This window comes from Ranitomeya variabilis, chromosome 1, assembly GCF_051348905.1.
Source record: "Ranitomeya variabilis isolate aRanVar5 chromosome 1, aRanVar5.hap1, whole genome shotgun sequence".
Taxonomy (NCBI): domain Eukaryota; kingdom Metazoa; phylum Chordata; class Amphibia; order Anura; family Dendrobatidae; genus Ranitomeya; species Ranitomeya variabilis.
In genome coordinates, this window is record NC_135232.1 from 1,165,781,997 (window position 1) to 1,165,854,085 (window position 72,089).

At 50.6% G+C, this 72,089-nt stretch overlaps 1 protein-coding gene across 7 annotated transcripts; it reads right to left on the bottom strand.

Annotated features, from left to right (window-relative positions):
• Positions 1-5,832: 5,832 nt before the first annotated feature.
• On the bottom strand, positions 5,833-42,345 carry MOGS (mannosyl-oligosaccharide glucosidase). 7 transcript variants are annotated; one of them, XM_077280461.1, is made up of 5 exons: positions 42,207-42,345; positions 41,636-41,965; positions 36,327-36,544; positions 36,060-36,244; positions 5,833-7,762 (listed from the first exon to the last, which is right to left on the bottom strand). In XM_077280461.1, the coding sequence occupies exons 1-5, from the start codon at positions 42,298-42,300 to the stop codon at positions 6,028-6,030; spliced, it is 2,562 nt and encodes an 853-aa protein (XP_077136576.1). In that variant the 5' UTR covers positions 42,301-42,345; the 3' UTR covers positions 5,833-6,027. The 7 variants fall into 7 exon arrangements, with proteins under 7 accessions (XP_077136576.1, XP_077136578.1, XP_077136577.1 ...); XM_077280463.1 differs by lacking the exon at positions 42,207-42,345 and adding an exon at positions 42,042-42,190; XM_077280462.1 differs by lacking the exon at positions 42,207-42,345 and adding an exon at positions 42,037-42,189.
• Positions 42,346-72,089: the final 29,744 nt, after the last annotated feature.

Consider the following 72,089-nt stretch of genomic DNA (forward strand, 5'->3'; position numbering starts at 1 on the left):
CAATTCCCCTGGTTCGCCTTCTGACTCCACGTCAGAGGTTTGGGCAGGTCTAGGAGGTGGGTTTTCGGAGCTATGTAACCCATGCCGTTTCATTTGCTCCTTCACTGTGATTTTTACTTCATCCCTAACGATGGCTTTTATATTTTGGAGTAGTGATGAAGACTCCTCGGCCACAGTCTTTTGTATACATAAGCGACAGATCCGTTTGTCATACGTTTTAGGGAGAGCTTTATCACAGAGTGCGCAGACTTTGTTTTTCTGCTTGGCCGTAACTTTCCTCCCCTACACAATATAATACAGAGTTACTGTGTTACTGATATGTTATTTTCCTTACAAAGGCACTCACCCACCGAACCTTTTAGTACCACGAGGGTCTGTGGAACGTCCACTGGTACCGGCGATTCCGCAGTCGGGTCCGCCATGTTTGGAGAGGCTATTGGCACTGCTGCTCATGCCTTGCCTCTTAATATACTACACGGGAGGGAGCGGTGTGAGGGTCCCTGAACTTCCTCCCTCCCGGGAGTGTCAGCACACCGCTCTCCTCCCTCCCGGGAGTGTCAGCACACCGCTCTCCTCCCACCCGGGAGTGTCAGCACACCGCTCTCCTCCCTCCCGGGAGTGTCAGCACACCGCTCTCCTCCCTCCCGGGAGTGTCAGCACACCGCTCTCCTCGGCGTGTGACGCTACTTCCAGTGAACCCAGAAGTCCTCCCATTCACCCCGGCGCCAGCCTAGTGATGGGGCACGCCTCTGCCCCGGCCCAGCCAGGAGCTGACACCGGGGAGCCCCCAGCGGGAAGGACGCCAACAATGCAGCACCAGTGAGTAATGCGGCCGTACACGCCGCCAGCTGCTCCCGCCGGGGGCCTCGGTCTCTGGACCGGCACTCCTAGAGCGAGATCCCTCTGGGACGACGTCGCATGTTCCCCGCAGGAACAGGAAACCAAACTGAGGAGAGAGGCGCCGCCCCCATCTTTTATCTCCTATGCAGGTTTCCTGTTCCTGGGGGCTGGGACCATCTCTCGTTAGGTGCCGTCATAGGGAAGGGAAAATTACATTTAAAAGCTTCCCCAGACTGGTGTCCATAGATTGGGACCCGATCCTTTTCTCTGCCCTTATTCACACACTGAGGTCAACTCTGACACATGGTAAGGTGTTTAATATTAGACAGTGTAGGTTCTGTCCCGATCAGAGGCACCTTGACGACGGTGGGATGGCTTTTATGCTATTTTTGAACAAAAACAGTATTACCATGAACCCGGAGTTATTTAAATGCACTTTTTACTTATTTAGTTACAGCAGGGTTTTTGCTAATTTTGTTTCTTGTAGGTATTGTAAACTTTGTGTCTGTTGCATGTCCTGATGTTACAACATGCACAAAAAAACTCTGACCCTGACAGAAAGTGGGCAGATGTTCTGGGCACAGAGACTTCATCACTGGATCCAGCTGCTGCTCTGTCCTCCCCCCTCATAGTCATCTCTGCACTGTGTATACATGTATCAGGCTGGGCAGATGGTCCGAGCACAGAGACCCCGCCGGCCTCCTCACTGGAGCCTGCTGCTCCCCAATCCTCATCATCTCTACACTGTGTATACAGGTATCACATGCTCTGCTTACGATTCTAGGACAGAGACACCGCCGGCCTTATCCCTGAGTCCAGCTGCTCCTCTGTCCTCCCACTTCATACTCTTCTCTGCTGTGTATACAGGTATCCTACACTTGACTAACAGTCCAGGCACAGAGACCCCACCATCATAGTGGTCTCTGCACTGTGTATACAGGTATCCTACACTCGGCTGATGGTCCGCGCACAGAGACCCCGCCGGCCTCATCACTGGAGCCTGCTGCTCCTCCGTCCTCCCATCATAGTGGTCTCTGCACTGTGTATACAGATATCCTACACTCGACTGATGGTCTGAGCACAGAGACCCCACCGGCCTCATCACTGGAGCCTGCTGCTCCTCTGTCCTCCCATCATAGTGGTCTCTACACTGTGTATACAGGTATCCTACACTCGGCTGATGGTCTGAGCACAGAGACCCCACCGGCCTCATCACTGGAGCCTGCTGCTCCTCTGTCCTCCCATCATAGTGGTCTCTGCACTGTGTATACAGGTATCCTACACTCGACTGATGGTCTGAGCACAGAGACCCCGCCGGCCTCATCACTGGAGCCTGCTGCTCCTCTGTCCTCCCATCATAGTGGTCTCTGCACTGTGTATACAGGTATCCTACACTCAGCTGACTGCGTACAGAGACCCCGCCGGCCTCCCATCATAGTGGTCTCTGCACTGTGTATACAGGTATCCTACACTCGGCTGATGGTCCGCGCACAGAGACCCCGCCGGCCTCATCACTGGAGCCTGCTGCTCCTCTGTCCTCCCATCATAGTGGTCTCTGCACTGTGTATACAGGTATCCTACACTCAGCTGACTGCATACAGAGACCCCGCCGGCCTCCCATCATAGTGGTCTCTGCACTGTGTATACAGGTATCCTACACTCGGCTGATGGTCTGAGCACAGAGACCCCACCGGCCTCATCACTGGAGCCTGCTGCTCCTCCGTCCTCCCATCGTAGTGGTCTCTACACTGTGTATACAGGTATCCTACACTCAGCTGACTGTCCGCGTACAGAGACCCCACCGGCCTCATCACTGGGGCCTGCTGCTCCTCTGTCCTCCCATCATAGTGGTCTCTACACTGTGTATACAGGTATCCTACACTCGGCTGATGGTCCGCGCACAGAGACCCCACCGGCCTCATCACTGGAGCCTGCTGCTCCTCTGTCCTCCCATCATAGTGGTCTCTACACTGTGTATACAGGTATCCTACACTCGGCTGATGGTCCGCGCACAGAGACCCCACCGGCCTCATCACTGGAGCCTGCTGCTCCTCCGTCCTCCCATCATAGTGGTCTCTACACTGTGTATACAGGTATCCTACACTCGACTGATGGTCTGAGCACAGAGACCCCGCCGGCCTCATCACTGGAGCCTGCTGCTCCTCTGTCCTCCCATCATAGTGGTCTCTGCACTGTGTATACAGGTATCCTACACTCAGCTGACTGCGTACAGAGACCCCGCCGGCCTCCCATCATAGTGGTCTCTGCACTGTGTATACAGGTATCCTACACTCGGCTGATGGTCTGAGCACAGAGACCCCACCGGCCTCATCACTGGAGCCTGCTGCTCCTCCGTCCTCCCATCGTAGTGGTCTCTACACTGTGTATACAGGTATCACACACTCAGCTGATGGTCTGAGCACAGAGCACCCGCCGGCCTCATCACTGGAGCCTGCTGCTCCTCCATCCTCCCACTTCATAGTGGTCTCTGCATTGTGTATACAGATATCCTACACTCAGCTGATGGTCTGAGCACAGAGACCCCACCATCCTCATCACTGGAGCATGCTGCTCCTTCGTCCTCCCATCATAGTGGTCTCTGCGCTGTGTATACAGGTATCCTACACTCGGCTGATGGTCTGAGCACAGAGCACCCGCCGGCCTCATCACTGGAGCATGCTGCTCCTTCGTCCTCCCATCATAGTGGTCTCTGCACTGTGTATACAGGTATCCTACACTCAGCTGATGGTCTGAGCACAGAGACCCCACCGGCCTCATCACTGGAGCATGCTGCTCCTTCGTCCTCCCATCATAGTGGTCTCTGCACTGTGTATACAGATATCCTACACTCAGCTGATGGTCTGAGCACAGAGACCCCACCGGCCTCATCACTGGGGCCTGCTGCTCCTCCGTCCTCCCATCATAGTGGTCTCTGCACTGTGTATACAGATATCCTACACTCAGCTGATGGTCTGAGCACAGAGCACCCGCCGGCCTCATCACTGGAGCCTGCTGCTCCTCCATCCTCCCATCATAGTGGTCTCTGCACTGTGTATACAGGTATCCTACACTCGGCTGATGGTCCGCGCACAGAGACCCCACCGGCCTCATCACTGGAGCCTGCTGCTCCTCTGTCCTCCCATCATAGTGGTCTCTACACTGTGTATACAGGTATCACACTCAGCTGATGGTCCGCGCACAGAGACCCCGCCGATCTCATCACTGGAGCCTGCTGCTCCTCCGTCCTCCCATCATAGTGGTCTCTGCACTGTGTATACAGGTATCACACACTCGGCTGTCGGTCCGTGCACAGAGACCCCACCATCCTCATCACTGGGGCCTGCTGCTCCTCTGTCCTCCCATCATAGTGGTCTCTGCACTGTGTATACAGGTATCACACACTCGGCTGTCGGTCCGTGCACAGAGACCCCACCGGCCTCATCACTGGAGCCTGCTGCTATACAAGTATCCTACAATCGGCTGACAGTCCGCGCATGGAGACTTAACCATTGTAATGTATAAATCTCTAATCCACCAATGAGAAGAGCGCGTAGACCTGGAGCCTTCCTGCTTGTAGCCATACACCCTGATATGTCTTCCTATGCTATATCTAAGCTGACGTATCATACTCTACATTATAAATCAGGGGTGACCACATCAGTCCACAACGCCATCATTTAGAGACAGTCCCAGCTTTGTCCTGCCTTCACGGCTCTCATCTGAAAAGACACATGTAAAGCTCCAGTTTGTACCCAACATTCTGGTTCCAAGTCGCGCTTACGTTTAATTTTTCGCTCAGTGTCACCTCTCGCATGTGAAGCCTACAGCCTGCAGTGATCCTCAACCTACTGAACCGCCGCACAACCAGCTCTACCCTCTCCTATTGTATCCTCACCCATCCCCTGCAGACTGTGAACCCTCGCGGGCAGGGTCCTCTCTCCTCCTGTATCCTCACCCATCCCCTGCAGACTGTGAACCCTCGCGGGCAGGGTCCTCTCTCCTCCTGTATCCTCACCCATCCCCTGCAGACTGTGAACCCTCGCGGGCAGGGTCCTCTCTCCTATTGTATCCTCACCCATCCCCTGCAGACTGTGAGCCCTCGCGGGCAGGGTCCTCTCTCCTCCTGAATCCTCACCCATCCCTTGTAGATTGTGAGCCCTCGCGGGCAGGGTCCTCTCTCCTCCTGTATCCTCACCCATCCCCTGCAGACCGTGAGCCCTCGCAGGCAGGGTCCTCCCTCCTACTGTATCCTCACCCATCCCATGCAGACTGTGAGCCCTCGCGGGCAGGGTCCTCTCTCCTATTGTATCCTCACCCATCCCCTGCAGACTGTGAGCCCTCGCGGGCAGGGTCCTCTCTCCTCCTGAATCCTCACCCATCCCTTGTAGATTGTGAGCCCTCGCGGGCAGGGTCCTCTCTCCTCCTGTATCCTCACCCATCCCCTGCAGACCGTGAGCCCTTGCAGGCAGGGTCCTCCCTCCTACTGTATCCTCACCCATCCCCTGCAGACTGTGAGCCCTCGCGGGCAGGGTCCTCTCTCCTGTATCCTCACCCATCCCCTGCAGACCGTGAGCCCTCGCGGGCAGGGTCCTCCTCCTGTATCCTCACCAATCCCCTGCAGACTGTGAGCCCTCGCGGGCAGGGTCCTCTCTCCTATTGCATCCTCACTCATCCCCTGCAGACTGTGAGCCCTCGCGGGCAGGGTCCTCTCTCCTCCTGTATCCTCACCCATCCCCTGCAGACTGTGAGCCCTCGCGGGCAGGGTCCTCTCTCTCCTATTGTATCCTCACTCATCCCCTGCAGACTGTGAGCCCTCGCGGGCAGGGTCCTCCCTCCTCCTGTACCTGTGTGCCTTGTTTTTTTGCTCATGTTTAATGTATTTGTCTATATTTGCTCCGTATTCACATGTTAAGCGCCATGGAATAAATGGCACTATAAAAATGTATAATAATAATTAATTTCTTAGCAGGTGAATAAACAAGATACAACGGGGTGGATGGCAAAGGTCCAGTTAGGCTTTATTCCACCATGGAAGAGGGCTACCCCAGTGCCCACCCCCAGTAAGGCCTTGTGGAATAGCTGGATAACCACAGAATAGGACAGCTGCAGAGCATTACGGAGATGTAAGGAAACATGGCGGATATCTGCTATCCGGAAGGACCGGAGGCCTCACCCTGATGTATTGGGTCAGTATTCTTCCGCCATTACCAATACAACTAGAGAGCTCCAGCCCGTGAAGGGGTGACAGCCTTGGCCACGGCCGGTCTGGTCATTATACTGTTCCCATAAAAAGCCGCTTTCTTTGTATTGTCGGTATAGATTAGAGATGAGATTGATCCGGAGCTCTCGATACAAGCCCAGCGCCCGCTCCCGGTATGGGCCATCCATGTGACTGTACCTGTGCAGGGCGCTGACCACGAGGTAGTTAATATTAATCCATATAGGGCCCCTCCAGTATGGGGGGTCATGCTCAGTGTTACGCTGCATAAATAAAGGACTGCTTTTGGACAAGGATCGGATACCATACGGGGTCCACAACCTGTCGGCATCTCGCAGATGATCCAGGAGGCGGCCAAGCTTGGGGGAATCCGGAGATAAAATCTGCAGAATGAAGGGAAAGAGGGAGACATAGCCCAGGGCACCGACAAACTGCAATTTTGGGGATTTTCTTACTACTCTGATTAATCTTGGTGGTGGGACGCTACGAGGGTCTTGTCCGGGAACAGGTCTAGGTCGCTCCCATTCCAGGGCAACGTTCTGTGTGTGATTACCATAATCGGCATACGCCCCCAGTCTCTCAGACCAGTGCAGCTTGTCCAGTAAAGCATTGTCTGCAAGCGCCATGTGAGACTCCTCGTACCGCTGACCATCTTCTCCAAGTAGGCGACAAATGGTGGCCATGACTTCAGATGCCAGAGTCATCCAGCACCGCAGGTCCACATGGCGCTCATCATCTGATGGGTGTGATGAGCGAGGGTAGTCGTCCAAGCCGGATGTCAGCGTCTTTGGGTTCAGGAAGTGTAGGGTGTCCCTGTCCCGTCCGCGCCAACGATACGTATATGGGAGAGGGCCGCTTTGTGTGCTATTGAACCATTCGTACCAGGTCTGCAAGCGAGGAAGGGCCCTGCGAAGAAACTGCAGGCCTTCGGCAGACACCGACCCATCCGCCAGCAGCTGTCGCAGGGCCAGGAACAGAGTAGGAGGATTGGCATTCACGTCCCACTGAACTACAAACTCAGCAGGTACTTTACTGCGAGCCTCAGCTCCCAGTATCTGCTCCCGAGGGATCCAGCCATCTGCATTCATCAGGTCCAGCCAGTGTGCCAGCGATTGCCAGGCCAAGGTAGGGCTCCACCGAGCAATGAGCAGTAAATGGAAACCCTCGTCCCACAGGAAGCCTCGGGGAAAGAAGGAGCGGGACGGGACAGCGGTATAGAGAGGAGCCTGAGGGTAGGACACAGGTTCTGGATTGTACTGTGACTGCACCAGGGAGCTTCCATAGAAGTAGCCCATGCCCCCCAGCATGTTGGAAAGGGCAGCGTGAGCAAAGGACACCTGCTCCGGGATGAAGCCTTTCTCCTCTAGATGGAAGAGTTCCCGGAAGCGATCCTCCATACGCCTCTTGTGCATCTCCAGCTCCCTAGAGAAAGATGTGCCAGAAAGCAATCCTGGCCGCTGGGTGAAGCTGTCCGACTCGAACAGAATCTCCACCTGAGCGGGGAGATACAAGGTGACCTGGTGAATGATGATGTGGGAGTGGTCCGAGCCGGGCTGAGGTGGAGGATGATAGGTATCGAGGCCGAAGTAACGCTGCTTATTGCTGGGATCGGCAGCAGGGTGAGTAAAGCGATCCCTCATACTACTCCGCACAACGTCCGTGATGTGGTGGAGACCGGGGCAAACTGTCACCAGGTGGTTATAACTGTGAAGAAAGGAGAGTGGGTCATCCTGGGTAATACTGCACATATACATGACCATATAGAGGTGAGGACAGAGCAGGGTATCCCGGGGGTAATACTGCACATATACATGACCATATAGAGGTGAGGACAGAGCAGAGTATCCCGGGGGTAATACTGCACATATACATGACCATATAGAGGTGAGGACAGAGCAGGGTATCCAGGTGGTAATACTGCACATATACATGACCATATAGAGGTGAGGACAGAGCAGGGTATCCCGGGGGTAATACTACACATATACATGACCATATAGAGGTGAGGACAGAGCAGGGTATCCCGGGGGTAATACTGCACATATACATGACCATATAGAGGTGAGGACAGAGCAGAGTATCCCGGGGGTAATACTGCACATATACATGACCATATAGAGGTGAGGACAGAGCAGGGTATCCAGGTGGTAATACTGCACATATACATGACTATATAGAGGGGAGGACAGAGCAGGGTCATCCTGGGTAATACTGCACATATACATGACCATATAGAGGTGAGGACAGAGCAGGGTATCCAGGTGGTAATACTGCATATATACATGACCATATAGAGGTGAGGACAGAGCAGGGTCATCCTGGGTAATACTGCACATACACAAGACCATATAGAGGGGAGGACAGAGCAGGGTCATCCTGGGTAATACTGCACATATACATGACCATATAGAGGAGAGGACAGAGCAGGGTATCCCGGGGGTAATACTGCACATATACATGACCATATAGAGGTGAGGACAGAGCATGATCATCCTGGGTAATACTGCACATATACATGACCATATAGAGGTGAGGACAGAGCAGGGTATCCCGGGGGTAATACTGCACATATACATGACCATATAGAGGTGAGGACAGAGCAGGATATCCCGGGGGTAATACTGCACATATACATGACCATATAGAGGTGAGGACAGAGCAGGGTCATCCTGGGTAATACTGCACATATACATGACCATATAGAGGTGAGGACAGAGCAGAGTATCCCGGGGGTAATACTACACATATACATGACCATATAGATGTGAGGACAGAGCAGGGTATCCCGGGGGTAATACTACACATATACATGACCATATAGAGGGGAGGACAGAGCAGGGTCATCCTGGGTAATACTGCACATATACATGACCATATAGAGGAGAGGACAGAGCAGGATATCCCGGGGGTAATACTACACATATACATGACGATATAGAGGGGAGGACAGAGCAGGATATCCCGGGGGTAATACTGCACATATACATGACCATATAGAGGGGAGGACAAAGCAGGGTATCCCGGGGGTAATACTGCACATATACATGACCATATAGAGGAGAGGACAGAGCAGGATATCCCGGGGGTAATACTACACATATACATGACGATATAGAGGGGAGGACAAAGCAGGGTATCCCGGGGGTAATACTGCACATATACATGACCATATAGAGGAGAGGACAGAGCAGAGTATCCCGGGGTAATACTACACATATACATGACCATATAGAGGGGAGGACAGAGCAGGGTATCCCGGAGGTAATACTGCACATATACATGACCATATAGAGGTGAGGACAGAGCAGTGTATCCCGGCGGTAATACTGCACATATACATGACCATATAGAGGTGAGGACAGAGCAGGATATCCCGGCGGTAATACTGCACATATACATGACCATATAGAGGAGAGGACAGAGAAGGGTATCCCGGGGGTAATACTGCACATATACATGACCATATAGAGGTGAGGACAGAGCAGGGTATCCCGGAGGTAATACTGCACATATACATGACCATATAGAGGAGAGGACAGAGAAGGGTATCCCGGGGGTAATACTGCACATATACATGACCATATAGAGGGGAGGACAGAGCAGGGTATCCCGGAGGTAATACTGCACATATACATGACCATATAGAGGGGAGAACAAAGCAGGGTATCCCGGAGGTAATACTGCACATATACATGACCATATAGAGGAGAGGACAGAGAAGGGTATCCCGGGGGTAATACTGCACATATACATGACCATATAGAGGGGAGGACAGAGCAGGGTATCCCGGAGGTAATACTGCACATATACATGACCATATAGAGGGGAGGACAGAGCAGGATATCCCGGGGGTAATACTGCACATATACATGACCATATAGAGGTGAGGACAGAGCAGGGTATCCCGGGGGTAATCCTACACATATACATGACCATATAGAGGGGAGGACAGAGCATGGTCATCCTGGGAAATACTGCACATATACAAGACCATATAGAGGTGAGGACAGAGCAGGGTATCCCGGAGGTAATACTGCACATATACATGACCATATAGAGGGGAGAACAAAGCAGGGTATCCCGGAGGTAATACTGCACATATACATGACCATATAGAGGTGAGGACAGAGCAGTGTATCCCGGGGGTAATACTGCACATATACATGACCATATAGAGGTGAGGACAGAGCAGTGTATCCCGGGGGTAATACTGCACATATACATGACCATATAGAGGTGAGGACAGAGCAGGATATCCCGGAGGTAATACTGCACATATACATGACCATATAGAGGGGAGAACAAAGCAGGGTATCCCGGGGGTAATACTGCACATATACATGACCATATAGAGGTGAGGACAGAGCAGGATATCCCGGAGGTAATACTGCACATATACATGACCATATAGAGGGGAGAACAAAGCAGGGTATCCCGGAGGTAATACTGCACATATACATGACCATATAGAGGTGAGGACAGAGCAGGATATCCCGGAGGTAATACTGCACATATACATGACCATATAGAGGGGAGAACAAAGCAGGGTATCCCGGAGGTAATACTGCACATATACATGACCATATAGAGGGGAGGACAAAGCAGGGTATCCCGGAGGTAATACTGCACATATACATGACCATATAGAGGGGAGAACAAAGCAGGGTATCCCGGAGGTAATACTGCACATATACATGACCATATAGAGGGGAGAACAAAGCAGGGTATCCCGGGGGTAATACTACACATATACATGACCATATAGGAGGTGAGGACAGAGCAGGGTATCCCGGAGGTAATACTGCACATATACATGACCATATAGAGGTGAGGACAGAGCAGGATATCCCGGGGGTAATACTACACATATACATGACCATATAGAGGGGAGGACAGAGCAGGGTATCCCGGGGGTAATACTGTACATATACATGACCATATAGAGGGGAGGACAGAGCAGGATATCCCGGGGGTAATACGACACATATACATGACCATATAGAGGAGAGGACAGAGCAGGGTATCCCGGGGGTAATACTGCACATATACATGACCATATAGAGGGGAGGACAGAGCAGAGTACCCCGGGGGTAATTCTACACATATACATGACCATATAGATGTGAGGACAGAGCAGGGTATCCCGGGGGTAATACTGTACATATACATAACCATATAGAGGTGAGGACAGAGCAGAGTAGCCCGGGGGTAATACTACACATATACATGACCATATAGATGTGAGGACAGAGCAGGGTATCCCGGGGTTAATACTGCACATATACAAGACCATATAGAGGTGAGGACAGAGAAGGGTATCCCTGGGGTAATACTGCACATATACATGACCATATAGAGGAGAGGACAGAGCAGGGTATCCCGGGGGTAATACTACACATATACATGACCATATAGAGGTGAGGACAGAGCAGGGTATCCCGGGGGTAATACTGCACATATACATGACCATATAGAGGAGAGGACAGAGCAGAGTACCCCGGGGGTAATACTGCACATATACATGACCATATAGAGGTGAGGACAGAGCAGGGTATCCCGGGGGTAATACTGCACATATACAAGACCATATAGAGGAGAGGACAGAGCAGGGTATCCCGGGGGTAATACATCTATATGGTCATGTATATGTGTAGTATTACCCCCGGGGTACCCTGCTTTGTCCTCACATCTATATGGTCATGTATATGTGCAGTATTACCCCCGGGATACCCTGCTCTGTCCTCACATCTATATGGTCATGTATATGTGCAGTATTACCCCCGGGATACCCTGCTCTGTCCTCACATCTATATGGTCATGTATATGTGTAGTGAGGACAGAGCAGGGTATCCCGGGGGTAATACTGCACATATACATGACCATATAGATGTGAGGACAGAGCAGGGTATCCCGGGGGTAATACTGTACATATACATAACCATATAGAGGGGAGGACAAAGCAGGGTACCCCGGGGGTAATACTACACATATACATGACCATATAGATGTGAGGACAGAGCAGGGTATCCCGGGGGTAATACTGCACATATACAAGACCATATAGAGGTGAGGACAGAGAAGGGTATCCCTGGGGTAATACTGCACATATACATGACCATATAGAGGAGAGGACAGAGCAGGGTATCCCGGGGGTAATACTGCACATATACATGACCATATAGAGGAGAGGACAGAGCAGGGTATCCCGGGGGTAATACTGCACATATACATGACCATATAGAGGAGAGGACAGAGCAGGGTATCCCGGGGGTAATACTGCACATATACATGACCATATAGAGGTGAGGACAGAGCAGAGTACCCCGGGGGTAATACTACACATATACATGACCATATAGAGGAGAGGACAGAGCAGGGTATCCCGGGGGTAATACTGCACATATACATGACCATATAGATGTGAGGACAGAGCAGGGTATCCCGGGGGTAATACTGTACATATACATAACCATATAGAGGTGAGGACAGAGCAGAGTATCCCGGGGGTAATACTACACATATACATGACCATATAGAGGAGAGGACAGAGCAGGGTATCCCGCGGGTAATACTGCACATATACATGACCATATAGAGGTGAGGACAGAGCAGAGTACCCCGGGGGTAATACTACACATATACATGACCATATAGAGGAGAGGACAGAGCAGGGTATCCCGGGGGTAATACTGCACATATACATGACCATATAGAGGAGAGGACAGAGCAGAGTATCCCGGGGGTAATACTACACATATACATGACCATATAGATGTGAGGACAGAGCAGGGTATCCCGGGGTTAATACTGCACATATACAAGACCATATAGAGGTGAGGACAGAGAAGGGTATCCCTGGGGTAATACTGCACATATACATGACCATATAGAGGAGAGGACAGAGCAGGGTATCCCGGGGGTAATACTGCACATATACAAGACCATATAGAGGAGAGGACAGAGCAGGGTATCCCGGGGGTAATACTGCACATATACAAGACCATATAGAGGGGAGGACAGAGCAGGGTATCCCGGGTTAATACTGCACATATACAAGACCATATAGAGGTGAGGACGGAGCAGGGTATCCCGGGGTTAATACTGCACATATACATGACCATATAGAGGTGAGGACAGAGCAGGGTATCCCGGGGGTAATACTACGTATATACATGACCATATAGATGTGAGGACAGAGCAGGATATCCCGGGGGTAATACTACACATATACATGACCATATAGAGGAGAGGACAGAGCAGAGTATCCCGGGGGTAATACTACACATATACATGACCATATAGAGGAGAGGACAGAGCAGAGTATCCCGGGGGTAATACTGCACATATACATGACCATATAGAGGTGAGGACAGAGCAGGGTATCCCGGGGGTAATACTGCACATATACAAGACCATATAGGAGGTGAGGACAGAGAAGGGTATCCCGGAGGTAATACTGCACATATACATGACCATATAGAAGAGAGGACAGAGCAGGGTATCCCGGGGGTAATACTGCACATATACATGACCATATAGAGGTGAGGACAGAGCAGAGTATCCCGGGGGTAATACTGCACATATACATGACCATATAGAGGTGAGGACAGAGCAGGGTATCCCGGGGGTAATACTGCACATATACATGACCATATAGAGGTGAGGACAGAGCAGGGTATCCCGGGGGTAATACTGCACATATACACTCACTGGCCACTTTATTAGGTACACCATGCTAGTAACGGGTTGGACCCCTTTTGCCTTCAGAACTGCCTCAATTCTTCGTGGCATAGATTCAACAAGGTGCTGGAAGCATTCCTCAGAGATTTTGGTCCATATTGACATGATGGCATCACACAGTTGCCGCAGACTTGTCGGCTGCACATCCCAAAGATGCTCCATACAAGGCAGGATGGATCCATGCTTTCATGTTGTTTACGCCAAATTCTGACCCTACCATCCGAATGTCGCAGCAGAAATCGAGACTCATCAGACCAAGCAACGTTTTTCCAATCTTCTACTGTCCAATTTCGATGAGCTTGTACAAATTGTAGCCTCAGTTTCCTGTTCTTAGCTGAAAGGAGTGGTACCCGGTGTGGTCTTCTGCTGCTGTAGCCCATCTGCCTCAAAGTTCGACGCACTGTGCGTTCAGAGATGCTCTTAGGCCTACCTTGGTTGTAACGGGTGGCGATTTGAGTCACTGTTGCCTTTCTATCAGCTCGAACCAGTCTGCCCATTCTCCTCTGACCTCTGGCATCAACAAGGCATTTCCGCCCACAGAACTGCCGCTCACTGGATTTTTTTTCTTTTTCGGACCATTCTCTGTAAACCCTAGAGATGGTTGTGCGTGAAAATCCCAGTAGATCAGCAGTTTCTGAAATACTCAGACCAGCCCTTCTGGCACCAACAACCATGCCACGTTCAAAGGCGCTCAAATCACCTTTCTTCCCCATACTGATGCTCGGTTTGAACTGCAGGAGATTGTCTTGACCATGTCTACATGCCTAAATGCACTGAGTTGCCGCCATGTGATTGGCTGATTAGAAATTAAGTGTTAACAAGAAGTTGGACAGGTGTACCTAATAAAGTGGCCGGTGAGTGTACATGACCATATAGAGGTGAGGACAGAGCAGAAACTGGGGCTTTAGCCAAGGGGGAGGGGATTATTCACTGTCCATATATCAGACAATTTTACCTTAGCAACTTGTGGCCGCCGCTAAAAGCTGAAGATAAGGAGGAATTTCACCTTTCAGAGACAACGACCCTAAGGCTATGTGCATTTTTGCCGGGATTTTCCACTGTATAAACACTTACAAACAGCATCCCATTCATTTCTTATGCACTCCGCAATTGATGTGCCCATGCTGCGTTTTTTTCCACGGCAGAAACTAATGTTCATTATTCTTGCGTAATCACGGCAATTCCGCACCCATAACCAGGTATTAAAAACCTGCTTGTAAAACGCTGTAAAAACGCATCTAAATCATCACACGTTTTTCCTGCCAAGGGTATGGAGAACTGAAGAAGAAAATCCTGAAACATGAGCACATAGCCTTAGAGACGTCCACATCACCAAGGGAACAGCTGAACCTAGGCCTGAGCCAAGGGGAAATCTGTGGTGACCCGAAGAGGGCGCTGTACACAGGAGATGTCCCGCAATCTGTGGTGACCTGAAGAGGGCGCTGTACACAGGAGATGTCCCCGCAATCTGTGGTGACCTGAAGAGGGCGCTGTACACAGGAGATGCCCCGCAATCTGTGGTGACCTGAAGAGGGCGCTGTACACAGGAGATGTCCCGCAATCTGTGGTGACCTGAAGAGGGCGCTGTACACAGGAGATGTCCCCGCAATCTGTGGTGACCTGAAGAGGGCGCTGTACACAGGAGATGTCCCCACAATCTGTGGTGACCTGAAGAGGACGCTGTACACAGGAGATGTCCCACAATCTGTGGTGCCCTGAAGAGGACGCTGTACACAGGAGATGCCCCCGCAATCTGTGGTGACCTGAAGAGGACGCTGTACACAGGAGATGTCCCCGCAATCTGTGGTGACCTGAAGAGGGCGCTGTACACAGGAGATGTCCCCGCAATCTGTGGTGACCTGAAGAGGGCGCTGTACACAGGAGATGTCCCCGCAATCTGTGGTGACCTGAAGAGGGTGCTGTACACAGGAGATGTCCCCGCAATCTGTGGTGACCTGAAGAGGACGCTGTACACAGGAGATGCCCCCGCAATCTGTGGTGACCTGAAGAGGACGCTGTACACAGGAGATGTCCCCGCAATCTGTGGTGACCTGAAGAGGACGCTGTACACAGGAGATGTCCCCGCAATCTGTGGTGACCTGAGGAGGACGCTGTACACAGGAGATGCCCCCGCAATCTGTGGTGACCTGAGGAGGACGCTGTACACAGGAGATGCCCCCGCAATCTGTGGTGACCTGAAGAGGGCGCTGTACACAGGAGATGTCCCCGCAATCTGTGGTGACCTGAGGAGGACGCTGTACACAGGAGATGCCCCCGCAATCTGTGGTGACCTGAGGAGGACGCTGTACACAGGAGATGCCCCCGCAATCTGTGGTGACCTGAGGAGGACGCTGTACACAGGAGATGCCCCCGCAATCTGTGGTGACCTGAGGAGGATGCTGTACACAGGAGATGCCCCCGCAATCTGTGGTGACCTGAGGAGGACGCTGTACACAGGAGATGCCCCCGCAATCTGTGGTGACCTGAAGAGGGCGCTGTACACAGGAGATGTCCCCGCAATCTGTGGTGACCTGAAGAGGGCGCTGTACACAGGAGATGTCCCCGCAATCTGTGGTGACCTGAGGAGGGCGCTGTACACAGGAGATGTCCCCGCAATCTGTGGTGACCTGAAGAGGCCGCTGTACACAGGAGATGTCCCCGCAATCTGTGGTGACCTGAAGAGGGCGCTGTACACAGGAGATGTCCCCGCAATCTGTGGTGACCTGAAGAGGACGCTGTACACAGGAGATGTCCCCGCAATCTGTGGTGACCTGAAGAGGACGCTGTACACAGGAGATGCCCCCGCAATCTGTGGTGACCTGAAGAGGGCGCTGTACACAGGAGATGCCCCCGCAATCTGTGGTGCCTGAAGAGGGTGCTGTACACAGGAGATGTCCCCGCAATCTGTGGTGACCTGAAGAGGGCGCTGTACACAGGAGATGTCCCCGCAATCTGTGGTGACCTGAAGAGGACGCTGTACACAGGAGATGTCCCCGCAATCTGTGGTGACCTGAAGAGGACTCTGTACACAGGAGATGCCCCCGCAATCTGTGGTGACCTGAAGAGGGCGCTGTACACAGGAGATGTCCCGCAATCTGTGGTGACCTGAAGAGGGCGCTGTACAGAGATGTCCCCGCAATCTGTGGTGACCTGAAGAGGGCGCTGTACACAGGAGATGTCCCCGCAATCTGTGGTGACCTGAAGAGGACTCTGTACACAGGAGATGCCCCCGCAATCTATGGTGACCTGAAGAGGGCGCTGTACACAGGAGATGTCCCGCAATCTGTGGTGACCTGAAGAGGGCGCTGTACACAGGAGATGCCCCCGCAATCTGTGGTGACCTGAAGAGGGCGCTGTACACAGGAGATGTCCCCGCAATCTGTGGTGACCTGAAGAGGGCGCTGTACACAGGAGATGTCCCCGCAATCTGTGGTGACCTGAAGAGGGCGCTGTACACAGGAGATGTCCCGCAATCTGTGGTGACCTGAAGAGGGCGCTGTACACAGGAGATGTCCCCGCAATCTGTGGTGACCTGAAGAAGGCGCTGTACACAGGAGATGTCCCGCAATCTGTGGTGACCTGAAGAGGGCGCTGTACACAGGAGATGTCCCCGCAATCTGTGGTGACCTGAAGAGGGCGCTGTACACAGGAGATGTCCCCGCAATCTGTGGTGACCTGAAGAGGGTGCTGTACACAGGAGATGTCCCCGCAATCTGTGGTGCCTGAAGAGGACTCTGTACACAGGAGATGTCCCCGCAATCTGTGGTGACCTGAAGAGGACTCTGTACACAGGAGATGCCCCCGCAATCTGTGGTGACCTGAAGAGGGCGCTGTACACAGGAGATGTCCCCGCAATCTGTGGTGACCTGAAGAGGACGCTGTACACAGGAGATGTCCCGCAATCTGTGGTGTCCTGAAGAGGACGCTGTACACAGGAGATGCCCCCGCAATCTGTGGTGACCTGAAGAGGACGCTGTACACAGGAGATGCCCCCGCAATCTGTGGTGACCTGAAGAGGACGCTGTACACAGGAGATGTCCCCGCAATCTGTGGTGACCTGAAGAGGGCGCTGTACACAGGAGATGTCCCCGCAATCTGTGGTGACCTGAAGAGGGCGCTGTACACAGGAGATGTCCCGCAATCTGTGGTGACCTGAAGAGGGCGCTGTACACAGGAGATGTCCCCGCAATCTGTGGTGACCTGAAGAGGACGCTGTACACAGGAGATGCCCCCACAATCTGTGGTGCCTGAAGAGGACTCTGTACACAGGAGATGCCCCCGCAATCTGTGGTGACCTGAAGAGGACGCTGTACACAGGAGATGTCCCCGCAATCTGTGGTGACCTGAAGAGGACGCTGTACACAGGAGATGCCCCCGCAATCTGTGGTGACCTGAAGAGGGCGCTGTACACAGGAGATGTCCCCGCAATCTGTGGTGACCTGAAGAGGGCGCTGTACACAGGAGATGTCCCCGCAATCTGTGGTGACCTGAAGAGGGCGCTGTACACAGGAGATGCCCCCGCAATCTGTGGTGACCTGAAGAGGACGCTGTACACAGGAGATGTCCCCGCAATCTGTGGTGACCTGAAGAGGACGCTGTACACAGGAGATGTCCCTGTAATCTGTGGTGACCTGAAGAGGGCGCTGTACACAGGAGATGTCCCCGCAATCTGTGGTGACCTGAAGAGGACGCTGTACACAGGAGATGTCCCCGCAATCTGTGGTGACCTGAAGAGGGCACTGTACACAGGAGATGTCCCGCAATCTGTGGTGACCTGAAGAAGGCGCTGTACACAGGAGATGTCCCCGCTATCTGTGGTGACCTGAAGAGGGCGCTGTACACAGGAGATGCCCTGGCAATCTGTGGTGACCTGAAGAGGACGCTGTACACAGGAGATGCCCTGGCAATCTGTGGTGACCTGAAGAGGACGCTGTACACAGGAGATGTCCCCGCAATCTGTGGTGACCTGAAGAGGGCGCTGTACACAGGAGATGTCCCCGCAATCTGTGGTGACCTGAAGAGGACGCTGTACACAGGAGATGCCCCCGCAATCTGTGGTGATCTGAAGAGGGCGCTGTACACAGGAGATGTCCCCGCAATCTGTGGTGACTGTTGTGGATTCTGTTTGTGGGCTCCTTCTGGTGGTTACTGCTGGTACTGGGTGACTTTGGTGGGTTGCGGCCTTTGGTTTCCACCTGTCCATCAGAGGCTGGGTGTTTCCTATTTTACCTGGCCTTTCTGTCATTTCCCTTGCCGGCTATCAATGTGTTCAGATGTGCTCTGTTTGGTTCCTGCCTACCTGCTCCCAGATCTTTCAGGATAAGCTAAGTGCTGATTTTCAGTTGTTTGGTTTTTTGTCCAGCTTGCTTATTATGTCTCTATGCTAGCTGGTAGCTCTAGTGGACTGAGGTTCTCCCCATGTGCCATGAGTTGGCACATGGGTTCTTGTAATCTCAGGATGGTTTTTTGATTAGGGTTTTTTGCTGACCGCTCAGACCCCTTTTGTATCGTTCTGCTTTCTAGTTTACAGCGGGCCTCAATTTGCTAAACCTATATATATCATCTCTATGTGTGCCTTCCTCTCATTTCACCGTCAATACATGTGGGGGGCAACTATACCTTTTGGGGTTCATCCCTCTGGAGGCAAGTGAGGTCTTTATTTTCTCTGCAGTACTAGTTAGCTCTTAGGCTGGTGCGTGGCGTCTAGAACCAACGTAGGCACGCTCCCTGGCTATCTCTAGTTGCGTTTGTCAGGCGTAGGGCAGCGGTCAGCCCAGGTTCCATCACCCTAGAGCTCGTCCGTTATATATTTGTACCTTGCTTGTCCTGTGCTATCCCTAGCCATTGGGGATTCATGACAGTATAGCCGGCCCACAAAGTGTTAATTGTTTGGGCTGAAGTAGGAGAAAAAGAAGTGTTTAAGGGAAATTTTTTATTTTTTTTTCCCTTCAGAGTTTTGCTGCCTAGCCCTTAATTGCTGTCTAGCTGCTTCTTACCTCCTCTTAACCCTTGAATGGCTCTGACCTTAGCTGTTTAACATGGATGTCCAGAGTTTGGCTTCCAGCCTGAGTAATCTCGCGGCAAAAGTTCAAAACATACAGGATTTTGTTGTTCACACTCCCATGTCTGAACCTAGAATTCCTATTCCAGAGTTCTTCTCTGGAGATAGATCTACCTTCCTGAATTTCAGGAACAATTGTAAATTGTTTCTTTCTTTAAAATCTCGCTCCTCTGGAGACCCTGCTCAACAGGTCAGGATTGTAATATCTTTCCTGCGGGGCGACCCTCAGAATTGGGCATTTGCATTGGCACCAGGGGATCCTGCATTGCTCAGTGTGGATGCGTTTTTTCTGGCATTGGGATTGCTCTATGAGGAACCCAACCTGGAGATTCAGGCTGAAAAGGCTTTGTTAGCCCTCTCTCAGGGGCATGATGAAGCGGAAATATATTGTCAAAAATTTCGGAAATGGTCGGTGCTTACTCAGTGGAATGAGTGCGCCCTGGCTGCAAACTTCAGAAATGGTCTTTCTGAGGCCATTAAGGATATTATGGTGGGGTTCCCTACGCCTACAGGTCTGAATGAGTCTATGGCTATGGCCATTCAGATTGATCGGCGTTTACGGGAGCGCAAACCCGTGCACCAGTTGGCGGTGTCTTCTGAACAGGCACCTGAGACTATGCAATGTGATAGAATTCAGTCCAGAAGTGAACGGCAAAATTATAGGCGGAAAAATGGATTGTGTTTTTATTGTGGTGATTCAGGTCATGTTATATCAGCATGCTCTGAACGCACAAAAAAGCTTGATAAATCTTTTGCCATTGGTACTCTGCAGCCTAAGTTCATTTTGTCTGTGACTCTGATTTTTTCACTGTCTTCCATTTCCGTCGATGCCTATGTGGATTCAGGCTCTGCCCTGAGTCTTATGGATTGGTCATTTGCTAAACGCTGCGGTTTTAGTCTAGAGCCTCTGGAAGTTCCTATTCCTCTGAAGGGAATTGATTCTACACCATTGGCTATGAATAAACCGCAGTATTGGACACAAGTGACCATGCGCATGACTCCCGTTCATCAGGAGGTGATTCGCTTCCTTGTACTGTATAATTTACATGATGTACTAGTGCTGGGTCTGCCATGGTTACAAACTCATAATCCTGTCCTGGACTGGAAAACAATGTCTGTGTTAAGCTGGGGATGTCAGGGGGTTCATGATGATGCACCTCCAATTTCAATCGCTTCATCTACTCCTTCTGAGATCCCTGAGTTTTTGTCTGACTATAGGGATGTTTTTGAGGAGCCTAAGCTCAATTCGCTCCCTCCCCATAGAGAGTGTGACTGTGCTATAGAATTGATTCCTGGCAGTAAGTTCCCTAAGGGTCGTTTATTTAATCTGTCACTGCCAGAGCATACTGCTATGCGGAATTATATTAAGGAGTCCTTGGAAAAGGGACATATTCGTCCATCTTCGTCCCCTCTGGGAGCAGGTTTTTTTTTCGTGGCAAAAAAAAGATGGTTCCCTGAGGCCTTGTATAGATTATCGCCTTCTGAATAAGATTACAGTCAAATATCAGTATCCATTGCCATTATTGACTGATTTGTTTGCTCGCATTAAGGGGGCTAGGTGGTTCACTAAGATAGATCTTCGCGGTGCGTATAATCTGGTGCGGATAAAACAGGGTGATGAGTGGAAAACCGCATTTAATACGCCTGAGGGCCATTTTGAGTATTTGGTAATGCCTTTTGGACTCTCCAATGCTCCGTCAGTCTTTCAGTCCTTTATGCACAATATTTTCCGTGAATATCTGGATAAGTTTATGATTGTGTATTTGGATGATATTTTGGTGTTTTCTGATGACTGGGAGTCTCATGTTCTACAGGTCAGGAAGGTGTTTCAGGTTCTGCGGGCCAATTCTCTGTTTGTGAAGGGCTCAAAGTGTCTCTTCGGAGTCCAGCAGATTTCTTTTTTGGGGTACATTTTTTCTCCTTCTACTATTGAGATGGATCCCGTCAAGGTTCAGGCAATTTGTGACTGGACACAACCTACATTTGTTAAGAGCCTACAGAAGTTCTTGGGGTTTGCTAATTTTTCCAGTATTGTTAAACCTTTGACTGATTTGACTAAAAAGGGTGCTGATGTTGCTGATTGGTCTCCTGCGGCCGTGGGGGCCTTTCAGGAACTTAAGCGCCGGTTTTCTTCTGCTCCTGTGTTGTGTCAACCAGATGTTTCACTTCCTTTTCAGGTTGAGGTTGATGCTTCCGAGATTGGAGCGGGGGCGGTTTTGTCACAGAGAAGTTCTAATGGCTCGGTGATGAAGCCATGTGCATTCTTCTCTAGAAAATTCTCGCCCGCCGAGCGCAATTATGATGTGGGTAATCGGGAGCTTTTGGCCATGAAGTGGGCATTTGAGGAGTGGCGTCATTGGCTTGAGGGGGCTAAACATCGTGTGGTGGTCTTGACTGATCACAAGAATCTCATTTACCTTGAGTCTGCCAGGCGTTTGAATCCTAGACAGGCTCGTTGGTCGTTGTTTTTTTCTCGTTTCAATTTCGTGGTTTCATACCTGCCAGGTTCAAAGAATGTGAAGGCAGATGCTCTTTCCAGGAGTTTTGTGCCTGACTCTCCTGGAGACTCTGGGCCTACTGGTATCCTTAGGGATGGGGTAATATTGTCCGCCGTATCCCCAGACTTGCGACGTGCATTGCAGGAGTTTCAGGTGGATAAACCGGATCGTTGTCCACCAGAAAGACTGTTTGTTCCGGATGATTGGACCAGTAGAGTCATCTCCGAGGTCCATTCTTCTGTGTTGGCTGGTCATCCTGGAATATTTGGTACTAGAGACTTGGTGGCCAGGTCTTTTTGGTGGCCTTCCTTGTCTAGGGATGTGCGTACCTTTGTGCAGTCTTGTGAAGTATGTGCTCGAGCTAAGCCTTGCTGTTCTCGGGCCAGTGGGTTGTTGTTATCCTTGCCCATCCCGAAGAGGCCTTGGACGCACATTTCCATGGATTTTATTTCTGATCTCCCGGTTTCACAGAAAATGTCCGTTATCTGGGTTGTGTGTGACCGCTTTTCTAAGATGGTTCATTTGGTGCCCTTGCCTAAGTTGCCTTCCTCCTCTGAGTTGGTCCCTTTATTTTTTCAGAACGTGGATCGTTTGCATGGGATTCCGGAGAATATCGTTTCTGACAGGGGATCCCAGTTTGTGTCTAGATTTTGGCAGACGTTTTGTGCCAAGATGGGCATTGATTTGTCTTTCTCGTCTGCATTCCATCCTCAGACGAATGGCCAGACGGAGCGAACTAATCAGACCTTGGAAACTTATTTGAGGTGTTTTGTTTCTGCTGATCAAGATGACTGGGTTGCTTTTTTGCCACTGGCCGAATTTGCTCTTAATAATCGGGCTAGTTCTGCCACGTTGGTCTCTCCTTTTTTTTTGTAATTCGGGGTTTCATCCTCGTTTTTCCTCTGGTCAGGTGGAGTCTTCGGATTGTCCTGGAGTGGACGTGGTGGTGGACAGGCTACATCAGATTTGGAATCAGGTGGTGGACAATTTGAAGTTATCTCAGGAGAAGACTCAGCAGTTTGCTAATCGCCGTCGCCGCGTGGGTCCCCGACTTCTTGTTGGGGATTTGGTGTGGTTGTCTTCTCGTTTTGTCCCTATGAAGGTCTCTTCTCCTAAGTTCAAGCCTCGGTTTATCGGTCCTTATAGGATCTCGGAGATTCTTAACCCTGTATCTTTTCGTTTGGATCTCCCAGCATCGTTTGCTATTCATAATGTGTTCCATCGGTCGTTGTTGCGGAGGTATGAGGTGCCCGTTGTTCCTTCGGTTGAGCCTCCTGCTCCGGTGCTGGTGGAGGGAGAATTGGAGTATGTTGTTGAGAAGATCTTGGATTCTCGTGTTTCCAGACGCAAACTCCAGTATTTGGTTAAGTGGAAGGGTTACGGTCAGGAGGATAATTCCTGGGTGGTCGCCTCCGATGTTCATGCGACTGATTTGGTCCGCGCCTTCCATAGAGCTCACCCTGATCGCCCTGGGGGTTCTCGTGAGGGTTCGGTGACCCCTCCTCAAGGGGGGGGTACTGTTGTGGATTCTGTTTGTGGGCTCCCTCTGGTGGTTACTGCTGGTACTGGGTGACTTTGGTGGGTTGCGGCCTTTGGTTTCCACCTGTCCATCAGAGGCTGGGTGTTTCCTATTTTACCTGGCCTTTCTGTCATTCCCTTGCTGGCTATCAATGTATTCAGATGTGCTCTGTTTGGTTCCTGCCTACCTGCTCCCAGATCTTTCAGGATAAGCTAAGTGCTGATTTTCAGTTGTTTGGTTTTTTGTCCAGCTTGCTTATTATGTCTCTATGCTAGCTGGTAGCTCTAGTGGACTGAGGTTCTCCCCATGTGCCATGAGTTGGCACATGGGTTCTTGTAATCTCAGGATGTTTTTTTGATTAGGGTTTTTTGCTGACCGCTCAGACCCCTTTTGTATTGTTCTGCTTTCTAGTTTACAGCGGGCCTCAATTTGCTAAACCTATATATATCATCTCTATGTGTGTGCCTTCCTCTCATTTCACCGTCAATACATGTGGGGGGCAACTATACCTTTTGGGGTTCATCCCTCTGGAGGCAAGTGAGGTCTTTATTTTCTCTGCAGTACTAGTTAGCTCTTAGGCTGGTGCGTGGCGTCTAGAACCAACGTAGGCACGCTCCCTGGCTATCTCTAGTTGCGATTGTCAGGCGTAGGGCAGCGGTCAGCCCAGGTTCCATCACCCTAGAGCTCGTCCGTTATTTATTTGTACCTTGCTTGTCCTGTGCTATCCCTAGCCATTGGGGATTCATGACAGGTGACCTGAAGAGGGCGCTGTACACAGGAGATGTCCCCGCAATCTGTGGTGACCTGAAGAGGGCGCTGTACACAGGAGATGTCCCCGCAATCTGTGGTGACCTGAAGAGGAGGCTGTACAGAGGAGATGTCCCCGCAATCTGTGGTGACCTGAAGAGGGTGCTGTACACAGGAGATGTCCCCGCAATCTGTGGTGACCTGAAGAGGGCGCTGTACACAGGAGATGTCCCCGCAATCTGTGGTGACCTGAAGAGGACGCTGTACACAGGAGATGTTCCCACAATCTGTGGTGACCTGAAGAGGGCGCTGTACACAGGAGATGTCCCTGCAATCTGTGGTGACCTGAAGAGGACGCTGTACACAGGAGATGTCCCCGCAATCTGTGGTGACCTGAAGAGGGCGCTGTACACAGGAGATGTCCCCGCAATCTGTGGTGACCTGAAGAGGATGCTGTACACAGGAGATGTCCCCGCAATCTGTGGTGACCTGAAGAGGGCGCTGTACACAGGAGATGTCCCCGCAATCTGTGGTGATCTGAAGAGGACGCTGTACACAGGAGATGTCCCCGCAATCTGTGGTGACCTGAAGAGGACGCTGTACACAGGAGATGTCCCCACAATCTGTGGTGACCTGAAGAGGGCGCTGTACACAGGAGATGTCCCCACAATCTGTGGTGACCTGAAGAGGGCGCTGTACACAGGAGATGTCCCCGCAATCTGTGGTGACCTGAAGAGGGCGCTGTACACAGGAGATGTCCCCGCAATCTGTGGTGACCTGAAGAGGACGCTGTACACAGGAGATGCCCTGGCAATCTGTGGTGACCTGAAGAGGACGCTGTACACAGGAGATGTCCCCGCAATCTGTGGTGACCTGAAGAGGGCGCTGTACACAGGAGATGCCCCCGCAATCTGTGGTGACCTGAAGAGGTCGCTGTACACAGGAGATGTCCCCGCAATCTGTGGTGACCTGAAGAGGGCGCTGTACACAGGAGATGTCCCCGCAATCTGTGGTGACCTGAAGAGGAGGCTGTACACAGGAGATGTCCCCGCAATCTGTGGTGACCTGAAGAGGACGCTGTACACAGGAGATGCCCCGCAATCTGACAGATGTGGAGCTACTACAAGGAGGAGCCGGCAGAGATCACCAATCCTACATGTGCCACACTGATAGACCCCGAGCCAGCAAAGTGTTAGTGTAAGGACGTGCAGATTTTTGCAAACATTACTTTTCTTCTGTATTTTTTGATTTTCCACCAAAAAGATTTCAGTTTAATTATCAATGGATTTGTTCAGATTATGGGCAACATTACAGAGGGATAAAGTTGTGAAATTATTCTTTTACATGTAAAAAAAAAACACCCCACAGAAAACATCTGGTGTACACTGTGTCCTAAAAGTAAACTTTTATTAGAATAATTAAAAATAAAGAAAATATTAGGAAGCAGAGTCACCCAATGGAGGCCACAGGTGGGTATACAGTATAAATTGTTTGATGTCAGGGTCTAAAAAAAAAATCAATATTATCTGGGAACAATTGCTCACAAAGCACTGACCTAAGTCAGGGCCTTCTGTAACATGTGGTCCGGCTGCCCCGACGCGCGTTTCACCCTTGCTTTATCAGGGGCAGCACTGACGGGCGTTTGCCTTCATTGGGCAACTCTGCTTTTTTATATTTTCTTGATTTTTAATTACTGTGTCACATACCTGCTTCTCAGCACGTGACTGGGCGTTGCGCCTGCAAGGGTTAATCTATCTCCCCTCTCTCAGTCCAGCATTCAACCTCTGTCCTATGCTGTAATGGGAGCATAAGTCACACGCCGACCCAGGTCACACACCCGCTCATACGCGCTGCCACCACTAATCGAATACACGGGCGATGAGTCCTGAAATCAATCTTACACACATGTGATTAATTAGTTTTCCAGGTGATTCTAATTAAAGGAAAACTACTTAAAAATGATGTTCCACATTATTAAGCAGCCACAAGCTTCAAGCAATATGGGAAATAAAAAGCATCTCTCTGCTGCTGAAAAGTGTTAAATAGTGCAATGCCTTGGTCAAAGGATGATAACATTTGATATTTCCCGAAAGCTTAACGTGATTATCGTACTGTGAAGAGATTTGTAGCTGAATCTGCGCACAGATGTGTTTGTGCTGATAAAGGCATAATGAGGAAGATTTCTGCCAGGCAAGTTCATCGGATTAAGAGAGCAGCTGCTAAAACACCATTACAAACCAGCAAACAGATATTTGAAGCTGCTGGTGCCTCTGGAGTCCCTCGAATCTCAAGGTGTAGGCTCCTTCAAAGGCTTGCTGTGGTGCATAAACCTACTATTCGGCCACCCTTAAACAGTGTTCACAAGCAGAAATGATTGTATTGGGCCCAGACATACATGAAGACTAATTTCCAAACAGTCTTGTTTACTTATAAGTGTTGAGCAACCCTGGATGGTCCAGATGGATGGAGTAGTGGATGGTTGGTGGATGGCCACCATGTCCCAACAAGGCTGCAACGTCAGCAAGGAGGTGGAGGAGTCATGTTTTGGGCCGGAATCATGGGGAACCAGCTGGTAAGGCCCTTTAAGGTTCCTGAAGGTGTGAAAATGACCTCTGCAAAGTATATAGAGTTTCTGACTGACAACTTTCTTCCATGGTATAAAAAGCAGAAACGTGCCTTCAGGAGCAAAATCATCTTCATGCTGACAATGCCCATCTCATGCTGCAAAGAATCCCTCTGAGTCATTGGCTGCTATGGGCATAAAAGGAGATAAACTCATGGTGTGGCCACCATCTTCCCCTGACCTCAACCCTATAGAGAACCTTTGGAGTATCATCAAGCAAAAGATCTATGAGGGTGGGAGGCAGTTCACACCAAAACAGCAGCTCTGGGAGGGAAGAAATACAAGAAACTCTCCAAAAACTCACAAGTTCAATGGATGCAAGAATTGTGAAGGTGACATCAAAGAAGGGTCCTATGTTACATGTAACTTGGCCTGTTAGGAGGTTCTGGAGGTAAATAGCTTTTTTGCTCAGTTTGTTTCAGTTCTTTATATCAAACTAGCTGTACTACCCGGCTTCGCCCGGGTTAATGACTGCTGTTAGCAAAATAGAATGTGTTAACAAAAATTTATTCTGCACACAAAAACCACAAAACAAATAGATAGAAATGTAATTATTAAAAGGCAAAAACTAAGCAAATAGAAGCATTTCACAACATATATTAGCTTTGTTATACTGAGAATGTCTTTGTTGCCTATATTAACCAATCAGAGCTCAGGTTAATTAACTGTAGCAAAATAGAAGCTGAGCTGTGATTGGTTGCTATTGGCAGCCTGATAAATCCCCAGCCAACAGGAAGCCCTCCCCCCTGGCAGTATATATTAGCTCACACATACACATAATAGACAGGTCATGTGACTGACAGCTGCCGTATTTCCTATATGGTACATTTGTTGCTCTTGTAGTTTGCTTATTAATCAGATTTTTATTTTTGAAGGACAATACCAGACTTGTGTGTGTTTTAGGGCGAGTTTTATGTGTCAAGTTGTGTGTGTTGAGTTGCGTGTGGCGACATGCATGTAGCGACTTTTGTGAGATGAGTTTTGTGTGGCGACATGCGTGTAGCAACATTTTGTGTGTTGAGTTGCATGTGACAGGTTAGTGTAGCAAGTTGTGTGCAGCAAGATTTGTGCATGGCGAGTTTTGCGCGTGGCGAGTTTTATGTGTGGTGCATTTTGAGTATGTGCAAGTTTTGTGTGAGGCAACTTTTGCATGTGGTGCAACTTTTGTACATGTGGCAATTTTTCTGTGTGTGCAAGTTTTGCATGAGGTGAGTTTTCCATGAGGTGAGTTTTGCACGTGTGGCGAGTTTTGCGTGAGCCTAGTTTTGCATATGGCGAGTTTTGCATGTAGCGAGTTTTGAGTGGTGACTTTTGTGTTTCGACTTTTATGTGGCGAGGTTGGTGTGTGTGTGTGGTGAAATGTGTGCTGAGGGTGGTATATGTGTTCAAGCACGTGGTAGTGTGTGGCGCATTTTGTGTTTGTGTTCATATCCCCGTGTGTGGTGAGTATCCCATGTCGGGGCCCCACCTTAGCAACTGTACGGTATATACTCTTTGTCGCCATCGCTCTCATTCTTTAAGTCCTCATTGTTCACATCTGGCAGCTGTCAATTTTCCTCCAACACTTTTCCCTTCACTTTTTCCCCATTATGTAGATAGGGGCAAAATTGTTTGGTGAATTGGAAAGCGCGGGGTTAAAATTTCACCTCACAACATAGCCTATGACGCTCTCGGGGTCCAGACGTGTGACTGTGCAAAATTTTGTGGCTGTAGCTGCGACGGTACAGATGCCAATCCCGGACATACACACATACATACATACACACATTCAGCTTTATATATTAGATATACCTGTATGTAATCTCCTGTATATAGTATATACCTGTGTGTCATCTCACCTATATATAGTATATATCTGTGTGTCATCTCCTGTATATAGTATATACCTGTATGTCATCTCCTCCTATACATAGCATATACCTGTGTCATCTCCTCCTGTATATACTATATACCTGTAGGTAATCTGCTCCTGTATATAGTATATACCTGTGTGTCATCTCCTCCTGTATATAGTATATACCTGTATGTCATCTCCTGCTGTATGTAGTATGTACCTGTATGTCATCTCCTCCTCTATATAGTATATACCTGTGTGTCATCTCTCCTGTATATAGTATATATCTGTGTGTCATCTCCTCCTGTATATAGTATATACCTGTGTGTCATCTCCCCTGTAAATAGTATATACCTGTGTGTCATCTCCTGTATATAGTATATAGCTGTATGCCATCTCCTCCTGTATTAGCCCTCGTTCACACGTTATTTGGTCAGTATTTTTACCTCAGTATTTGTAAGCTAAAATGGCAGCCTGATAAATCCCCAGCCAACAGTAAGCCCACCCCCTGGCAGTATATATTAGCTCACACATACACATAATAGACTGGTCATGTGACTGACAGCTGCCGGATTCCTATATGGTACATTTGTTGCTCTTGTAGTTTGTCTGCTTATTAATCAGATTTTTATTTTTGAAGGATACCAGACTTGTGTGTGTTTTAGGGCGAGTTTCGTGTGTCAAGTTGTGTGTGTTGAGTTGCGTGTGTTGACATGCATGTAGGGACTTTTGTGAGATGAGTTTTGTGTGGCGACATGCGTGTAGCAACTTTTTGTGTGTCGAGTTGCATGTGACAGGTTAGTGTAGCAAGTTGTGTGCAGCAAGTTTTGCGCATGGCGAGTTTTGCGCGTGGCGAGTTTTATGTGTGGTGCCTTTTGAGTATGTGCAAGTTTTGTGTGAGGCAACTTTTGCATGTGTTGCAACTTTTGTGCATGTGGCAATTTTTCTGCGTGTGGCAATTTTTCTGCGTGTGCAAGTTTTGCGTGTGGCGAGTTTTGCACGTGTGGCGAGTTTTGCATGTGGAGAGTTTTGCGCGTGGCGAGTTTTGAGCGGCGACTTTTGTGTTTCTACTTTTATGTGGCGAGGTTGGTGTATGTGTGGTGAAATGTGCACTGAGGGTGGTATATGTGTTCGAGCACGTGGTAGTGTGTGGCGCATTTTGTGTGTGTGTTCATATCCCCGTGGTGGTGTGGTGATTATCCCATGTCAGGGCCCCACCTTAGCAACTGTACAGTATATACTCTTTGGTGCCATCGCTGTCATTCTTTAAGTCCCCCTTGTTCACATCTGGCAGCTGTTAATTTGCCTCCAACACTTTTCCTTTCATTTTTTCCCCATTATGTAGATAGGGGCAAAATTGTTTGGTGACTTGGAAAGCGCGGGGTTAAAATTTCACCTCACAATATAGCTTTGACGCTCTCAGGGTCCAGACGTGTGACTGTGCACAATTTTGTGCCTGTAGCTGCGACGCCTCCAACACTTTTCCTTTCACTTTTTCCCCATTATGTAGATAGGGGCAAAATTGTTTGGTGAATTGGAAAGCGCGGGGTTAAAATTTCACCTCACAACATAGCCTATGACGCTCTCGGGGTCCAGACGTGTGACTGTGCAAAATTTTGTGGCTGTAGCTGCTACGGTTCAGATGCCAATCCCGGACATACATACATACACACACACACACATTCAGCTTTATATATTAGATGTCTAGAAATTCTACTGTGCCTAATAATTTGGAGCAGTGCATTGTGGGGTTTTATTCATTGTGGAGATTATACTGTTATCATTGGGAGGTTTCTGCAATAAAATTCGATGTATACTCTAAGGGTACCGTCACACAGTGAAATTTCCATCGCTGCGACGGCACGATTCGTGACGTCGCAGCGTCGTATGATTATCGCTCCAGCGTCGTAGACTGCGGTCACACGTTGCAATCACGGCGCTGGAGCGATGCTGAAGTCCCCGGGTAACCATCGGGTTACTAAGCGCAGGGCCGCGCTTAGTAACCCGATGTTTACCGTGGTTACCAGCGTAAATGTAAAAAAAACAAACAGTACATACTCACATTCGGGTGTCTGTCCCCGGCGTTCTGCTTCTCTCCACTGTGTAAGCGCCATAGCCGGAAAGCACAGTGGTGACGTCAGGCGTCACCGCTGTGCTCGCTTTCCGGCCGCTGTGCTCACACAGTGCAGAGAAGCTGAGACGCCGGAGGACAGACACCCGAATGTGAGTATGTACGGTTTGTTTTTTTTACATTTACGCTGGTAACCACGGTAAACATCGGGTTACTAAGCGCGGCCCTGCGCTTAGTTACCCGATGTTTACCCTGGTTACAAGCGAACACATCGCTGGATCGCTGTCACACACAACGATCCAGCGATGTCAGCGGGTGATCAAGCGACGAAAGAAAGTTCCAAACGATCTGCTACGACGTACGATTCTCAGCAGGGTCCCTGATCGCTGCTACGTGTCAGACACTGCGATATCGTATGGATATCGCTAGAACGTCACGAATCGTACCGTCGTAGCGATGGAAATTTCACTGTGTGACGGTACCCTAACGGGTGATGACTTATTAGACTGACCGTCATTTGGACCAACCATTTAGGAAAATCCGAGACAAATGTCATTTGCATAATAATTTGGTACATGGTATAAGGCTATGGATTCTTTAGAGCACACAGGGTTCCAACTTATTCAAGTTTTAAGCTTTAATAGAAAAGGTACAGTGCTTACAATAAAAGGTAAAAAAATATGGAAATAAAAAGTGACATACAAATATGCAAAAACAGTGGTAAAATAAAAGGGAGAAAAACGTATAGAAATATCTAGACTTTGCAGTCTGGCATTCTGCTCCCTGGGGGGGTGATGACTGTGGAATGGCTCACCGCAGCTTGGCTGCCCCTCACTGTGAACAGCTTTCTATGTGTACAGGCCGAATTAAGGGTACCGTCACACAGTACCGTTTACATCGCTACGACGGCACGATTCGTGACGTCGCAGCGTCGTATGATTATCGCTCCAGCGTCGTTTACTGCGGTCACACGTTGCAATCACGGCGCTGGAGCGATGCCGAAGTCCCCGGGTAACCAGGGTAAACATCGGGTAACTAAGGGCAGGGCCGCGCTTAGTAACCCGATGTTTACCGTGGTTACCAGCGTAAAAGTAAAAAAAAAAAAAAACAGTACATACTCACCATCTGATGTCCGTCAGGTCCCTTGCCGTCTGCTTCCTGCTCTGACTGAGATCCGGCCGTACAGTGAGAGCAGAGTGCAGCGGCGACGTCACCGCTGTGATCTGCTCTCACTTTCCGGCCGGCAGACAGTCAGAGCGGAAAGCAGACTGCAAGGGACCTGACGGACATCAGATGGTGAGTATGTACTGTTTGGTTTTTTTTACTTTTACGCTGGTAACCAGGGTAAACATCGGGTTACTAAGCGCGGCCCTGCGCTTAGTAACCCGATGTTTACCCTGGTTACCAGCGAACACATCGCTGGATCGCTGTCACACACAACGATCCAGCGATGACAGCGGGAGATCCAGCAACGAAAGAAAGTTTCAAACGATCTGCTACGACGTACGATTCTCAGCAGGATCCCTGATCGCTGCTGCGTGTCAGACACTGCGAGATCGTAACGATATCGCTAGAACGTCACGAATCGTACCGTCGTAGCGATGGAAATGCCACTGTGTGAAGGTACCCTTAGAGAGTCGACCTGGGGGTGACATTTCTAGAGCAGCCTCTCAGGTAAATACTCTAAGGCTATGTGCACACGTTGCGGATTAGGCTTAGGAATTTCTGGTGCGGATTCTGTGTCTCCTGGCAGAAAATGCACCTGCAGTTTTTTGTGCGTTTTTGCTGCGGTTTTTACCCCTGCGGTTTTCTATAATGGAGTGGGTACAAAAACGCTGCAGATTCACAAAAAAGAAGTGACATGCTACTTCTTTTAAACCGCATCGTTTCCGCTGCGGATTTTCCGCAAAGTGTGCACAGCATTTTTTTTCTCATTCATTTACATTGTACTGTAAATCAATTGCGGATCCGCAGCAAATCCGCAACGTGTGCACACAGCCTAATCCTTGGTTTGGGACTGGATCCTGGCTACTTAACAATGAATACATTATTTTCTTTTGAACACTCTTTGTGTGATCTCTCTTTCTCTCTTAGGCCATGTTCACACTTTGCGGTTTTTACCGCGGACCCGTGGCGATTTTGATGCTGCGGGTCCGCAGCAGTTTCCATTGCATTTACATTTACATGTAAACCCTATGGAAACCGCAAACCGCTGTGCACATGCTGCGGGAAAAACCGCACAGAAACGCAGCGGTTTACAACCCGCAGCATGTCACTTCTTTGTGCAGAATCGCTGCGATTCTGCACACATAGAAATGCATTGATCCGCTTACTTTCCGCATGGGGCTGTGCCCACGATGCGGGAAGTAAGCGGATAATGTGCGGGTGGTACCCGGGGTGGAGGAGAGGAGGCTCACCTCCAGGCCCTGGGAAGCCTAAATAGTGTAAAAAAAAAATAATTAAAAAAAAAAATAATGATATACTCACCTCTCAGCGCTGCACGCGGCCGGCCAGTATCAGTGTTGGTGTGCGAGCAGGGCCTGCGGTGACGTCACGAAGGTCCTTCTCGGCACAGCATCTTTGGAACCGGAGCGCCGCGTGCAGCGCCGAGGAGATCCGGACATCAGAGGGTGAGTATAACCAATTTTTATTATTTTTATCATTACTATTGATGCTGCATATTGCTGCATATGCAGCATCAATAGTATAGGAGTAAACCCGCAGCGGAAACCGCGGAACAAACCGCGATAAATCTGCAGGGATAACCGCAGCGGTTTTGCCCTGCAGATTTATCAATTCCGCTGCAGGAGAACCCGCTGGAGAACCACTGACAGTCAGTGCAGGAAGCTGACGGCGGGGGACGTGACAGACATCGGAATGTGAGTATGTGTTTTTTTTTTAACTTTTACAATGGTAACCAGGGTAAATATCGGGTTACTAAGCGCGGCCCTGTGCTTAGTAACCCGATATTTACCCTGGTTACAAGCGAACACATCGCTGGATCAGCATCACACACACCGATCCAGCGATGACAGCGGGTGATCAGCGACCAAAAAAGGTCCTGATCATTCCCATCGGCCAACGATCTCCCAGCAGGGGCCTGATCGTTGGTCGCTGTCACACATAACGAGATCGTTAGCGGGATCTTTGCTACGTCACAAAAAAGCAACGATATCGTTAACGAAATCGTTATGTGTGAAGGTACCTTTAGGCTGCGGTCACACGGTCAGTATTTGGTCAGCATTTTACATCAGTATTTGTAGCCAAAACCCGGAGTGGGTGATAAATGCAGAAGTGGAGCAGATGTTTGTATTATACTTTCCTCTAATTGTTCCACTCCGGGTTTTGGCTACAAATACTGATGTAAAATACTGACCACATACTGACCGTGTGACGGCAGCCATAGAGTAAATATACATTGTCTGTATAAGGCCATGTGCACACGTTCAGGATTGTTAGCGTTTTTTTCGCGTTTTTTCGCTATAAAAACGTGATAAAAACGCGAAAAAAAACGCTTACATAAGCCTCCTATTATTTACAGGGTATTCCGCATTTTTGGTGCAAATGTTGCGATTTTTTCCGCGAAAAAATCGCATAGCGGAAAAAAAAGCAACATGTTCATTAAAAATGCGGAATTGCAGGGATTCCGCACACGTAGGGGTCCATTGATCTGCTTGCTTCCCGCACGGGGCTGTGCACACCATGCGGGAAGTAAGCAGATTATATGCGGTTGGTACCCAGGGTGGAGGAGAGGAGACTCTCCTCCACGCACTGGGCACCATATAAGTGGTCAAAAAATAAGAAATAAAATAATAAACAGTCCTATACTCACCCTCGATGTCTTGCCGCCTCCTCGCACGCTGCCGTTCGGTTTCTGTACCTGGTGTGCGCTGAAGGACCTCGCCGAATGACGTCACTGTCCTGTGATTGGTCGTGAGCGGTCATGTGACCGCTCACGTGACCGTGACGTCACGGGAGGTCCTGTGCGCACAGACCAGCTATACGGAACGGACGCCGGTGAGATGTCTGGGTGAGTATAAGCATTTTTTTATTTTTTTTATTATTTTTAAACATTCTATCTTTTACTATAGATGCGGCATAGGCAGCATCTATAGTAAAAAGTTGGTCACACTTGTCAAACGCTATGTTTGACAAGTGTGACCAACCTGTCAGTCAGTTTTCCAAGCGATGCTACAGATCGCAGGGAAAACTTTAGCATTCTGCAAGCTAATTACGCTTGCAGAATGCTAAAAAAACGCGAAAAAAACGGAAAAAAACCGCAAAAAAAAAAATGCGGATTTCTTGCAGAAAATTTCCGGTTTTCTTCAGGAATTTTCTGCAAGAAATCCGCAACGTGTGCACATACCCTAAATCTGCATTGTCTGTTCACAGGAGTCAGAAGGTGTGAAGTGTCTCCTCAGCAAGGCCCCCTGGGGTGACTGGAGCCTTTCTCAGGATAACAGAAAGCTGGAGTCTCAGGACAGATGTGAATTCTGCTGCTCATGCACACGCACACACACACACACACACACACACACACACACACACACACACACACACACACACACACACACACACACATATATATACTTCACTACATGTACTCATACACCCAGACATATATATACACTTCACTACATACTGTAATAAAAGTTTGGTTCGGAGGCTTTGTACACCAGGTGCTTTCTGCGGTGTCTCAGGGGTTAATGATCTCCATTATATGGCCCCTGTATGTTGGTTCTACAAAGAAGAACCCAGGGATTTTACAGGGGTGTGTAGACTTTTTATACGCAGGGTAGAGGGGGTTAGGTCAGGCCAGTGCACACTGTGCACACAAGCCCCTGTAGATGTGAGGAGTGCGGGCATGCTGGGCGGTGTAGTTCCACATCTACATACAGGACCACTCACCTTATCTGTCCCCCGGCGCCCCCTTCGGGTTTGGGAAGGTGGATGTGAAAACTCCCCAGCTCCTCAGATGTTCCCGTCACCAGGCTCAGGCGATCTCGGCCGTCCAGGTGAGGCGTCAGCGAGCCCTGCCCGTCTGTGGCCACATAGAACAGGATGGACACCAGCCGTGCGGGGGACGACACATCCTGGATGGGGGAGAGGAGGTCAGTAAGTAGCTCTGCGCACAGCACCCGGCACATGTTGTCACCAGTGTAATGGTTTCCTCACATCGGGGGTCCCCACTATCCTCCAGCTCCAGTCTCCGCCATGTTGCCCTCCAGGTCTCTTCACAACCTCCGTCCGCAGGGTGAAACCAGAGTCTTTAATCTCCTGGATGCCAAAGTGGAGTCCATCGTGCATCAGCCACCCGTACCGTGCCAGACCATCGCCCTGCTCACAGGTGTGGCGGAGAGACGGGGCCCCCGACTGCGAGAGCCACATCAGCCCTGCAAGAAGCACAGGAGACGCTATACAGGGGAGCCAGGGACGGGCGGCAGGTTATATATGGGGGCGGTATATTATATATGGGGGTGGTATATTATATATGGGGGTAGTATATGACACAGACGGGGCGGCAGATTATATATGGGGCGGTGATTATATATGGGGGTGGTATATTATATATGGGGGTGGTATATTATATATGGGGGTAGTATATTATATATGGGGGTGGTATATGACACAGACGGGGCGGCAGATTATATATGGGGGTGGTATATGACAGACGGGCGGTGTATACGACACAGACGAGGCGGTGATTATATATGGGGGTGGTATATTATATATGGGGGTGGTATATTATACAGACGGGAGAGCGGCACATTATACAGATGGGGCGGGAGATTATATATGGGGGTGGTATATTATATATGGGGGTGGTATATTATACAGACAGGAGAGCGGCACGTTATACAGACGGGGCGGTATATTATATATGGGGGCGGTATATTATACAGACAGGAGAGGGGCACGTTATACAGACGGGGCGGTATATTATATATGGGGGTGGTATATTATACAGACAGGAGAGCGGCACGTTATACAGACGGGGCGGTATATTATATATGGGGGTGGTATATTATACAGACGGGGCGGCAGATTATATATGGGGCGGTGATTATATATGGGGGTGGTATATTATATATGGGGGTGGTATATGACAGACGGGGCGGCAGATTATATATGGGGGTGGTATATTATATATGGGGGTGGTATATTATACAGACGGGAGAGCGGCACATTATACAGATGGGGCGGCAGATTATATATGGGGGTGGTATATTATATATGGGGGTGGTATATTATACAGACAGGAGAGGGGCACGTTATACAGACGGGGCGGTATATTATACGGACGGAGGGGTGTATTATATATTATACAGGGGGCGGTATATTATACAGACAGGAGAGCGGCACGTTATACAGACGGGGCGGTATATTATATATGGGGGTGGTATATTATACAGACAGGAGAGCGGCACGTTACACAGACGGGGCGGTATATTATACGGACGGAGGGGTGTAGTATATAGTATACAGGGCGGTATATTATACAGATGGGGTAGTGTAACATATGTATTATATGTGGGTGGGCGGTATATTATATGGGGGAAGGGGGGGTACACTGCACATTATCACATGTCACCACTCTCCACATTTCACCCCCAGTAGACCTGCAGCCGGTACGTACCCCAGAAGAGTGCAGGAGCTCATGTTGGGGGGTGTATTACATTGGGGGGCGATATATTATGTATGGGGAGTTGGCGGTATAGTATATAGAGGGGGGCTACACTGCATATTACCACCGGAGCCAACCCCCTGCCAGCTCTGTGTCCTCATCCCCAGGTAGACCTGCAGCCGGTACGTTCCCCCAAACAACGGAGCCCAAGTCAGGGGGATGTATTACATAAGGGGGCGGTATATTATACATGGTGGGGAGTGTATTATAAACGGGGGGGAACAGATCACCTGTCACCACCCCTGTAAAGAACAGCGGGGGCGGTATATTATGGAAGGGGAGTGTACTGTATATGGGGGAGGTATATTATATGGTATGTCCCCCAAAACAGCACGGTGGTGGGACTCAGGTTAGGGGGCGGTAAATTACATGGGGGGCTCCCTGCACACGTCACCTGTCACCACCCCCCTCGGGCTCCGCGTCTTCATCCCCAGGTACACCTGTGGCCGGTACGTCCCCCAGTACAGCGCGGTGTCGGTGTATACGGGGGGCGGTGCGCTGTATACGGGGGGCGGGGCGCTGTATACGGGGGACGGTGTATTATACGGGGGGCTCCTGCAGACGTCACCTGTCACCACCCCCCGCCGGCTCCGCGTCTTCATCCCCAGGTACACCTGCGGCCGGTACGTCCCCCAGTACAGCGCGGTGTCGGTGTACACTGTATATGGGGGGGGGCAGGGCGCTGTATACGGGGGGCGGTGTATTATACGGGGGGCTCCTGCAGACGTCACCTGTCACCACCCCCCGCCGGCTCCGCGTCTTCATCCCCAGGTACACCTGCGGCCGGTACGTCCCCCAGTACAGCGCGGTGTCGGTGTACACTGTATATGGGGGGGCAGGGCGCTGTATATGGGGGGCAGTGTATTATACGGGGGGGCTCCCTGCACACGTCACCGGTCACCACCCCCCGCCGGCTCCGCGTCTTCATCCCCAGGTACACCTGCGGCCGGTACGTCCCCCAGTACAGCGCGGGGTCGGTGTATACTGTATACGGGGGGCGGTGCGCTGTATACGGGGGGCGGTGTATTATATTGTATACGGGGGGCGGTGCGCTGTATACGGGGGGCGGTGTATTACACGGGGGGCTCCTGCACACGTCACCTGTCACCACCCCCCGCCGGCTCCGCGTCTTCATCCCCAGGTACACCTGCGGCCGGTACGTCCCCCAGTACAGCGCGGTGTCGGTGTACACTGTATATGGGGGGGGCAGGGCGCTGTATACGGGGGGCGGTGTATTATACGGGGGGCTCCTGCAGACGTCACCTGTCACCACCCCCCGCCGGCTCCGCGTCTTCATCCCCAGGTACACCTGCGGCCGGTACGTCCCCCAGTACAGCGCGGGGTCGGTGTATACTGTATACGGGGGGCGGTGTATTATATTGTATACGGGGGGCGGTGCGCTGTATACGGGGGGCGGTGTATTACACGGGGGGCTCCTGCACACGTCACCTGTCACCACCCCCCGCCGGCTCCGCGTCTTCATCCCCAGGTACACCTGCGGCCGGTACGTCCCCCAGTACAGCGCGGGGTCGGTGTACACTGTATATGGGGGGCCGTGTATTATACGGGGGGCGGTGCGCTGTATACGGGGGGCGGTGTACACTGTATACGGGGGGCGGTGTATTATATTGTATACGGGGGTCGGTGCGCTGTATACGGGGGGCGGTGTATTATATTGTATACGGGGGTCGGTGCGCTGTATACGGGGGGCGGTGTATTATACGGGGGGCGGTGTATTATACGGGGGGCTCCTGCACACGTCACCTGTCACCACCCCCCGCCGGCTCCGCGTCTTCATCCCCAGGTACACCTGCGGCCGGTACGTCCCCCAGTACAGCGCGGGGTCGGTGTATACTGTATACGGGGGGCGGTGTATTATATTGTATACGGGGGGCGGTGCGCTGTATACGGGGGGCGGTGTATTACACGGGGGGCTCCTGCACACGTCACCTGTCACCACCCCCCGCCGGCTCCGCGTCTTCATCCCCAGGTACACCTGCGGCCGGTACGTCCCCCAGTACAGCGCGGGGTCGGTGTACACTGTATATGGGGGGCCGTGTATTATACGGGGGGCGGTGCGCTGTATACGGGGGGCGGTGTACACTGTATACGGGGGGCGGTGTATTATATTGTATACGGGGGTCGGTGCGCTGTATACGGGGGGCGGTGTATTATATTGTATACGGGGGTCGGTGCGCTGTATACGGGGGGCGGTGTATTATACGGGGGGCGGTGTATTATACGGGGGGCTCCTGCACACGTCACCTGTCACCACCCCCCGCCGGCTCCGCGTCTTCATCCCCAGGTACACCTGCGGCCGGTACGTCCCCCAGTACAGCGCGGGGTCGGTGTACACTGTATATGGGGGGCCGTGTATTATACGGGGGGCGGTGCGCTGTATACGGGGGGCGGTGTATTATACTGTATACGGGGGTCGGTGCGCTGTATACGGGGGGCGGTGTATTATACGGGGGGCTCCCTGCACACGTCACCTGTCACCACCCCCCTCGGGCTCCGCGTCTTCATCCCCAGGTACACCTGTGGCCGGTACGTCCCCCAGTACAGCGCGGTGTCGGTGTATACGGGGGGCGGTGCGCTGTATACGGGGGGCGGTGTATTATACGGGGGGCTCCTGCACACCTCACCTGTCACCACCCCCCGCCGGCTCCGCGTCTTCATCCCCAGGTACACCTGCGGCCGGTACGTCCCCCAGTACAGCGCGGGGTCGGTGTATACTGTATACGGGGGGCAGGGTGCTGTATACGGGGGGCGGTGTATTACACGGGGGGCTCCTGCACACCTCACCTGTCACCACCCCCCGCCGGCTCCGCGTCTTCATCCCCAGGTACACCTGCGGCCGGTACGTCCCCCAGTACAGCGCGGGGTCGGTGTACACTGTATATGGGGGGCCGTGTATTATACGGGGGGCGGTGCGCTGTATACGGGGGGCGGTGTACACTGTATACGGGGGGCGGTGTATTATATTGTATACGGGGGTCGGTGCGCTGTATACGGGGGGCGGTGTATTATATTGTATACGGGGGTCGGTGCGCTGTATACGGGGGGCGGTGTATTATACGGGGGGCGGTGTATTATACGGGGGGCTCCTGCACACGTCACCTGTCACCACCCCCCGCCGGCTCCGCGTCTTCATCCCCAGGTACACCTGCGGCCGGTACGTCCCCCAGTACAGCGCGGGGTCGGTGTACACTGTATATGGGGGGCCGTGTATTATACGGGGGGCGGTGCGCTGTATACGGGGGGCGGTGTATTATACTGTATACGGGGGTCGGTGCGCTGTATACGGGGGGCGGTGTATTATACGGGGGGCTCCCTGCACACGTCACCTGTCACCACCCCCCTCGGGCTCCGCGTCTTCATCCCCAGGTACACCTGTGGCCGGTACGTCCCCCAGTACAGCGCGGTGTCGGTGTATACGGGGGGCGGTGCGCTGTATACGGGGGGCGGTGTATTATACGGGGGGCTCCTGCACACCTCACCTGTCACCACCCCCCGCCGGCTCCGCGTCTTCATCCCCAGGTACACCTGCGGCCGGTACGTCCCCCAGTACAGCGCGGGGTCGGTGTATACTGTATACGGGGGGCAGGGTGCTGTATACGGGGGGCGGTGTATTACACGGGGGGCTCCTGCACACCTCACCTGTCACCACCCCCCGCCGGCTCCGCGTCTTCATCCCCAGGTACACCTGCGGCCGGTACGTCCCCCAGTACAGCGCGGGGTCGGTGTACACTGTATATGGGGGGCCGTGTATTATACGGGGGGCTCCTGCACACGTCACCTGTCACCACCCCCTGCCGGCTCCGCGTCTTCATCCCCAGGTACACCTGCGGCCGGTACGTCCCCCAGTACAGCGCGGGGTCGGTGTCGGAGAGCTCGGGGCCGCCCTCCGGGCTCAGCAGCGGGGCCCCCGGGTGCAGGGCCGCCACCTTCCCCTCCAGGCTCCACCTCCGGTACCGGCTGTACCCGAACGCCCCGATCGCCAGCAGCGCAGACAGCACGGCCAGCGGCAGCACGCGGCTCTGCTCCGGGGGTCTCGGCGCCCGCCTGGGGGGCGGGGGACGACCCTCACTGCCGCCATGACGCCTCCGATCCCGGCTCATCCTGAGACCTGCAGGAAAACAGAACGGTGAGGACCCGCGGAGGACCACAACCCCCAGCAGACCTTACTCTGCAGCAGACCTTACTCTGCCGCACACGGCCGGAGCCGTCACCAGCCCGAGAGCTGCGGTCGGTTGGTCGGTCTCCATCGGCCGATCCCTCTCTACACTAGAGACCGGAGCAGACACAATGGTGAGCGACCCCAGAGACCGGAGCTGTTGCCAGGTAACCAGCACCCAGCTGTAACTTACCGCCCGCCGCGCTTCCTGATTGGCTGAGCGGAAGTCGGAAGTGACATGGAACACGTGGAGAAAATCCCGGAAACATGCAGGTGCTGGACGCCATTTTTGTACTCTCGGAAGTCGTATGTGAAGACCTCTCTACGTGCCGTACGTGACGCTGTCAGCTTTTGCACATGCGCATAAGTGTTCGCTTTTTCCTTTTCTCCATTACAAGGCGCCAAATGATCATAGAACAGCGGGAGGGGCGAAGCCTGAGGCAGTGACGTCATGTGACACGAGGATTAATGCGAGGTCTGGAGCGTCGGAGGATGAGAGCGAGGTCCGGAGCGTCGGAGGATGGACACGAGGTCCGGAGCGTCAGAGGATGGACACGAGGTCCGGAGTGTCAGAGGATGAGAGCGAGGTCCGGAGCGTCGGAGGATGGACACGAGGTCCGGAGCGTCGGAGGATGGACACGAGGTCCGGAGCGTCGGAGGATGAGAGCGAGGTCCGGAGCGTCGGAGGATGGACACGAGGTCCGGAGCGTCGGAGGAGGAGAGCGAGGTCCGGAGCGTCGGAGGATGGACACGAGGTCCGGAGCGTCAGAGGATGGACACGAGGTCCGGAGCGTCGGAGGATGGACACGAGGTCCGGAGCGTCGGAGGATGGACACGAGGTCCGGAGCGTCGGAGGATGGACACGAGGTCCGGAGCGTCGGAGGACGAGAGCGAGGTCCGGAGCGTCAGAGGATGGACACGAGGTCCGGAGCGTCGGAGGATGGACACGAGGTCCGGAGCGTCGGAGGATGGACACGAGGTCCGGAGCGTCGGAGGATGGACACGAGGTCCGGAGCGTCGGAGGATGAGAGCGAGGTCCGGAGCGTCGGAGGATGGACACGAGGTCCGGAGCGTCAGAGGATGGACACGAGGTCCGGAGTGTCAGAGGATGAGAGCGAGGTCCGGAGTGTCGGAGGATGGACACGAGGTCCGGAGCGTCAGAGGATGGACACGAGGTCCGGAGTGTCAGAGGATGAGAGCGAGGTCCGGAGCGTCGGAGGATGGACACGAGGTCCGGAGCGTCGGAGGATGGACACGAGGTCCGGAGCGTCGGAGGATGGACACGAGGTCCGGAGCGTCGGAGGATGGACACGAGGTCCGGAGCGTCGGAGGATGGACACGAGGTCCGGAGCGTCAGAGGATGAGTGCGAGGTCCGGAGCGTCGGAGGATGGACACGAGGTCCGGAGCGTCGGAGGATGGACACGAGGTCCGGAGCGTCGGAGGATGGACACGAGGTCCGGAGCGTCGGAGGATGGACACGAGGTCCGGAGCGTCGGAGGATGGACACGAGGTCCGGAGCGTCAGAGGATGAGAGCGAGGTCCGGAGCGTCGGAGGATGGACACGAGGTCTGGAGCGTCGGAGGACGAGAGCGAGGTCCGGAGCGTCGGAGGATGGACACGAGGTCCGGAGCGTCGGAGGATGGACACGAGGTCCGGAGCGTCAGAGGATGAGAGCGAGGTCCGGAGCGTCGGAGGATGGACACGAGGTCCGGAGCGTCAGAGGATGAGAGCGAGGTCCGGAGCGTCGGAGGATGGACACGAGGTCTGAAGCGTCGGAGGACGAGAGCGAGGTCCGGAGCGTCGGAGGATGGACACGAGGTCCGGAGCGTCGGAGGATGGACACGAGGTCCGGAGCGTCGGAGGACGAGAGCGAGGTCCGGAGCGTCGGAGGATGGACACGAGGTCCGGAGCGTCGGAGGATGGACACGAGGTCCGGAGCGTCAGAGGATGAGAGCGAGGTCCGGAGCGTCGGAGGATGGACACGAGGTCCGGAGCGTCAGAGGATGGACACGAGGTCCGGAGTGTCAGAGGATGAGAGCGAGGTCCGGAGCGTCGGAGGATGGACACGAGGTCCGGAGCGTCGGAGGATGGACACGAGGTCCGGAGTGTCAGAGGATGAGAGCGAGGTCCGGAGCGTCGGAGGATGGACACGAGGTCCGGAGCGTCAGAGGATGAGAGCGAGGTCCGGAGCGTCGGAGGATGGACACGAGGTCTGGAGCGTCGGAGGACGAGAGCGAGGTCCGGAGCGTCGGAGGATGGACACGAGGTCCGGAGCGTCGGAGGATGGACACGAGGTCCGGAGCGTCGGAGGACGAGAGCGAGGTCCGGAGCGTCGGAGGATGGACACGAGGTCCGGAGCGTCGGAGGATGGACACGAGGTCCGGAGCGTCAGAGGATGAGAGCGAGGTCCGGAGCGTCGGAGGATGGACACGAGGTCTGGAGCGTCGGAGGATGAGAGCGAGGTCCGGAGCGTCGGAGGATGGACACGAGGTCCGGAGCGTCGGAGGATGGACACGAGGTCCGGAGCGTCGGAGGACGAGAGCGAGGTCCGGAGCGTCGGAGGATGGACACGAGGTCCGGAGCGTCGGAGGATGGACACGAGGTCCGGAGCGTCGGAGGATGGACACGAGGTCCGGAGCGTCGGAGGATGGACACGAGGTCCGGAGCGTCGGAGGATGAGAGCGAGGTCCGGAGCGTCGGAGGATGGACACGAGGTCCGGAGCGTCGGAGGATGAGTGCGAGGTCCGGAGCGTCGGAGGATGGACACGAGGTCCGGAGCGTCGGAGGATGGACACGAGGTCCGGAGCGTCGGAGGATGGACACGAGGTCTGGAGCGTCGGAGGATGAGAGCGAGGTCCGGAGCGTCGGAGGATGGACACGAGGTCCGGAGCGTCAGAGGATGAGAGCGAGGTCCGGAGCGTCGGAGGATGGACACGAGGTCTGGAGCGTCGGAGGACGAGAGCGAGTTCCGGAGCGTCGGAGGATGGACACGAGGTCCGGAGCGTCGGAGGATGGACACGAGGTCCGGAGCGTCGGAGGACGAGAGCGAGGTCCGGAGCGTCGGAGGATGGACACGAGGTCCGGAGCGTCGGAGGATGGACACGAGGTCCGGAGCGTCGGAGGACGAGAGCGAGGTCCGGAGCGTCGGAGGATGGACACGAGGTCCGGAGCGTCGGAGGATGGACACGAGGTCCGGAGCGTCAGAGGATGGACACGAGGTCCGGAGCGTCAGAGGATGAGAGCGAGGTCTGGAGCGTCAGAGGATGAGAGCGAGGTCCGGAGCGTCGGAGGATGGACACGAGGTCCGGAGCGTCGGAGGATGAGAGCGAGGTCCGGAGCGTCGGAAGATGAGAGCGAGGTCCGGAGCGTCGGAGGATGGACACGAGGTCCGGAGCGTCTGAGGATGAACACGAGGTCCGGAGCGTCGGAGGATGGACACGAGGTCCGGAGCGTCGGAGGATGGACACGAGGTCCGGAGCGTCGGAGGATGGACACGAGGTCCGGAGCGTCGGAGGATGAGAGCGAGGTCCGGAGCGTCGGAGGATGAGAGCGAGGTCCGGAACGTCAGAGGATGGACACGAGGTCCGGAGCGTCGGAGGATGAGAGCGAGGTCCGGAGCGTCGGAGGATGAGAGCGAGGTCCGGAGCGTCAGAGGATGAGAGCGAGGTCCGGAGCGTCAGAGGATGGACACGAGGTCCGGAGCGTCAGAGGATGGACACGAGGTCCGGAGCGTCAGAGGATGAGAGCGAGGTCCGGAGCGTCGGAGGATGGACACGAGGTCCGGAGCGTCGGAGGATGAGAGCGAGGTCCGGAGCGTCAGAGGATGAGAGCGAGGTCCGGAGCGTCAGAGGATGGACACGAGGTCCGGAGCGTCAGAGGATGGACACGAGGTCCGGAGCGTCAGAGGATGAGAGCGAGGTCCGGAGCGTCGGAGGATGGACACGAGGTCCGGAGCGTCGGAGGATGAGCGCGAGGTCTGGAGCGTCGGAAGATGAGCGGCGAGGTCTGGGGCGTCGGAAGATGAGCGACGAGGTCAGGGGCGTCTGAGAGCGAGGACCGATGCGACGGAGGATGGTCGTCAGGGCGCCAGGGGATGATTGCAAGGTTCAGAGTGCCGAAGGTTGAGCACGAGGACTGGAGTGTCGAAGGATGAGTGCGAGGTTCGAGGTGCCAGAGGAGCGTGAAAACCGAGCTCATCAGGTCGCTGATATGTTGATTACACATTATACCAGGCCATGCAGTTTGTTGACTTGCAGACACTGAAGGATAAATTAGATAAACAATCATGTACAGCACCATGGAATGAATGGTGCTATATCAATAAAAATAATAAACAATTCAAGTTAACCTTATCACCCCTTCCCCTTGACCTGTAATGCCTTGAAGAACAGTTGTGAACTATAAAAAGGGAAATGCCTCTGTAACACGATACATCCAGCCATCCAAAGATCCAGGGAACCAAAGACTTACAAACCAAGGACGTCCACCCATTTCTGCTGATACATGTTGGCACCAATGACACGGCAAGGAAGGACCTACCGACAATCTGCAAGGACTTTGAAGAGTTGGGGAAGAAAGTAAAGGAACTGGATGCACAGGTAGTTTTTTCTTCTATCCTTCCAGTAGACGGGCATGGCACCAGGAGATGGAACAGGATCCTTGATGCGAACAACTGGCTAAGACGATGGTGCAGACAACAAGGATTCGGATTCCTGGACCACGGTGTGAATTACTTGTACGATGGACTCCTCGCCAGAGACGGACTACACCTCAACAAACCTGGGAAACACACATTCGCCAGAAGACTCGCTACACTCATCAGGAGGGCGTTAAACTAGAAGTAGAGGGGATGGGAAGAAAAACATTAGACTCGAACAAAGAAGACCCAGGAAAACATACTCAGAAGGGAGGTAAGAACATTTCTAAAACAATCCACAGCGAGGAGATTGGAACAAAACAAAATCCTCTACACTGCATGCTCGCAAACACCAGAAGCCTGACAAACAAGATGGAAGAACTAGAAGCAGAAATATCTACAGGTAACTTTGACATAGTGGGAATAACCGAGACATGGTTAGATGAAAGCTATGACTGGGCAGATAACTTACAGGGTTACAGTCTGTTTAGGAAGGATCGTAAAAATCGGAGAGGAGGAGGGGTTTGTCTCTATGTAAAGTCTTGTCTAAAGTCCACTTTAAGGGAGGAGATTAGCGAAGGGAATGAGGATGTCGAGTCCATATGGGTCGAAATTCATGGAGGGAAAAATGGTAACAAAATTCTCATTGGGGTCTGTTACAAACCCCCAAATATAACAGAAATCATGGAAAGTCTACTACTAAAGCAGATAGATGAAGCTGCAACCCATAATGAGGTCCTGGTTATGGGGGACTTTAACTACCCGGATATTAACTGGGAAACAAACCTGTGAAACCCATAAAGGCAACAGGTTTCTGCTAATAACCAAGAAAAATTATCTTTCACAATTGGTGCAGAATCCAACCAGAGGAGCAGCACTTTTAGACCTAATCCTATCTAATAGACCTGACAGAATAACAAATCTGCAGGTGGTTGGGCATCTAGGAAATAGCGACCACAATATTGTACAGTTTCAACTGTCTTTCACTAGGGGGACTTGTCAGGGAGTCACAAAAACACTGAACTTTAGGAAGGCAAAGTTTGACCAGCTTAGAGATGCGCTTAATCTGGAAGACTGGGACAATATCCTCAGAAATAAGAATACAGATAAAAAATGGAAAATGTTTAAGAACATCCTAAATAGGCACTGTAAGCGGTTTATACCTTGTGGGAATAAAAGGACTAGAAATAGGAAAAACCCAATGTGGCTAAACAAAGAAGACAGGCAATTAACAGTAAAAAGAAAGCATTTGCACTACTAAAGCAGGATGGCGCCATTGAAGCTCTAAAAAACTATAGGGAGAAAAATACTTTAAAAAACTAACTAAAGCTGCCAAAAAGGAAACAGAAGCACATTGCTAAGGAGAGTAAAACTAATCCCAAACTGTTCTTCAACTATATCAATAGTAAAAGAATAAAAACTGAAAATGTAGGTGTCACGATATGGTATGAAACATCATAAGTTTAGTTCTCTTGTCAGCCCAGGATGTGGGCTAAGAAACCCCCCTTGTCTTTTACTTCAGAGTTGAGCTTGCCGTGCCAATGTATGTGAGAGGGGAGTTTTATTGAAGAAAGGAATTTACGACCGGCATTTCCTGCCGGGTAAGCTCTTGTCCAGCTATCACTGGAATGGAAACTTCTAGAACACATGGAAGTTCTTTGTTCCATTTTTGTAAGATATTAGGCGAACGATTTAAAATACGAACACCAAAATATATCGTCATAATCACACTCGGAGGATCTACGCATCACTCTAAATACGGGCGTCTAACTCCATCTGGTGAAGAAGTAGGGATTTCTCTGTAAATATGTATCCCAGACAGGGCATATTTGATCTTATTAGAAAGCCCACGTTACTCCGAGATGAATGCTGGTTATGTTAGGACTATGATAGGTTCAGCAGCGGAATTACAAGTCTTAGAAAGATTTAGCTTATACTTAGAATGCAGAGAGAGGAGGGACTGGGATAGCCAGCCTCTTTGGTGATGTCACCAGGTTAAGCTATAACTGTTTTGGCCGGACTCCAGCAGTCAGTCTGTTGCTGGAAGAACATGTGGGTCTGACCTGAAGAGCTGTACCTCATGCATTGGGATTTTTGGGAGCCCCTCCCCCTAGCATGGTGTTTGCCTGAACTGATATGAACTAAGAACATGTGAGTTATCTTTTCTTCCTTTAATCCTTTTATTTTCATAATTACCTTGTACATATTTGCAATTGTCTCATTTGTAACATCTTTGTAAAATATTTTATAAACACTGCCTAAAAATCATTTATGGGGTATAATATTTAATACTAGTTCGTTCTTCCTGCCCTAAACCGTACCCTGTCTCTGAAGGGAATTACGCTACTGTCTTGGGTTAGCTCCGGACCCGTTTAATCGGAGCTGGTGGCGGCACTACCGTGTGCAGGCCTTTGGGTGACATTGCAGCGACTGCGGCTTGATAATTATTGTTCCTGCCTGAGCGGGAGTAGTTATCGCGTCGCTGCAGCGCGCCCAATAGCCAGTACATAACAGGCAGCCTTTCTGGCGAATAATCACCCTAGGTGCAGTACCTAATCTGACCTGACAGTAAGGGGGGTGCCAGAAAGCTGCAAGGTTTACGTGGAACTGTAAGCGGGATATACACAAATCCCTGCAGTTCATGGTATATTGAAGAGCAGTGGGATACCTAGAATAAGCCCCTGCTGTAAACAAGAGGTCAATAGCCTCGTGTGTGTTTTTATTTCATCACATTGTGGCAGTGGAGGGATAACTAGGATAAGCCCCCTGCACATGTGATAGCCGTCTGTTGGTCTAAAGTCACCCCAATCCGTGACATATTGTGGGCAGCGGCTAAGGGATCTTGACAGTCACGGTGTGAATCGTGACAATTGGTGGCAAGGCGGTGGGATATTAGAGCATTAGTGATTTGGTTTGAGCAATCATTCCTCTCACTAAAAACTTGCAGAAAGTTCTTGCGAGAACTCTGCGCAAATAAGTTTGGAGAACGAACTCAGTGTTTATTAGTTGTGAGGCAATTGTGTACTGGTAATTACCCCCTCCCTTTTTCTTCGTTTTTCTATCCTATCTTTTATTTGGCAACCATGGTTGTGCTGGGAGAAACCTTTTATAAGAAGCAGTCCAAGGACACTCTTATGGCCTTGTGCATGTCACAGCAGATTGACTGTACAAACAAAACCAAGGCTCAAATGGTCACTGAACTGGTGCAATGTGAAGCAGACCAAGCCAGGCCACAGAGGCCGCAGAAGCCGGCACAAGCGAACATGGTGCTGCAGCAGAGGTCCAACCGCTGAATACGGGCCCTACTGGCAACCAAGGGGGTGCAGACCTCCTCCTGCAGCTGGCGCTGCAATAATGCTCCGCAGATGACCTGGACCGACGTCTGCAGCTGATCCAGCAATACCAAGAGAGAGCCGAGCGAGAGGCCCAGCAAGCCGAGCGAGAGGCCCAAGCGCAGCGGGAGTACCAGCTGCAGATGGCCCAACTACAAATGCAGGGGTCGTCCCAGTCCAGCCGTGAGCCCAGCAGCGCTCAGACACCAAAGCCCCGGCCCGACCACTTTCCTGTTATGGAAAAGGATGGGGACTTGGACACGTTTCTGCGGGCCTTTGAGAAAGCCTGCAGACAGTACCAGCTGCCTACACAAGAATGGGCACGATACCTGACACCAGGGCTGAGAGGAAAAGCTCTGGAGGCGTTTGCTGCCCTCCCTCAAGAACAAGATGGTGACTATGAGGCCATCAAGCAGGCTCTGATAGCCAAGTACCAGCTTACACCCGAGGTGTACCGTAAAAAGATTCGGACCCTCCAACGTGGCCCACACGACAGTTACAGTGATGTGGTGCATGGACTGGGGACCCACTTTGACCAGTGGACCCAAGGACTGTCAGTGACCACCTTTGCACAGCTGCGAGACCTGATGATCAAAGACCAGTTCTTCCATCTTTGCCCAACTGAGGTGCGACAGTTCGTGATGGACAGAGAACCTAAAGACGTGACGAAAGCAGCGCAGATTGCCGATGCCTATGAAGCCAACCGTAGACCGGAAGTGCGGAAGCCAGTCACCACCAGCTGGAGAGGGGGTAAGCCTGCATCCAACGCCAGTACCCCTGCCAGCCAACCTAACAGAGGTCCTATCCCCGTGGCCAACAGCACCAGATCCACCACCGAACTTCGCCAGTGTTACAACTGCAGGCAGACTGGACACCTCAGTCACCGATGTCCAGCCAAGCAGAAGAACCCCTCATCCCAGGGCCTAACGCAGCAGTTCTTTTGGTGGGTGGTGTGGCTGGGAGGGGGTGTGATAACGTACAGCATGTCATTGTGGGGGGTCATGTTGCTACAGGCCTCAAAGACACCGGGGCTGAACGAACCCTCATCCGACCCGAACTGGCGGCCCCTGAAGAAATCATTCGGGGGAAAACCCTAACTGTCACTGGGATTGGGGGCATCAGCTGTCCCTTACCGATGGCCCGGGTTTTTATTGATTGGGGTGCCGGGAGTGGGGTGAAGGAAGTGGGGCTGTCTGATAATTTGCCCACTGATGTTTTGTTGGGGACTGATTTGGGGAGGTTGGTTGCATACTTCGTGGATGACCCTCCTCCCCAATCTACTAATGAGGGTAACGTTAACCCTGATGATGATGATGGGAAATCGCATGTGTTACCTGACCATGCTTTATCTTGTAATGATGCATCTGATAACCATTTTTTCCCTAGGATTGATGGGGGAAATGTTGTACCTGTGCCAACTGTATCTGATAATGATGTTTCTGTGAAAGTTGATGTGTCCATAGGTACAGGAGTGCTCAGCCAAGTCGCTCTGCGGAGTGAGACGGCTGAGGAACCCCTAGCAGGGGCAAGTGTCGGTGCTACAAGAAATGGGGAGATACATGGGAACCGTGAGGAAGGTGATGCCATGCAATTGACCAGTGCCACCAAGGAAGGTAACAGGCCCATAAGTAGCAATGCTCCTGAGGTAATGGGGGTGGATGGGGAGGTAGAGCCCATAGCAGCGTCGGCTGTTGGGTCTGTAGAAATCCCCGGGGAGACAGCCTACGTAGCTGCTGTCACCCGCAGTCAGAGTGCCCGGAACGCAGATACCTGTCTGCCTTCCGGACCCTCCTCAGTCATCAGTGTGACTGAACCGGAGGTGGACCCAGAGCAGGTCCAAGAGGGTTCCCGTGGGGATGGGACCCTGACGTCGCTTCTGGCTTCCCCTAGCCAGGAGTTTCAGGCCGCTCTGCACACAGATGCGAGCCTAGAGAGTTTGAGACAACTCGCCGGGACGTCTGTTGTGAATTTGCTTTTTGCTCCCTCTAGTGGTTACTAGTTTTTTGACTCTGGTTTTTCTGTCATTCCTTTTATCCGCACCTGGGTCGTTAGTTAGGGGTGTTGCTATATAAGCTCCCTGGACCTTCAGTTCAATGCCTGGCAACGTAGTTATCAGAGCTAGTCTGCTGTGCTCTTGTCTACTGATCCTGGTTCCAGTTATATCAGCTAAGTCTGCCTTTTGCTTTTTGCTATTTGTTTTGGTTTTGTATTTTTGTCCAGCTTGTTCCAAATCTATATCCTGACCTTTGCTGGAAGCTCTAGGGGGCTGGTGTTCTCCCCCCGGACCGTTAGACGGTTCGGGGGTTCTTGAATTTCCAGTGTGGATTTTGATAGGGTTTTTGTTGACCATATAAGTTACCTTTCTTTATTCTGCTATTAGTAAGCGGGCCTCTCTGTGCTAAACCTGGTTCATTTCTGTGTATGTCATTTCCTCTTACCTCACCGTCATTATTTGTGGGGGGCTTCTATCCAGCTTTGGGGTCCCCTTCTCTGGAGGCAAGAAAGGTCTTTGTTTTCCTCTACTAGGGGTAGCTAGATTCTCCGGCTGGCGCGTGTCATCTAGAATCAACGTAGGAATGATCCCCGGCTACTTCTAGTGTTGGCGTTAGGAGTAGATATATGGTCAACCCAGTTACCACTGCCCTATGAGCTGGATTTTTGTATTCTGCAGACTTCCACGTTCCTCTGAGACCCTCGCCATTGGGGTCATAACAGTTTGCCAGGCCAGTATTAAATGTTTAATGCGTTGCAGAAGAGGGATTATAAGAAAGAAGATTCTGAGTTTTTTTTTTTCTCCTTCCCCTTTACCTCAGAGTGGCTATGCTTGCTGCAGACATGAATGTCCAGACCTTGATTACAAGTGTGGACCAGCTGGCTACTCGTGTGCAGGGCATACAAGACTATGTTATCAGAAATCCTAGGTCAGAACCTAAAATACCGATTCCTGAACTGTTTTCCGGAGACAGGTTTAAGTTTAGGAATTTCGTGAATAATTGTAAATTGTTTTTGTCCCTGAGACCCTGTTCATCAGGAGACTCTGCTCAGCAAGTAAAAATTGTTATTTCGTTCTTACGGGGCGACCCTCAGGATTGGGCTTTTTCGCTGGCGCCAGGAGATCCGGCATTGGCTGATCTTGATGCGTTTTTTCTGGCGCTCGGTTTACTTTATGAGGAACCCAATCTTGAGATTCAGGCAGAAAAGGCCTTGCTGTCTATGTCTCAGGGGCAGGACGAGGCTGAAGTGTATTGCCAAAAATTTCGGAAATGGTCCGTGCTGACACATTGGAACGAGTGTGCACTGGCCGCTAATTTTAGAAATGGCCTTTCTGAAGCCATTAAGAATGTTATGGTGGGTTTTCCCATTCCCACAGGTCTGAATGATACTATGGCACTGGCTATTCAAATTGACCGGCGGTTGCGGGAGCGCAAAACCGCAAATTCCCTCATGGTGTTGTCTGAACAGACACCTGATTTAATGCAATGTGATAGAATCCTGACTAGAAATGAGCGGAAAATTCATAGACGCCGGAATGGCTTGTGCTACTACTGTGGTGATTCTACACATGTTATCTCAGCATGCTCTAAACGTATAGCTAAGGTTGTTAGTCCTGTCACCGTTGGTAATTTGCAACCTAAATTTATTCTGTCTGTAACTTTGATTTGCTCACTGTCATCTTATCCTGTCATGGCGTTTGTAGATTCAGGTGCTGCCCTGAGTCTCATGGATCTCTCATTTGCTAAGCGCTGTGGATTTACTCTTGAACCATTAGAAAATCCTATTCCTCTTAGGGGTATTGATGCTACACCATTGGCAGCAAATAAACCGCAGTATTGGACTCAGGTTACCATGTGCATGACTCCTGAACACCGCGAGGTGATACGTTTCCTGGTTTTACATAAAATGCATGATTTGGTCGTTTTAGGGCTGCCATGGTTACAGACCCATAATCCAGTCCTGGACTGGAAGGCTATGTCAGTCTCAAGTTGGGGCTGTCGTGGTATTCATGAGGATTCCCTGCCTGTGTCTATTGCTTCTTCTACGCCTTCGGAAGTTCCGGAGTATTTGTCTGATTATCAGGATGTCTTCAGTGAGTCTGAGTCCAGTGCACTGCCTCCTCATAGGGACTGTGACTGTGCTATAGATTTGATCCCAGGCAGTAAATTTCCTAAGGGAAGACTGTTTAATCTGTCGGTACCTGAACATACCGCTATGCGTTCATATATCAAGGAGTCTCTGGAAAAAGGACATATTCGTCCGTCTTCTTCCCCTCTTGGTGCGGGATTCTTTTTTGTGGCTAAAAAGGACGGATCTTTGAGACCTTGTATTGATTATCGGCTTTTAAATAAGATCACTGTCAAATTTCAGTATCCTTTACCGCTGTTGTCTGACTTGTTTGCCCGGATTAAGGGTGCCAAGTGGTTCACCAAGATAGACCTTCGTGGTGCGTACAACCTTGTGCGCATTAAGCAAGGTGATGAATGGAAAACCGCATTCAATACGCCCGAAGGTCATTTTGAGTACTTGGTGATGCCTTTTGGGCTCTCCAATGCGCCTTCAGTTTTTCAGTCCTTTATGCATGACATTTTCCGGAAGTATCTGGATAAATTTTTGATTGTTTATCTGGATGATATTTTGGTTTTTTCTGATAATTGGGATTCGCATGTGGAGCAGGTCAGGTTGGTCTTTAAAATTTTGCGTGAAAATTCTTTGTTTGTCAAGGGCTCAAAGTGTCTCTTTGGTGTACAGAAGGTTCCCTTTTTGGGGTTCATTTTTTCCCCTTCTGCTGTGGAGATGGACCCAGTCAAGGTCCGAGCTATTCTTGATTGGACTCAGCCCTCGTCAGTTAAGAGTCTTCAGAAGTTCTTGGGCTTCGCTAACTTCTACCGTCGTTTTATCGCTAATTTTTCTAGCATTGTGAAACCTTTGACGGATATGACCAAGAAGGGCTCCGATGTAGCTAACTGGGCTCCTGCTGCCGTGGAGGCTTTCCAGGAGTTGAAACGCCGGTTTACTTCGGCGCCTGTTTTGTGCCAGCCTGACGTCTCACTTCCCTTTCAGGTTGAGGTGGATGCTTCGGAGATTGGGGCAGGGGCCGTTTTGTCGCAGAGAGGCCCTGGTTGCTCTGTTATGAAGCCTTGTGCCTTTTTCTCTAGGAAATTTTCGCCTGCCGAGCGAAATTATGATGTGGGCAATCGGGAGTTGTTGGCCATGAAATGGGCATTTGAGGAGTGGCGTCATTGGCTCGAGGGTGCTAAGCATCGTGTGGTGGTCTTGACTGATCACAAAAATCTGATGTATCTCGAGTCTGCTAAACGCCTTAATCCGAGACAGGCCCGCTGGTCATTGTTTTTCTCCCGCTTTGATTTTGTTGTCTCGTATTTACCAGGTTCAAAGAATGTGAAGGCCGATGCTCTTTCTAGGAGCTTTGTGCCTGATGCTCCTGGAGTCGCTGATCCTGTTGGTATTCTTAAAGATGGAGTTATCTTGTCAGCTATTTCTCCGGATCTGCGACGTGTGTTGCAGAGATTTCAGGCTGATAGGCCTGAGTCTTGTCCACCTGACAGACTGTTTGTCACGGATAAGTGGACCAGCAGAGTCATTTCCGAGGTTCATTCCTCGGTGTTGGCAGGTCACCCGGGAATTTTTGGCACCAGAGATCTGGTGGCCAGGTCCTTTTGGTGGCCTTCCTTGTCAAGGGATGTGCGGTCATTTGTGCAGTCCTGTGGGACTTGTGCTCGAGCTAAGCCTTGCTGTTCTCGTGCCAGCGGTTTGCTCTTGCCCTTGCCTGTCCCGAAGAGACCTTGGACACATATCTCCATGGATTTCATTTCTGATCTTCCGCTATCTCAGGGCATGTCCGTTATCTGGGTGATATGTGATCGCTTCTCCAAGATGGTCCATTTGGTTCCTTTGCCTAAGCTGCCTTCCTCTTCCGATCTGGTTCCTGTGTTTTTCCAGAACGTGGTTCGTTTGCACGGCATCCCTGAGAATATTGTGTCAGACAGAGGATCCCAGTTCGTTTCCAGGTTCTGGCGATCCTTTTGTAGTAGGATGGGCATTGATTTGTCGTTTTCGTCTGCTTTCCATCCTCAGACTAATGGACAGACGGAGCGAACCAATCAGACTTTGGAGGCTTATTTGAGGTGTTTTGTCTCTGCTGATCAGGACGATTGGGTGACATTCTTGCCGTTGGCTGAGTTTGCCCTTAATAATCGGGCTAGTTCCGCCACCTTGGTTTCGCCTTTTTTCTGCAACTCTGGTTTCCATCCTCGCTTTTCTTCGGGTCATGTGGAGCCTTCTGACTGTCCTGGGGTGGATTCTGTGGTGGATAGGTTGCAGCAGATCTGGAATCATGTGGTGGACAACTTTAAGTTGTCACAGGAGAAGGCTCAGCGCTTTGCCAACCGCCACCGCTGTGTGGGTCCCCGACTACGCGTTGGGGATTTGGTGTGGCTTTCTTCCCGCTTTGTTCCTATGAAGGTCTCCTCTCCCAAATTTAAACCTCGTTTTATTGGGCCTTACAAGATATTGGAAATCCTTAATCCTGTATCTTTTCGTCTGGATCTTCCTGTGTCGTTTGCTATTCACAATGTATTTCATAGGTCCTTGTTGCGGCGGTACATTGTGCCTGTAGTTCCTTCTGCTGAGCCTCCTGCTCCGGTGTTGGTTGAGGGCGAGTTGGAGTACGTGGTGGAGAAGATCTTGGATTCTCGCCTCTCCAGGCGGAGGCTTCAGTACCTGGTCAAGTGGAAGGGCTATGGTCAGGAGGATAATTCCTGGGTGGTCGCCTCTGATGTTCATGCGGCCGATTTAGTTCGTGCCTTTCATGCCGCTCATCCTGATCGCCCTGGTGGTCGTGGTGAGGGTTCGGTGACCCCTCACTAAGGGGGGGGTACTGTTGTGAATTTGCTTTTTGCTCCCTCTAGTGGTTACTAGTTTTTTGACTCTGGTTTTTCTGTCATTCCTTTTATCCGCACCTGGGTCGTTAGTTAGGGGTGTTGCTATATAAGCTCCCTGGACCTTCAGTTCAATGCCTGGCAACGTAGTTATCAGAGCTAGTCTGCTGTGCTCTTGTCTACTGATCCTGGTTCCAGTTATATCAGCTAAGTCTGCCTTTTGCTTTTTGCTATTTGTTTTGGTTTTGTATTTTTGTCCAGCTTGTTCCAAATCTATATCCTGACCTTTGCTGGAAGCTCTAGGGGGCTGGTGTTCTCCCCCCGGACCGTTAGACGGTTCGGGGGTTCTTGAATTTCCAGTGTGGATTTTGATAGGGTTTTTGTTGACCATATAAGTTACCTTTCTTTATTCTGCTGTCAGTAAGCGGGCCTCTCTGTGCTAAACCTGGTTCATTTCTGTGTTTGTCATTTCCTCTTACCTCACCGTCATTATTTGTGGGGGGCTTCTATCCAGCTTTGGGGTCTCCTTCTCTGGAGGCAAGAAAGGTCTTTGTTTTCCTCTACTAGGGGTAACTAGATTCTCCGGCTGGCGCGTGTCATCTAGAATCAACGTAGGAATGATCCCCGGCTACTTCTAGTGTTGGCGTTAGGAGTAGATATATGGTCAACCCAGTTACCACTGCCCTATGAGCTGGATTTTTGTATTCTGCAGACTTCCACGTTCCTCTGAGACCCTCGCCATTGGGGTCATAACAGACGTCATTCTACGAGACTGATAAGGAGAAGGTGTTCTGGGAAGGAGGAAGGTTGTACCGGGAGACAGTACCCGGAGAATCACAAAAGGAGTGGTTGAGGGAAAGACAGCTGGTCGTCCCACAGCAATTCCGGGGTGAGTTGTTGCAGATTGCCCATGAGATCCCGCTAGCTGGACACTTGGCTATCAGCAAAACTAAGGCCCGGCTGTCTCAACACTTCTATTGGCCTAAGATGGGGACAGATGTGTCAAACTACTGCCGCTCCTGTGTCACCTGTCAAAGAGTGGGGAAGGCGGGGCCTGCTCTTAAGGCTCCCCTGATCCCTTTGCCAGTGATAGAGGAGCCTTTCCAGAGGATTGCGGTGGACATTGTGGGCCCGCTGGCCGTCTCCAGCAGCTCTGGAAAGCGATTTATTCTTACTGTGGTAGACTACGCTACCCGGTACCCAGAGGCAGTAGCTCTGTCGTCAACTAGGGCAGATAAGGTGGCGGATGCCCTGTTGGCCATCTTTTCACGGGTAGGATTTCCCAGGGAAATGCTTACTGATCGAGGGACCCAATTTATGTCTCACCTAATGGAGGCTCTCTGTAAGAAAATGCAGGTGAAGCACCTGGTATCGAGTGCGTATCACCCACAGACCAATGGCTTGTGTGAACGTTTCAATGGTACCCTCAAACAGATGCTACGCATGCTGGTTGAGACACAAGGGCGCGACTGGGAGCGGTACCTCCCACACCTGCTATTCGCTTACAGAGAGGTTCCGCAGGCCTCGACGGGGTTCTCCCCCTTCGAGCTCCTGTACGGCAGGCGAGTCCGGGGACCCCTTGGGTTGGTAAGAGAATCCTGGGAAGAGGAGCCGAACCCTTCTGAAGTGTCCATAGTGGAGTATGTCATGCGCTTCCGTGACAAGATGCAGACCTTGACGCAGTTGGTGCATGACAACATGACGCAGGCTCAGGCTGATCAGAAGCACTGGTACGACCAGAACGCCCAGGAGCGGACCTACTACGTGGGTCAAAAGGTGTGGGTGCTGGTTCCTGTACCAACGGATAAGCTTCAGGCAGCCTGGGAGGGCCCGTACATCGTCCACCAACAGCTCAACCCGGTCACCTATGTGGTCACGCTTGACCACACTCGGGGTAGGCGAAAGGCCTTTCACGTCAACATGATGAAGGCTCATCACGAACGCGAACCTTTCGTCCTACCGGTCTGCAGCGCACCCGAAGACGGGGAGGAAGACGCCCTCCTGGACATGCTGGCCCAAGCCAAGGCCCGTGGGTCCATTGAGGATGTGGAGGTAAGCGCCTTGCTAGATGAACCACAGCGGTTGCAGTTGCAAACCACACTGGAACCCTTCCGGGTCGTGTTCTCCAACCGGCCTGGAAGGACTGAGTTAGCGGTCCACGAGGTGGACACCGGGAATCACGCCCCACTACGGCGAACACCCTATCGAATCTCTGACCAGGTGCAGCAGATTATGCGCCAGGAGATCGATGAGATGTTACAGCTGGGGGTGATTCGACGGTCAAAGAGCGCGTGGGCCTCACCTGTAGTTCTCGTGCCAAAGAAGGACCGGACCACCCAGTTCTGTGTGGACTACAGGGGGCTCAACGCCATTACAGCCTCTGACGCGCACCCAATGCCGCGCATCGAGGAGCTGCTTGAGAAGTTAGCTGGCGCAGAATACCTGACAATAATGGATCTGAGTCGCGGATACTGGCAGATTCCCCTGAGCCCCGAGGCGCAGGAGAAGTCCGACTTTATCACACCCTTTGGACTGTACGAGTCCACGGTCATGCCCTTCGGCATGAAGAATGCCCCTGCCACTTTCCAGCGGATGGTCAATCTCCTGCTTCAGGGACTGGAGAAGTACGCTGTGGCGTACTTAGATGACATTGCCATCTTCAGTCCCTCCTGGGATGAACACCTGCAGCATCTCGAGGAGGTGCTCGGGCGAATTCACCGAGCAGGACTGACTATCAAGCCGGGAAAGTGCCAGATGGGCATGAGGGAGGTTCACTACCTGGGGCACCGGGTAGGTGGAAACACCCTAAAGCCAGAGCCTGACAAAGTGGGCGTGATCGTGAACTGGCCCACTCCCAGGAACAAGAAACAGGTGATGTCCTTCCTGGGCACTGCAGGGTACTATAGGCGCTTCGTGCAGCACTATAGTAGCCTGGCAAAACCTTTGACGGACCTCACCAGGAAGAAGCTACCCCACATCGTCAACTGGACAGATGGCTGTGAGGGGGCCTTCCAGGCGTTGAAAACCGCACTGTGCAACGCCCCTGTGTTGAAAGCAGTCGACAGCAGTCGACCATTCTTGGTACAGACCGACACCAGCGAGTTTGGCCTTGGTGCTGTGCTCAGCCAGGTGGACTCGGAGGACCAAGAGCACCCCGTGTTGTACCTGAGCCGGAAACTTTTGCCGAGGGAAGTGGCCTACTCCACCATTGAGAAGGAGTGCCTGGCCAGAGTCTGGGCCCTGCAGCGCTTGCAGCCCTACTTGTACGGTCGCACCTTCACGGTGGTGACCGACCACAACCCTCTGCGCTGGCTAAGCACCATGTGTGGAACCAATGGCAGGTTGCTACGCTGGAGCCTTGCCCTTCAGCAATTTGACTTCACCATTAAACACAAAGCGGGCAAAGAGCATGGGAATGCAGATGGACTCTCCCGCCAGGGTGAACCCACGGAGGTGCGCCTGGAGGCATACCGAGAGGTTCTGCCGCTGTAGCGCACGCCAAAAGGGGGAGGTGTCACGATATGGTATGAAATATCATAAGTTTAGTTCTCTTGTCAGCCCAGGATGTGGGCTAAGAAACCCCCCTTGTCTTTTACTTCAGAGTTGAGCTTGCCATGCCAATGTATGTGAGAGGGGAGTTTTATTGAAGAAAGGAATTTACGACCGGCATTTCCTGCCGGGTAAGCTCTTGTCCAGCTATCACTGGAATGGAAACTTCTAGAACACATGGAAGTTCTTTGTTCCATTTTTGTAAGATATTAAGCGAACGATTTAAAATACAAACACCAAAATATATCGTCATAATCACACTCGGAGGATCTACGCATCACTCTAAATACGGGCGTCTAACTCCATCTGGTGAAGAAGTAGGGATTTCTCTGTAAATATGTATCCCAGACAGGGCATATTTGATCTTATTAGAAAGCCCACGTTACTCCGAGATGAATGCTGGTTATGTTAGGACTATGATAGGTTCAGCAGCGGAATTACAAGTCTTAGAAAGATTTAGCTTATACTTAGTCAGAATGCAGAGAGAGGAGGGACTGGGATAGCCAGCCTTTTTGGTGATGTCACCAGGTTAAGCTATAACTGTTTTGGCCGGACTCCAGCAGTCAGTCTGTTGCTGGAAGAACATGTGGGTCTGACCTGAAGAGCTGTACCTCATGCATTGGGATTTTTGGGAGCCCCTCCCCCTAGCATGGTGTTTGCCTGAACTGATATGAACTAAGAACATGTGAGTTATCTTTTCTTCCTTTAATCCTTTTATTTTCATAATTACCTTGTACATATTTGCAATTGTCTCATTTGTAACATCTTTGTAAAATATTTTATAAACACTGCCTAAAAATCATTTATGGGGTATAATATTTAATACTAGTTCGTTCTTCCTGCCCTAAACCGTACCCTGTCTCTGAAGGGAATTACGCTACTGTCTTGGGTTAGCTCCGGACCCGTTTAATCGGAGCTGGTGGCGGCACTACCGTGTGCAGGCCTTTGGGTGACATTGCAGCGACTGCGGCTTGATAATTATTGTTCCTGCCTGAGCGGGAGTAGTTATCGCGTCGCTGCAGCGCGCCCAATAGCCAGTACATAGCAGGCAGCCTTTCTGGCGAATAATCACCCTAGGTGCAGTACCTAATCTGACCTGACAGTAAGGGGGGCGCCAGAGAGCTGCAAGGTTTAAGTGGAACTGTAAGCGGGATATACACAAATCCCTGCAGTTCATGGTATACTGAAGAGCAGTGGGATACCTAAAATAAGCCCCTGCTGTAAACAAGAGGTCAATAGCCTCGTGGGTGTTTTTTTTCCATCACATTGTGGCAGTGGAGGGATAACTAGGATAAGCCCCCTGCACATGTGATAGCCGTCTGTTGGTCTAAAGTCACCCCAATCCGTGACATATTGTGGGCAGCGGCTAAGGGATCTTGACAGTCACGGTGTGAATCGTGACAGTAGGCCCCTTAAAAAACAGTGAGGAAAGAATGGTTGTAGATGACGAGGAAAAAGCGAATATATTAAACACCACCTTCTCCACGGTATTCACGGTGGAAAATGAAATGCTAGGTGAAATCCCAAGAAACAATGAAAACCCTATATTAAGGGTCACCAATCTAACCCAAGAAGAGGTGCGAAACCGGCTAAATAAGATTAAAATTGATAAATCTCCGGGTCCGGATGGCATACACCCACGAGTACTAAGAGAACTAAGTAATGTAATAGATAAACCATTATTTCTTATTTTTAGGGACTCTATAGCGACGGGGTCTGTTCCGCAGGACTGGCGCATAGCAAATGTGCCAATATTCAAAAAAGGCTCTAAAAGTGAACCTGGAAATTATAGGCCAGTAAGTCTAACCTCTACTGTTGGTAAAATATTTGAAGGGTTTCTGAAGGATGTTATTCTGGATTATCTCAATGAGAATAACTGTGTAACTCCATATCAGCCTGGGTTTATGAGAAATCGCTCCTGTCAAACCAATCTAATCAGTTTTTATGAAGAGGTAAGCTATAGGCTGGACCACGGTGAGTCATTGGACGTGGTATATCTGGATTTTTCCAAAGCGTTTGATACCGTGCCGCACAAGAGGTTGGTACACAAAATGAGAATGTTTGGTCTGGGGGAAAATGTGTGTAAATGGGTTAGTAACTGGCTTAGTGATAGAAAGCAGAGGGTGGTTATAAATGGTATAGTCTCTAACTGGGTCGCTGTGACCAGTGGGGTACCGCAGGGGTCAGTATTGGGACCTGTTCTCTTCAACATATTCATTAATGATCTGGTAGAAGGTTTACACAGTAAAATATTGATATTTGCAGATGATACAAAACTATGTAAAGCAGTTAATACAAGAGAAGATAGTATTCTGCTACAGATGGATCTGGATAAGTTGGAAACTTGGGCTGAAAGGTGGCAGATGAGGTTTAACAATGATAAATGTAAGGTTATACACATGGGAAGAAGGAATCAATATCACCATTACACACTGAACGGGATACCACTAGGTAAATCTGACAGGGAGAAGGACTTGGGGATCCTAGTTAATGATAAACTTACCTGGAGCAGCCAGTGCCAGGCAGCAGCTGCCAAGGCAAACAGGATCATGGGGTGCATTAAAAGAGGTCTGGATACACATGATGAGAGCATTATACTGCCTCTGTACAAATCCCTAGTTAGACCGCACATGGAGTACTGTGTCCAGTTTTGGGCACCGGTGCTCAGGAAGGATATAATGGAACTAGAGAGAGTACAAAGGAGGGCAACAAAATTAATAAAGGGGATGGGAGAACTACAATACCCAGATAGATTAGCGAAATTAGGATTATTTAGTCTAGAAAAAAGACGACTGAGGGGCGATCTAATAACCATGTATAAGTATATAAGGGGACAATACAAATATCTCGCTGAGGATCTGTTTATACCAAGGAAGGTGACGGGCACAAGGGGGCATTCTTTGCGTCTGGAGGAGAGAAGGTTTTACCACCAACATAGAAGAGGATTCTTTACTGTTAGGGCAGTGAGAATCTGGAATTGCTTGCCTGAGGAGGTGGTGATGGCGAACTCAGTCGAGGGGTTCAAGAGAGGCCTGGATGTCTTCCTGGAGCAGAACAATATTGTATCATACAATTATTAGGTTCTGTAGAAGGACGTAGATCTGCGGATTTATTATGATGGAATATAGGCTGAACTGGATGGACAAATGTATTTTTTCGGCCTTACTAACTATGTAGCTATGTAACAAAACCACAGCCAGCAGCACTCTACAGGACAACTGCCAGATCATGGCTCCATCAAGAGGGTCACCGATTTGACACTACAACAGGGGTGGGGAATCTTTTTTTCTGCCAAGAGCCATTTGGATATTTATACCATCCTTCGGGGGGCGGTACAAACTCCGCCCACAAAGTACATCCTGACTCTGGCACTGGTTTCAGGACGTAATCTTTCTTTGCATGCCCTTCAGTGTTTAGTAAACAAAAAGAGAATTAAACCACACTAATACATATAAGGATAATAATAAAAAAATAAATAAAAAATAGATTTATGAAGTGTGGTTTAATGGACAGTGGAGACCACTAAATAACAAGAAACAGCACCAACCCAGGAGACGGAAACCAAGGAAGAGGAGAATTATAGCCAAGGAGTTCATATAAGTATATCTTTATTAAGGCAATAGCAAAACAATATGCAAAAAATTTTTATTCAAAAGATAATAATGATATTAAAAAAAAATTTTTTATACACCAATTATATAAAAAATGTGCAACACGAGATAACAATAAAGGTACAAATAATCAATAAAAGGGAAAATAAATAATAATTTTATATCATATGACCGGAATAAAAATAAATATGAACAAAGAATTGATCTCAGTCCGTTTAAAAGTGAAAAAAATATAAAAATGTGCAGAGGCACTGTTTATATAAAAAAAAATTTTAGGTAAAAAAGAGTGGAACACTGTGAAAAGCAAGATGTCAAATTCAAAGAAATATATAAAGTGCATAAGTGCCACAGCAAAATTGAAGGAAGGGGCAAGTTTATGTAAATACACAAACGTCCCAAAGGTACATACAATAAGCAACAAAGCTGTGAGTATTATCACACAATAAACAAATTGTGACACAGTACACAAATTGTGATAAAAAGGAGTCTTATAAAAAAATCATCATTGTGCCTAAAAAAATAAATGTAACTCCAATAGTATGGCGTGAATAGAGTACTACTATGGCGTGAATAGAGTACTGCTATAACACAGCTGAACTGAAGATCAGACAAAGAAAATAAAATATATAAATCCGGACATAGGAAGTACCTTGTAACTTTGATATCAACGTGCACACGCGCCCCGACGCGCGTTTCGGTATTAATTCCTTCGTCAGGGGGAATTATATAAGCTGTTTAACATCAAGTATTCATAGGGAAAAATAATCCTGGTGATAACGCCACCCGGGCCTGAACGGCGCATGCGCTGCCTGAAAATCCAGGAAGTCCCGTGACACCGCATCACATGACCGGACGCACGGCATTATGGATCCGGCGTTTCCAAGGCCACAGAGACGCAGCGCCCCGGAGCCCGAGGACACAGACCGCGCATGCGCACAGCCAAGGGCGCGTCATCGACAGGGAATTACATGTAAGTAAAAAATAAAAAAATATAAAAAATGGGGCCAAAATAAATAGCGACTTAAATATCTTGAAACAAAATCCCTAAATAAATTTTGGTTACAGCAAAGATCCTTATAATGAAAAGACATAAACATATGGCGGTATAATATTATATTGCTCAAAAAATTAACAATAAATAAATATGCCACGAAAGATACAAAAAATGCATAGGGATTTTAGGCAAAACACAATATTTGCAATAGAGATCAATAATAGTGAACATATAGTACCAAATTATTAACAATATATATAAAGCTGAAAAAAATCATTAAATGGAAAAATGATAAATAAAAAAAGGTGAAAAATATATATAAAAATATATATGTTAAAAAATAATAATCCATAATGCCGTGCGTCCGGTCATGTGATGCGGTGTCACGGGACTTCCTGGATTTTCAGGCGGCGCATGTACTTCCTATGTCCGGATTTATATATTTTATTTTCTTTGTCTGATCTTCAGTTCAGCTGTGTTATAGCAGTACTCTATTCACGCCATACTATTGGGGTTACATTTATTTTTTTAGGCACAATGATGATTTTTTTATAAGACTCCTTTTTATCACAATTTGTGTACTGTGTCACAATTTGTTTATTGTGTGATAATACTCACAGCTTTGTTGCTTATTGTATGCACCTTTGGGACGTTTGTGTAGTTACATAAACTTGCCCCTTCCTTCAATTTTGCTGTGGCACTTATGCACTTTATATATTTCTTTGAATTTGACATCTTGCTTTTCACAGTGTTCCACTCTTTTTTACCTAAAAATTTTTTTTATATAAACAGTGCCTCTGCACATTTTTATATTTTTTTCACTTTTAAACGGACTGAGATCAATTCTTTGTTCATATTTATTTTTATTCCGGTCATATGATATAAAATTATTATTTATTTTCCCTTTTATTGATTATTTGTACCTTTATTGTTATCTCGTGTTGCACATTTTTTATATAATTGGTGTATAAAAATTTTTTTTTTAATATCATTATTATCTTTTGAATAAAAAATTTTTGCATATTGTTTTGCTATTGCCTTAATAAAGATATACTTATATGAACTCCTTGGCTATAATTCTCCTCTTCCTTGGTTTCCTTCAGTGTTTAGTAGTGAACACTGCATGTGTGTGCTAACAGAGCAAGAAGAAATTAATGAGCTGGTTGTAAACAAAATACACCTCCCTGTCCAAGAATGCGGTCCCTGAGAATCTGCTCGGGTACCTGACAAAAGGTCATCGAGGGCCGTAAATTGCCTGAGGTTCCCCACCCCTACTCTACAGGATGCCAGCTTAGGGGACCCTTGCTAAAAAAAAACATCTGCTCCATTGAACATCTGCTCCATTGACCATCGCTGAACCATGGATACATTTGGGGTAGTCAGGATTTGGACCAACCGATCACCTGGCTCTATGGAAATGTTTGAAGAAGCCAGGTTGTGACACTTCCAGTTACCTGGCTTCATGGAGATGTTTGGAGAAGCCAAGATGTGACCCTCTGGTCACCTGGCCTTGTACCTGAATGGACTGTGTTCCTAAGCTTGTTGTTCCCTCCTCTCTGTGTGTGTGCCACAGGTGTCGTATTCGACCCTGGGAGCTCTAAAGTAACAGCTGCCATTGTCCCGGCGAGTCAGCGGAAGGGTGAGAATCTGTCATTTGCATCATCTGGGATTCTGTGCTGGGACTGTTCTATGTGTTATCTGCCTGTTTTGTGGTTCAATAAAGCATTGCCACAGTGTTACCCTCACCCTATGTTGTCGGAGTAGCGTTATGCCCATGTTAAAGGGATGAGCCCTGGTCCATGCAGTTTTGACTAGTGGACTAGAGGATCCGCTAACCCCCGTTTCTCCACAGTTACCTTGTCCTGCACTCACAATGATGCTGCCTCTGACCAGTGCGCAAACTGATTTTGCCACTGTCTGTCCAGCGCTTATACCGATGCGGCCTCTCTGCCCAGGTCTTAGACTGATTCTCCCGCTAACTGTCCAGCCTTCATACCGACGACGATGTTCTCTTTCCAGCTCTCATACTGATGATGTTACCTTGTCCAGCTCTCATACTGATTGCGACGCACTCTGTCCAGCACTCATACCGATAGCGACGCACTCTGTCCAGCACTCATACCGATAGCGACGCACTGTCCAGCACTAATACTGATAGCGATGCACTCTGACCAGCACTCATAGCGATGCACTTTCCTGCACTCATACCGATAGCGACGCACTCTGTCCAGCACTCATACCGATAGCGACGCACTCTGTCCAGCACTCATACCGACAGCGACACACTCTGTCCAGCACTCATACCGATAGCGACGCACACTGTCCAGCACTCATACCGACAGCGACACACTCTGTCCAGCACTCATACCGACAGCGACACACTCTGTCCAGCACTCATACCGATAGCGACGCACTCTGTCCAGCACTCATACCGATAGCGACGCACTCTGTCCAGCACTCATACCGATAGCGACGCACTCTGTCCAGCACTCATACCGATAGCGACGCACTCTTTCCTGCACTCATACCGATAGCGACGCACTCTGTCCAGCACTCATACCGATAGCGACGCACTGTCCAGCACTCATACCGATAGCGACGCACTCTGTCCAGCACTCATACCGATAGCGACGCACTCTGTCCAGCACTCATACCGATAGCGACGCACTCTGTCCAGCACTCATACCGATAGCGACACACTCTGTCCAGCACTCATACCGATAGCGACACACTCTGTCCAGCACTCATACCGATAGCGACGCACTGTCCAGCACTCATACCGATAGCGACACACTCTGTCCAGCACTCATACCGATAGCGACGCACTGTCCAGCACTCATACCGATAGCGACACACTCTGTCCAGCACTCATACCGATAGCGACGCACACTGTCCAGCACTCATACCGACAGCGACACACTCTGTCCAGCACTCATACCGACAGCGACACACTCTGTCCAGCACTCATACCGATAGCGACGCACTCTGTCCAGCACTCATACCGATAGCGACGCACTCTGTCCAGCACTCATACCGATAGCGACGCACTCTGTCCAGCACTCATACCGATAGCGACGCACTCTTTCCTGCACTCATACCGATAGCGACGCACTCTGTCCAGCACTCATACCGATAGCGACGCACTGTCCAGCACTCATACCGATAGCGACGCACTCTGTCCAGCACTCATACCGATAGCGACGCACTCTGTCCAGCACTCATACCGATAGCGACGCACTCTGTCCAGCACTCATACCGATAGCGACACACTCTGTCCAGCACTCATACCGATAGCGACACACTCTGTCCAGCACTCATACCGATAGCGACGCACTGTCCAGCACTCATACCGATAGCGACACACTCTGTCCAGCACTCATACCGATAGCGACGCACTGTCCAGCACTCATACCGATAGCGACACACTCTGTCCAGCACTCATACCGATAGCGACGCACTCTGTCCAGCACTCATACCGATAGCGTCGCACTCTGTTCAGCACTCATACCGATAGCGACGCACTCTGTCCAGCACTCATACCGATAGCGACACACTCTGTCCAGCACTCATACCGATAGCGACGCACTGTCCAGCACTCATACCGATAGCGACGCACTCTGTCCAGCACTCATACCGATAGCGACGCACTCTGTCCAGCACTCATACCGATAGCGTCGCACTCTGTTCAGCACTCATACCGATAGCGATGCACTCTGTCCAGCACTCATACCGATAGCGATGCACTCTGTCCAGCACTCATACTGATGCCTCTGCTCTCTGTTGCCAGTCACACTGGTGTCATGTTCCTGTATATTTTTCTTCATGACTCCCATTTGTCTACACAGTTCTCCAGAATTCCGCACCTTTGTACTTCACTGCTCCCCTCTCCCTCGATCTCCCATACTTCTACTCTCTGCTCAGTTAATGACCTACAAATCTCATTCTCACCTTCCTGACTAGAATGGAGTAGAACTTCTCATGTGCTGCACGTTTTGTGAACCTCACTGGCTCCGATTTTTAGGCTTGCCCTACCAGTTTCGGCTTGGAGGACCGCACTAGCACAAGATGTGCTTTGGAATTTGACTGAACCAATATAAGGAACAAAGGTCTTTCGTTATCAGTGCTCATACCAACGCTCTCTCTACCAAGCGCTCATGAGAATGCTACAACACTCATACAAATGCTTGTTCTGATACCAACGCTCTCTATTAATCGCTCATACTGCTGAAGCTCTGTCCGCCTCTCATTCCTACTCTCCCACTCTGTCCAGCTCTCATATTGATGACACCGGTCTCTGCTCTGTCCAGTGCTCATACCGACACCACCGCTCTGTAATGCTGATAACAACGATGATCTCTGTCCAGTGCTCATACCGACGCCACCGCTCTGTAACGCTCATAACAACGATTATCTCTGTCCAGTGCTCATACCGACACCACCGCTCTGTAACGCTCATAACGATCTCTGTCCAGTGCTCATACCGAAGCCACCGCTCTGTAACGCTGATAACAACGATCACCGACATCACCACTCTGTAACGCTCATAATAACGATTATCTCTGTCCAGTGCTCATACCGACACCACCGCTCTGTAACGCTGATAACAACGATGATCTCTGTCCAGTGCTCATACAGACGCCACCGCTCTGTAACGCTGATAACAACGATGATCTCTGTCCAGTGCTCATACCGACACCACCGCTCTGTAACGCTCATAACGATGATCTCTGTCCAGTGCTCATACCGACACCACCGCTCTGTAACGCTCATAACGATGATCTCTGTCCAGTGCTCATACCGACATCACCACTCTGTAACGCTCATAATAACGATTATCTCTGTCCAGTGCTCATACCGACACCACCGCTCTGTAACGCTGATAACAACGATGATCTCTGTCCAGTGCTCATACAGACGCCACCGCTCTGTAACGCTGATAACAACGATGATCTCTGTCCAGTGCTCATACCGACACCACCGCTCTGTAACGCTCATAACGATGATCTCTGTCCAGTGCTCATACCGACACCACCGCTCTGTAACGCTCATAACGATGATCTCTGTCCAGTGCTCATACCGCCACCACCGCTCTGTAATGCTCATAACAACAATCTCTGTCCAGTGCTCATACCGACACCACCGCTCTGTAACGCTCATAATAACGATTATCTCTGTCCAGTGCTCATACCGACACCACCGCTCTGTAATGCTGATAACAACGATGATCTCTGTCCAGTGCTCATACCGACATCACCGCTCTGTAACGCTCATAACAACGATTATCTCTGTCCAGTGCTCATACCGACACCACCGCTCTGTAATGCTGATAACAACGATGATCTCTGTCCAGTGCTCATACCGACGCCACCGCTCTGTAACGCTCATAACAACGATGATCTCTGTCCAGTGCTCATACCGACACCACCGCTCTGTAATGCTGATAACAATGATCTCTGTCCAGTGCTCATACCGACACCACCGCTCTGTAATGCTCATAACAATGACAATCTCTGTCCAGTGCTCATACCGACACCACCGCTCTGTAACGCTCATAACAATGATTATCTCTGTCCAGTGCTCATACCGACACCACCGCTCTGTAACGCTCATAACAATGATCTCTGTCCAGTGCTCATACCGACACCACCGCTCTGTAATGCTCATAACAACGATTATCTCTGTCCAGTGCTCATACCGACACCACCGCTCTGAAACGCTCATAACAATGACGATCTCTGTCCAGTGCTCATACCGACACCACCGCTCTGTAACGCTCATAACAATGATCTCTGTCCAGTGCTCATACCGACACCACCGCTCTGTAACGCTCATAACAATGACGATCTCTGTCCAGTGCTCATACCGACACCACCGCTCTGTAACGCTCATAACAACAACAATCTCTGTCCAGTGCTCATACCGACACCACCGCTCTGTAATGCTCACAACAATGATAATCTCTGTCCAGTGCTCATACCGACACCACCGCTCTGTAACGCTCATAACAATGACGATCTCTGTCCAGTGCTCATACCGACACCACCGCTCTGTAATGCTCATAACAACAATCTTTGTCCAGTGCTCATACCGACACCACCGCTCTGTAACGCTCATAACAATGACGATCTCTGTCCAGTGCTCATACCGACGCCACCGCTCTGTAACGCTCATAACAATGACAATCTCTGTCCAGTGCTCATACCGACACCACCACTCTGTAACGCTCATACCAACGATGATCTCTGTCCAGTGCTCATACCGACACCACCGCTCTGTAACGCTCATACCAACGATGATCTCTGTCCAGTGCTCATACCGACACCACCGCTCTGTAACGCTCATAACAATGATCTCTGTCCAGTGCTCATACCGACACCACCGCTCTGTAGCGCTCATAACAACAACAATCTCTGTCCAGTGCTCATACCGACACCACCGCTCTGTAACGCTCATAACAACGATTATCTCTGTCCAGTGCTCATACCGACATCACCCCTCTGTAACGCTCATACCAACGATGATCTCTGTCCAGTGCTCATACCGACACCACCGCTCTGTAACGCTCATAACAATGATCTCTGTCCAGTGCTCATACCGACACCACCGCTCTGTAGCGCTCATAACAACAACAATCTCTGTCCAGTGCTCATACCGACACCACCGCTCTGTATCGCTCATAACAGTGACAATCTCTGTCCAGTGCTCATACGACACCACCGCTCTGTAACGCTCATAACAACGACAATCTCTGTCCAGTGCTCATACGACACCACCGCTCTGTAACGCTCATAACAACGGCAATCTCTGTCCAGTGCTCATACGACACCACCGCTCTGTAACGCTCATAACCACGACAATCTCTGTCCAGTGCTCATACCGACACCACCGCTCTGTAGCGCTCATAACAATGACGATCTCTGTCCAGTGCTCATACGACACCACCGCTCTGTAACGCTCATAACAATGACAATCTCTGTCCAGTGCTCATACCGACACCACCGCTCTGTAACGCTCATAACCACGATGATCTCTGTCCAGTGCTCATACCGACACCACC

Coding starts and splice junctions, on each gene's coding strand:
- MOGS (XM_077280461.1), bottom strand. CDS start 42,300: ATGGCGTCCAGCACCTGCATGTTTCCGGGATTTTCTCCACGTGTTCCA. Junction 41,966..42,206: donor ATCAGGAAGCGCGGCGGGCG/GTAAGTTACAGC, acceptor GTTTTCCTGCAG/GTCTCAGGATGAGCCGGGAT. Junction 7,763..36,059: donor GGCGCCGGGGGACAGATAAG/GTGAGTGGTCCT, acceptor CTTTCTTCACAG/TTATAACCACCTGGTGACAG.